We start from the raw sequence: 72,089 nt of genomic DNA, 5'->3' as shown, positions 1-72,089 counted from the left end.
CAGACGAGAGATTGAAAGGCAAAACTGAGAAGCAGGCATGATAAACACATCTGTCAAGAGCTTCCTTGAGGAGGCTTTAACTCTCAGTAGCAACTTCTCTGCATATGGAAATGGGTGCACAAATCTGTGCTGGATTCCTCTACAAGCTTTCAAAGTGAGAACTTGGCAGGCTTGGGCAAGTCCCAGAAAGCAAATAATCACCATTACCATGGTGTCTGTAAAGGAGTGACAGTGACGTTTCCATAAGAACAGGGCCACTGCTGCTCATCTTCCTGTCATTTTAGTCCTGGGGGGAGGGCACAGTTTGAAATTCACTTTATAAACCCTCATACAAATCACTCTGTGTGCTTGGGGGATAGGGTGTTGAGCCCCCTAAAACTTTGGCTGAAATGTCTTTTCTCAGAGACACCAACTGCTCAGTGAGCATCATGGGCTTGCTGTCCATCCTTACTGCCAGCTGACCCCATAGAAGAAAGGACACAGGTGGGGACGTTCCTGCCCTTTAGAATCAAGGACAGATCCCACAAAAACTCAGCCAATCACGGAAACATGAGTGAATCCAGTTGTTTTCTGTTATCCATAGTTCACTTGCTGTGGTTTCTATCTCATGGCAGACCACAGTCAAGACATACTAAATGGAAGATTCCAGAAATAATTTAAAAGTTTTAAGTTGCGTGCCATCTTGAGTAGTGTTAAGAAATTCTTACAGCATCTTGTTCCAATTTGCCTTGTGTGTGAATCACTCCTTCAGCAGCAAGTCCACATGGTATGCATTACCCTCCCACCAGTCACTTCGAAGCTGTCAGGCTGACTGTTGGGAGATTGCATGTTCGTCTTTGAGTGGCACTTGAATACACAGCATTAGCAGCTTAGTGCTATGACACAATGTCTTTGTCCCCATTTCATCTCATTTTGTCTGACCTATATTGTCTCATAGGAAGGGTGAATCCACCATTTAAGATATTTTGAAAGAGATGCTAGATGTATATAGCTTACTACTGTATATCATTGTAATCTTTTTATTTTATTGTTGCTAACTTTACGGTGCTTAATTTAAAAAAGAAACTTTATTGTAAATATGTGTATGTGGGAAAAAAGCATAGGACACATGCAGGGTTCAGTACTCTCCAGTTTGGGGCATATGCTGGGGGTACTGCAGTGTACCCTTTCACATATTGGAAAATAGTTTCTATTTACTTAAATATAATGGACTCATGTAGGCAAATAGTTTAATCTGAGGCGAGCTTGATATACAGAGCAATCTTGAGCAGTTTTAAGGTGGACTTGCCTCGACTAGTAAAATGAGAGTGACTAGACAGGTATTGTAAAGTGGCACAAGGATTTCTTTTTTTTACTGAAGCAGCTGCAAAGTGGTTTGCTAAAATGATTCTTCATCTGCTTGGGCCCCTTCAGGACTGTAATCAGCAGTCATACTCATGAGCGCTGGGCTATGTTGCACAATTAAGATTAAATCTGGATTGTGTTAAATCACTAAAATGTGAGAGCTGTTGGCATAGAGGAGATAGATACTATACTCACATTTAGAACATGCCTGGTCTTTCGATCACTTCTGAAAACTCACATGCTGATTTCTGCCATTAACCCTCCAATGAGACTATTGTGTAGAGATTCCAGATTTTATCTTCTGACCACATACCTTCTTACCTTCTGCATGGAACACTGTTGAGCATGTTTGCCTCTTCTTCTTCTTCTTCTTCTTCTTCTTCTTCTTCTTCTTCTTCTTCTTCTTCTTCTTCTTCTTCTTCTTCTTCTTCTTCTTCTTCTTCTTCCTCCTCCTCCTCCTCCTCCTCCTCCTCTTCTTCTTCTTCATGCTTCTTCTTCTTCATGCTTCTTCTTCTTCATGCTTCTTCTTCTTCATGCTTCTTCTTCTTCTTCTTCTTCTTCTTCTTCTTCTTCTTCTTCTTCTTCTTCTTTCTCTTTTTTGTTTTTCTTTCTTTTTTGGTATTTTGGAGGCAGGGTTTCTCTGTAGGTTTGGAGTCTGTCCTGGAACTAGCTCTTGCAGACCAGGCTGGCCTCAAACTCACTGAGATCTGCCTGCCTCTGCCTCCCAAGTGTTGGTATTAAAGGCGTGCATCACCACCATTTGCATGTCTGCCTTCTTAACCCTCCTTTCTCCCTTGGCTTTTGTGACCCCACTCTTTCAATTCACCACCTACATCACTGATCATATGTTTGAGGTTTAATGTCCAAGCTGTCTCATTCACTCCATGTTTTTAATTAGTATGCATGTAATTAAAGTGCTAATTAGTTTCCAGTGGGTGCCCCTTGCTAGGTACCAGCTCCACAATAGAGATTTCATTATAGAAAGCAATTCTAAAAAGAAACAAGTCTACAAGAGAGCTTTTCTCTTTCTGGAACTGATGGTTCTCCAAACTCACAAAATCACTTACTGGGTGTCATGTAATCTTTCCCTCACCCTCAGTCATGGTGCCTCAATCCAGAGTGTGAAATGACCCTACAATTCTGCCCTAAGTCTCATATTCTCATATCTGTATCTCTTGATCATGGATGTCATAGTCCAAGTCTCATTTACCTTCTGGCTTCCTCAAATCACCTCTATATTTCCCTTCCTCCAGCAATTATTCTGCATAGAATTTTTGCAAAGATCTTTATAAAACACAAAGAATGGAATATTTGCATCTATGTACTCAATGGCATAAAGTCATAGATGTGACCTTATTACAGCAGAGTTCCTGTCTCTTCTCAGAGGTCTTAGGAAGCTGTACTTTCTCAACAGTATGGTCTTGTCACATGCCATACATATTTTGCTGTACTTATGTGACCTTGTGTGTTGTATATACTGTCTCCTGAACCTGGACTTGATTTGTATGACAAAAAACAACCCAACACACACACACACACACACACACACACACACACCAAACACCATAAAACAAAAACAAAAAACAAAAAAAAACCTCAACAACAAAACACCAATAATTCTTGAAGAAGAATTATTTCTTTTTCAAGAAAAGCTTCCAAACTTCTCAGCTCGAGGTATCAGGGGTCTTGCCACCAAACTCTCATAATGCCAGTGAGACCTATCAGTGGAAAGCCATGTAGGTATCATTTTGTTTACAAAATGGTGTTGTTCAACACTATAAGTTTATATTTCACCTCTACATTCTCCACACTTGAATAATGTCTGACCATGTACTCGGTATACAATAAATGTCAGATGAATGTTACAGCTGTGGGTCTGGACAGCTGTGACTGTGAGATCTGCTTTTAACTGAAGGGCATTTGTGAGACCTCTAAGAGATGATAACATCTTCTTAAGGGATAGAATGGTAGGCATTTGAAGTTTCTCAGCAGTGGCTGGGATGGATTGAGGAGTTATAGGACTGAGGCTTTGAATTACCCATAGTTCTGTTTTCTCTATTCTCCAGGTAACTTGCATCAAATCTACCAACAGCAGAGATATTAAGGACCTTATATATATATATATATATATATATATATATATATATATATATATATTAGAGATATATATGTCAACAAATTTGAAGAGATAGATGTTGAAATCTCACATTTTAGTTCTAAGGAAACCTTTTTGCTATCATATTCATTTTGACATTTACAAAATTGTTCTTCAAGAACAACAATAAGACTGGTTTTGTTTTTGTTTTTCCAGGTGAATCAAGTCCAGGTTCAGGAGACAGTATGCACAATGTTTCAAGAACTACAGCAGGGCTTATGTGGTAGGTAACAAGACTAGACTGCTGAAGCCCAGCTCGCAAAGACCCCTGCAAGGGGTTTGTGGTTTTCTGTAATAACATCACATCTCTGATGTTAAGCATGAAGACAGATGTGTCCAAATAGTCTTTTTTCCCATTGGTCTTTTTTTTTCTTATTTACTGGAAAGCCTAACCATTTCTCTTACTTGACCAACTAATCTCAAGGTTTATTTTTTTTTCCTCCTTTTACTTCTTTTAAATATAGCCACTATTGGAATGTGCAGAGACCCAATAGTGGAAGAAAAATGATAGTAAGGGGTTAGCATTTACCAGAAGCAAATAAATAGAACCAGCATGCCTTGTGTTCTCAGATATTGTGTCCTCCCAAAGCTTCTAGGGCTGGAAACTCTCTTATCTTTTGTGAAAGTTAGGCAGAATTTCAAATATGACATTGCAGAGAAATTTCTTTCCTTTTTGCCAAGATAGAAAGAGAGAAGACAAGAGCAATGTCTCTTTATATCCAGAGTCTGGCACTGTCAGCCTTTGGAACTTACCTCCCATGCTTTCTCTGGCCTTGGCCTGCAAAATGCAGGGTTGCTGTGTAGCACAAGGAGGTGCAAAAACAAACATGGGCAGCACCCCAGATACTAGACTGCAAAAAATGTTCTGAAAGTTAGAAAAGTGAAATACTGCTTCCAACTGTCCTTTTCTACCAGGATCAACTTGAACTCAAAGGGACTGTAGAATCAACCCATGCTTATTCAGTCCCAGACCAGCTGGCCTTGGTGGGCTCCCAATAAATCAGTTCCACTGTCACAGTGGGTGGGTGCATCCCTCGTGGTCCTGATTTCCTTGCTCATGTTCTCCCTCTTTCTGCTCCTCATTTGGACCTTAAGGCAGATGAGAAGCCAAGGACAATGGCACTAGGTTTCCATCCTAATACATGAACTGGCTTTGTGGGAGCTTAGCCTGTTTAGACGCTCACCTTCCTGGACGTAGATAGAAGACCTTCGTCTTCCCGCAGGGCAGAGAATTTGGACTGCTCTTCAGTATCGAGAGGGAGGGGGAATGGTGTGGGGGGAGGAGAAGAGGAGTGGGGATAGGGGGAGGGGAATGGGGGGAGGGGGCAATATTTGGGAGGAGGGGAGGGAAATGGGAAACGGGGAGCAGGTGGAAATTTTAATTAAAAAAGAATAAAAATAAATAAAAAGGAAAAAGAAAAAGAAAAAAAAAAGGGACTGTAGAGTCTAAGCAAGAGTGGCATCACCTATCCCAGCACAAAGCAGGTTGCAGTCCTCTGAACTTTCTCCTAATCAATGACTCTCAATCCTGAGCTCTCTCTCTGCTCACTGACACTCTCCTTAACTTGCCTTTGTGTGTGAATTTGAAGATCCACAGTTGCTGATGATGCTCAGGTGCCTAGCAATGCTTCATAATCTTCCCTTTCCACAGCCAAGAAACTCCTGGCTATTGCTGACCTTGTTTTCCTAGGATGTCATCCTCTGTGTATACTCTGTTTTTATTACATAAATTATAACATTGTCAGGATGAATATTGTCACCCAGGCTTAGATGCTAACACAGCAGCAGGCATGTAATAAACACATAGTAAGACTCCTTGGTGCGTAGCTTGGGTTGAAACAGATACATTCTTAACAGGTTTTCTGCACAATGGTAATCATAGTACACACATCTTCATCATATTGTTCTGTCCAACTTAAATGTCATTAGGCCAGCATCCATAATCTGCTTAGATAAAGCACATGTCATCTTCCATGTTCATGTTTCCATTCTTGGTGGCTTTTTTTTTTTATTTTGTATTTGATTTTGTTTTGAGACAAGGTCTTATGTAGACCAGGTTGGCCTTGAACTTGTACCGAAAACTGATCTTGGAGTTTTGATTTCCCTGTTTCTTCTTCAAGTGTCCTGGTATTGCCAGCTGTGCAGCACACCCAATTTTATGCAGTGCTAAGGATGAAACACCGGTTCGTAAGTAAACTGGAGAAATACTCTACCAGGTGAGCCACATTCCCAGCTCCTTATATGGTCCTTTTCAGCTCCTGAGAGTTTTGCCAGTCCTTTCTTTTGTATCCATTTCAAGATGAGTGACAGCTCAGAAGTACACAGCAGAAAAATAGAAGGTGATGTAGCCATGGTTTCCATAGCTCTCTGCATCCTACGTTTTCATTTTTAATATGACGTTGTTGCCTGAAGCTCATATTGATGTTTTCTTAGGTTCAGGTAAGTGGGCATGGGAGAATTTATTTACAAATATTGCTAAAATATAATCTCTCAAATAGTTTTTTTTTTTTTAATCACTAAACATGCTCAATAGGATTTCATTTGGAATCTGGTTTCCCTTAGCTTGGCTGTCTTTTATTAGGGTCTGACTTCTCTCTCCCGAAGCAGCGCTTCACACTTGATGCTCTGGAACGGAGACCATTTCCACATGTGGACTTGGGAGTCAGGCCCTGAGAGGAAATGAGGCTAACCTGATCATAAACCATGGAGCCCCTCTAAAACTGGGTAAACACCGGCAGAGGCACTTCTTAAAGTTCACGCCAGAAGAAAGGCAACACTTTTTTGAAGTCTGTGAAACTTGGCTCTATCTCAAAGCCTGCATTCAGGGTTAGGAATTCACACTGAGCGGTAGCCCATCCCATGCCAGCTGACACTCAGAGTAATATTTTGCAAAATTAAATATTTTTGCTAATGCTAGTGTTCCTCTGCTCTTTGAAAATATTTCTAATAAAGGAAAATGTCAAAGCATGTCAAGAGCAGCACCTTGTGTGATTCAATCATTAAAGTCTTAAGTCGCATAATGAAACTCCCAGCCTTCTTCTTGGTGACTTTCATCATCCTGAGGCAGACAATCACTCTGAACAAATTCCAGGAGCTGGCCCTGTCCTTTGTCTACAGATAAAAAATGTAGTAGGTGTTAATTTTAAGGCTTTTCACATTTCATTTCAAATCTTGCTCTGCCACAATCAACTTTCTTTTAAAATGTCTTTCAAAAAAGAAACTATCAGACTGCCTTGCAATGGTAGGACATTAAAAAAAGATATATTTATGTGCATTTGCATAAATACTGTATATATCTACATACAATATACATACATGAAATACTAAAATATAACTATTTTTGAGAAGGAGTTCCACTCTTCAACCCAGACTTAATAGAATTCTCCATGTTCTGCAGGCTGGTCTTGAACTAACAGCAATCGTAATCTTCCTGTCTCAGTCTCTTGTTATAGGCGTACCCCACCACACCCTGAGCAGTTGTATTTTTAACACAAAAAGCATAATAATTACCTTCACATGAATTAGTCATAAACGTTCTCAGTGAAAACTTGCAATTGTGGAAAAATGAGATGTTTTACATGTAGTTACTATTTCCATCTTACAGTTGCAAGGTCTGAGGCATGGAGAAATTAAAGTCACCAAGAATAAGGTACAAGAGGAGTGGGGCAAGAAGACAAGGCTTTAGTTTGGGAATATATCATTTCTGTATCTAGATATTCTTATTGGATTTATAGTGTGAGTTACTTAATAGCCGTGTGTGTCATGACATATATTTGCATAAACTTGGGTAGTTTATGTAAATGATGCACCATTCACTGTGGCATCTTTTAAAAAAATTTATTGATTTTGCTCTTTCTCTTTTCTTTATTAAAAACAGATTCTTCTCTCAAAGAATACCAGTTACTCCACCCTCCATTCCTCCCAACTACAACTCCCCTTTCCCCCAGACCCATTCCTTCTCTATTTCTATTAAGAAAGGAGCAGGCCTTGAAGAGACAACAATAAAACACAATAAAACAAGAAACAATAATATTAGGTAAAAGTTCTCATATTGAGGCTGGACAAGGCAACCCAATTGGAGAAAACGAGTCCTAAGACCAAGCAAAAGATTCAGAGACACACTGGTTCCCACTGTTATGAGTCAAACAAAACCACCAAGATAACAGCCATAATATATGCTAAGAGGACCTGATGTATACCCAGGCAGGACGTATGCTTGCTGCTTCAGACTCTGTGAGCCCGTATGAGCCCTGCTTAGTAGACTTAGTGTGTCATGTTCTCCTGTGTCCTTCATCACCTCTAAGCCCTACCGTTTTCCCTCTTCCTCCTCAGGGGTTTTCCTGATCTGATTTGATGGAGACTTTCATTTAGACTCTCCCCACATAATTTCTGGCTGGGGGTCTCTACATCTTCTCCTATCTTCTGCCAGAGGAAGCCTCTTTAATGATGACTGGTTCTGAGGAACCGCCATATTGATTTCCATAAATGGTTGGACAAGTTTGCATTTCCACTAGCAATGGAGGAATGTTTCTCTTGTTCTACATCCTGCCAGCATGAGCTGTCACTTGAATTAATTATCTTAGTCATTCTGACAAGTGTAAGATGGAATCTGAAAGTAGTTTTGATTTGAATTTCTCTGATGACTAAGGATGTTGAACATTTCTTTAAGGGTTTCTCAGATTTTTGAGATTCCTCTATTGAGAATTATTTGTGTAGATCTATACCCCATTTTTACATTGGATTATTTGGGTTTCTTTGACTTCTAATTTCTTGAGTTCTTTAAATATTTTGGCTATATATATACAATGTGGAGTTGTTAAAAAAATCTATCAGAGGCAGAGTTGTTAGAAAATCATCTCCAATTCTGTAGGCTGTAACTTTGTTTAATGGATAGCATCCTTTGCCTTATAGAAGCATGAGGTCCCATTTATTAATTGTTGATCTTAGTGCCTGCACTATTGGCATTGTGTTCAGATTGCTGTCTCCTATGCCAATGTGCTCAAGGCTTTTCTCTACGTTTCTGTGTGTCTGATTTTATGTTGAAGGCTTTGACTCCATCTACTCTCTCTATATATCTCTGTTTGGATTTCCCTCCTGGCATTCCTCTGCTAAGCCATTGGCCAAAACAGTTTTATTCATCAACCAATAATGTAACACATAGACAGAAGGACATCCCATATCATCTCCCCTTTCTGTCTAGTTAAAATGGAAGATTTTAACTTTAGCAAAATAAAATTACACATATAAAACATTTATCAAGCCAGAATTATAGTTACAATATTTAGTTCATTTACATTTGGCAAATAAAAGAAATGCACTATCATTTGTCCTATCTTTGTGAGTCAAAAGTTGAGATCTAATTTATGTTTTTTTTCATAACTAAGAAAAACTATTATTATAACTATCTAGTCTTCAACTCCATCAGAGACCCTAGAAGGATAAAATGTTATCTAAGTAAACAGGAAGTGCATTGTAAGAAACTTCCAAAGTTCTAGAAATGACAGAGACTTCTCACTTCCTGGAAAGTCACCCAAAGTTCTTTTGTAACGTTGATGCATCTATCTTTAGGCTATAGGCCCATACTGTCTGGCAGACTTTTCAGTGAAGTAGGAAATTTGAAGACCTGCCTTGTACTGGCAAAGTTCATAAGTTGCTTTCTTCCGTGTCCTGCAGAATGTCTGGCAGTTTCTGTGAAGCAGGAACCCTGAAGGACCATCCTGTCTTTTGTAAAGTTCAGCAGCCACTTTTCCTGCATGTCCAGTTCATACAGTATACCATCAAGTAAAGATTTTTTTGGAATTGAATCTTTAGATTGTTTTTGGTAGGATGACTATTTTTACTATGCTAATTTGACAGATCCATAAGCATGGGATATCTTTCCATCTTCTGATAACTTCTTCACCTTCTTTATTCAAAGTCTCAGGAGTTTTTATTATACAAGTTTTTCATTGATTGATAAGAATTACTCCAAAATATTTTATATTACTTGAGGCTATTTTGAATGGTGTTGCTTGCTATATTTTTTTCAGTCCATTTACCATTAAATAACCATTTATATATAAGAAGGCTAGTAAATTTTTTGGGTTATTATTGCATCTGGCCACTTTGTTAAAGGTGTTTTCAGTTGTTAGAGTTACCCACTAGACCTTTTGGGGCAATTTCTTATGAGAAATTCACATGCATCTATTTAAGGGGGAATTACATTCTTGAATACAGGATATGATAAATATATCCAGTTGCAGCATCCTTGAAAAGTTGGGGACCAGTCACATGCTGCTTCACACCGCTTGACCCTGTCTTCACCACCAAAGAAGCACGACCATTCTCCTTCTTCCTTGTAAGAGGTCATGTAGGCAGACAAGAAGAGCACCTCTATCAGGACAGATAACCCAAGGTCATGGATAGAGCAAATACTCACTACACTTCTCCTTTTTGTCTAAATAAGAAGATTGTAAACCTAATACAAAACTATGTTCAGTAAGAATGATCATCAAGTATTGTCTAGGAGAAAGAAAGGATAATGATTTAAGCAAAATTGGAACCACAACCAACAAAAACAATGTCAATTAAGAAACACATAATAAATATCCAGGTCGTAGGTGAATGGCAAATTACAAGGATTACTCTAAAACTTCCTATCCTGAAGAATCTGAATCTAGTACCTGATATTCTCTTAGTTAAGATATTAGAATTTAGCAACTAGGACAATTTAGTCTTCAACCCCATCAAAGACCCGAGAAGAGAAATAATATTACCTGAGTAAATGCAAGAAGTGACAAAGATAGCAGACTGCCTAGACAGTTACCCAAAATTTCTCTGCAATGTTGGGCATCCACTTTTGGCTATAGGTCTAGAATATCTGAAAAACCATTTTCAGAAGCAGAAACTTTTGAAAGACTGTCCTACTCTGTCTTGGCAAGGTTCAGCAATTGCTTTTCCTGTGTCCTACTCATCCAGAATAGATAGTGTGTTTGCTGTCAGCAGTGGAGACAGGGGCTGTTGTTCTTTGCCCAACAGGCCATTTTGCCAAGAAGAAGACAAGTTCCATATGGACTGTCTCTGATACCCAACATCTTCTTGGGAGTAGATTAGTGTTGCCAGGAGCGATCGTGTCTCACATCAACAGTTGTTTATATATACTATCATAACTTCTGCAAATAACAATGCTTTTATTTCTTCCTTTCCAATTTGTAACCACCAGTCTCCATCAGTTGCCTTACTGCTCTAGGTGGAAATTCAAGTACTATATTGAATAGATATTAAGAGAGTAAAAAATCTTGTCTTGCTCCTAATTTTAGTGGAATTGGTTTGAGTTTCCCTTCATTTAATTTAATGTTGGCTATAGTCCTAGAGTAAATTCTCTTCATTATGTTTAAGCATGTACCTAATATCCCTAATATCTCCAGGATTTTTATCATGAAGGGGTGTTGGATTTTGTCAAAGGCTTTTTCAGCATCTAATGACATGATAGTGTGGGTTTTTTAAATTCAGTTTATTTATATGGTTGATTACATTTACTGATATTTTTAGGGGAGCTGTTTTTTTGAGGCAGGGTTTCTCTGTGTAATATTTCTGGCTGTCCTAGAACTTGCTTTGTAGACTAAGCTAGTCTCAAACTCACTGAGATCCACCTGCCTCTGCCTCCCAAAGTGCTGGTATTAAAGGCTTGTGTCACCACTGCCTGTCACATTTACTGATCTTTCTTTCTTTATTTCTGTCTTGACCCATTTTCCATCTTATAGAGAGCTATTAAGTTTCCATAAGTTTGTAAACTTTCTGTCACTGTTGATAATCCAGCTTTAACCAGTGATGATCTGGTAGGATGTAGGGAGTTATTTCAATTTTCTTCTATCTGTTGGGACTTGCCTTGTGTCTGATTATGTGGTCAATTTTGGAGAAAGTTCCATGAAGTGATGAGAAGAAGGTATATTCTTTTGTATTTGGGTAAAATATTTGATAAATATCTGTTAGATCCCTTTAGTTTATAATGTCTGTTAGTTTTAGCATTTCTCTGTTTAGTTTTGGTCTGGATCACCTGTCTGTTGGTTAACTTGGAGTATTGAAGTCTCCCACTATCAGTGTGAGAGAGTCAATATGTGATTTAAGATACAGTAGTCAAGTGGTTGCCCTTATGTTTGTGGCATACATGTTAAGAACTGAAATGTCATCTTGGTGAATGTTTTCTTTTGATGAATATGTCATGTCCTTCTCATCTATTTTGATTAATTTTGGTTTGAAGTCCATTTGTTAGATTTCAAAATGGCCAGACAAGTTTGCTTCTTGGTCCATTTCTTTAGAATATCTTTTTCCAACCCTTTGACCTGAGGTAATGTCTATCTTTGATGTTAAGATGTGTTTTTTGTATGTAGAATAAAAACAAAAACAAAAGGAAAAGTATAAGAAACACACACACACACTAAACAAAATCCATAAAAACACAACATCAAAAACCCTAATAATATACAAGCAAAAGATCTGTAAGATTAAAAAAAAATGCCCAAAGCAATATGAGAAAAAAATTACAAAAATATCACTTAGTTCATTTTGTGTTGCCCACTTACTGATGACTATGGAGCCTACCCTTATGTATGGTTTGAATACCCAGTGAGACTGTGGTGATTTGACTGAAAATGGCCCCCCTAGGCTCATTGCTATTAGGAGGTGTAGCCTTGTTGAAGTAGGGGTGGCCTTTTAGACAGTTTCACTGGGGGCCTTGAGGCTTCAAGTGCTCAAGTCAGGCCCATTGTCTTGCTCATCCTGCTGTCTGCTCATCTGGATGTAGAACTCTTAGCTACCTCTCCAGCACCATGTCTGCCTGTGTGCCACCATGTTTCCCACCATGATGATAATGGACAAATCTTGTGAATTGTAAGTCAGCCCTAATAAAATGTTTTCCTTTCGAAGAGTTTTTTATCATCATGGTATCTCTTCACAGCAATAGAAACCGTAACTAAGACAGACACTATTGGAGAAAACTAATTTTTCCTTTGCACGCAGTTGTTCACTGTAGAGACCTTCTGGGTTAGGGATGGGGGCTTGTATCCAATTCCCCTTCTCAGCACCGGGACCCCATCTGGATTAAACCTGTGCAGGCCCTGTATAAGCAGCCATTCACTGTGACTTCTTGATGCCATCCAGGGGTACAATTGACAAGGAGGTTATGAGGCTGCTGTCAGTTTAACTTGACTTATTAAAAATAAGTAGGAGTAATGATAAATGGGAATAATACAATAAATATGCAGACCACTTATCATTATCACCCACTGAGTATTATAAATAACTGTGAGTGATGTATTTTTGTATGTCTGCCAGTATGGTAGGCTTGTCTACACTAGCATCATAAGGATGCATGGGAAGCATCCCAGTAAGACAGTAAGATGGCTATGATGTCACTGGGCAATAGCAGTTTTTAACCACCACTATGAGCTTCAGGGACAACTAACTTCAGTGTGGTCTACCATTGACTGAAATGCTTTGTGGTACATGTTAGCACTACAAAACAGTGATAAAAAGCTTTTAGTTGCTGTAATAAAAGTGGCAGGGCTGCGTCCCTGGAACCCAGCCGCCCGCATGGCTTTACCCGAAATAATTACACGGAAACTGTATTCTTTTAAACACTGCCTGGCCCATTAGTTCTAGCCTCTTATTGGCTAATTCTTACATATTGATCTAACCCATTTCTAATATTCTGTGTAGCCTCATGAGGTGTGGCTTACCAGGAAAGATCTTAACCTGTGTCTGTCTGGAGTGGGAAAATTATGGCAACTGACTGACTCAGCTTTCTCTCTTCCAGCATTCTGTTCTGTCTACTCCGCCTACCTAATTTTCTGTCCTATCAGGGCCAAGCAGTTTTCTTTATTAATTAACCAACGAAAGCAACAGATAAATACAAGACCCACCTCCATTAGGTACACATCTAGATATTCTTGTTCTTTACGTTTAATTTTCAAAACATTTTAGCTTGAAAATTTTATGGAAATATTCTATAATGAGAAGTCTCAAGCTGTTCTTGGACTGCTGCTGTTCCCTGACACATTTCCTTGGTAATTTCAAGCTCTAACTCTCTGCATAACCTAAATTCCACACTGCTTCACTTTCTCCTGGGAAAGCAAAAGCTACATACATGGTTGGAAACTACCAGCACGTTGGCCACAGCTCAGGCAGTAGTTCCAGACTGTAGTTACTACTCAATATAATAAGATACACAATAGATACATAAACAAAAATAAAATGGCTAAATCTCCTCGTAACTTTGGTTAAGTGACAAAATAGTTACTACATTTATTTCCTTCACCCACAAGTGTTCATCACTTTAATCCTCCCTTTGTTGGACATATACGCCTCTCTTGTGCTGTACCAGGGTATGGTAGTTATTTCCCGAGGGAAGTTCTAGATTGTCATCTTACTAGCCCCATTTTTTCACAGAATTCCATTTTTATCTGAAAAACTACCTGATTATCAAACCATGAACATTAATACTTCACTCATTTTCTCAAAAAAAAAAATGAAAAGTCTCTGCAATGAAAATAACCCACCATATCAATTATCAGTGTCAAAATGCATGCTTAAAGAGAAGGCCATAAGTTTTGAAAATTTGTCCATCAGCAGTAGCTCAAAAGCTCCCTGTATCTTAAGACCTTACAGTGATGCTGTAGCCTCAGATCTGTATGAACTTTTTGGATATTATAGGACAAGTACAAATTCCACATGTATAGTCTTATTAAAATCATTGGCAAAAGACTCACTTAAAATACACGATAGACCAATGAATTTTAGGAAAAGAAAAAGTCTAAAACCTTCATTAAAGGTAGTTCCGATTCCTAAAGGTAACTAATCTTACAAAGGTGACCACTTGCTGGGCTCTGATAGAATGGCAGAACATCACCCATAAGTTCCTGAGAAAAGCATTGAAAACTTTCCCCTTTGTTCCTTCCCTATCTGTGTGAGGTTGGATATGCTCCCTATACATCAAGTAGAAAACACAACACATCACAGTAGGATGGACAGAATGTAGATCAGAGAATCCAATCCCTCTTAATAATCCAGACACTCCAGAGATCTGTAAATATGTAAAATAATGCTTGCTTCCTAAATTTTATTTTTGCTTTATCTTTTAAAACAAGCAGCTCTGATGCAGATATGCTTGAGTGCTGGTACAGTAAGCTGCAATAGATGGTGCAAAAGGGCCTTTGGCCTTTAGCGTTTGGATAATTTGAAAGAGTATAAAAGGTTCCAGGCTTCAAATGTCTGCATACTTCTGTTGTCAGAGAGACAAGCAGTTTATCTGTTCCCAGAGTCAGTTGAGTAGAAGCTGCAAGTTCCTGTAAGAGGACAATGGAATGATGATCATAACACGCATCATGGGGCAAATCAGGGCTAGCTAGCAGAACACATTAGATGCCCCATGTCTTAATTCCGCTTCAGAGTAAGGCAGCTTTCTTTAAAGAGACTTTTAAAGCAACAGTACTAGCTTGTCCTCTCTCTAAAGACATTTCTTTTTTATAAAATTACAGCCTGGAAAACACACTATGTGTTTAGTCTGAGAAGGCAGCCTGAGCTGTTTGTTAAATACTACATCTCAGATTTGTGGCTGTTCCTCAAAAATAACTACATGACACTGGCAATTAAATTTATGTATCATTTTGATTATTTATACTTTAGTGAATGAAAGGCGGTAAGTAACGATCTGTAGCAGGGCACCTCATCGGCACTTCATCACCAAGCTCTTTAGACTTCCTGTCTCATTAAGAGAGACACCAGGCATAATCTTCCCATTAGCTAGTCTAGAGGCACTATCATCTAGGCCTGCTCCCATCCCCCATCCGATTGTCTTCCTATTTCTGGGATCTGGGATTCCCACGTTGCAAACATCACTTTGGAAACAGACTGTGGGCACATTCTGCTTCAACTCTTTGTACCCCTCCCCCCTTTCTTACACCATATTGTTAATCATGCCAAATTAGAGATATTTTATTCCTGCCTCCTAAAGTATGACAATACTACTTCACTGAGCCAAGACTCTAGAGGGTGGCCTCTTTGTAGAAGTGGCTGTGTAGGTAGATCTCCTCCTTCGTAGGTCATACTGTTCTAGGCGTATCTAGTTTGGTTCATGGGATGGACATATCTTGCCCTGAACAAAAGTGCTAGGTAACTTCCAATTTGTCTTAGTGCTATGGTGGTAGAGACCTGTACGTTAAAGAGGACAGTGAACTAAATCTCCAAGTTCTCTTCACAGTTAACACTAAGAACTCCTAGATTTTCTTGGTTTAGTAAGTAAAAAGCAGCTAAAGGCTGGGGAAGAGTAATGAATGCAACTGGGGGTAATTTTAATAGTTCTTCATGTTCAAAAGGAAAACCCAGGAGGGAAGGTGGTCTCACAGTCAATCTTTGCAAGACAATCTTTCCACCTCAGAGTTTGCCACAATGCATCCTTAAAACATACTGTGGATCAGGGAAAATGAGAAACAAGTGTCAGTTTCAAACCTTCTCCAAGAGACCAGTCAACTGTTTAAGAGACCCTCTGTGGAATTGGTATGAACTAATGGCAATGATCTAGTAAAACTTTACAATAAAGCAAAACCAAACAAAAATTAAATATAACCTTGGGCTCAATAGTTAAGAGTGGATGCTGCACTTGCAGAAGACCTGAGTTTGGTCCCCAGTGTTTAGATTAGGTACCTTACTACCTCCTATAACTCCACCTTTATAGAGATCCAATGCCTCTCATCGCCACAGGAGCCGATGCTTCTGTGCACACACACACCCACAGATAGACACACACAAATAGATGAACACACACATGCACACACATAGACACATAACACACACACACACACAAGCACACACACACACACCCCTAAAAAGAATACAAATAAATCTTTAGAAAACATAAGAAAGATTTATAAAAGGAATAATAAAGTTAAAATAATCTGTTTATAAATTGGATGGGAGAGAAGAGAGGTCAATGAGCATGCATTATAAGCATATTTGAAATTATCACTTAGAGAAAGAAAAGAAAAAAATTATGATAGAGTTGAAGCTAGGAAATATATTTGTCTGTACATCTTTGCTATCAAAACATAAAACTTCCTTAATTATGCATACATGGATAATTATATATGAATAATTATATATAGTGCCTACACATGAATGGTTGCCCTTTGAGCTTGTGTGATGAGAAGCTTACTGGCAGGTCAGAGGGAAAGAAAGAAGAACGTGGCTGGATTCTCCGAAGAGTCTACGCTGAGTATCACCATCCCCATTCTATTCTTGGTCTAACTGGGTGCAGAGAGACTAAATAACTTGCCAGTCACATGGAGGAGGCAGAGTCCAAGTCCTGAGTCCTTCTGAGGAACCATTAGTCATTGTGCTATCACAGACAGGTCACTGCCTCCCAAGTTCTTCCTTTTTTTTTTTTTTTTTCTTCTCTTTTCAGAATCTTGACTTCTGAACTCTGTTCGGCTCGAGTGTAAGTTCATGTCTGAGTAGTCTAATTAACCGGCGCACATCCTGGCAGCCTGCCTTGCCTTGAAGCCTGCATATTCACCACCATTTGGACCTGTAGCCTTGCTGCGATGTTGAGAACTACAGTGTTGATCTTTTGACATGATTTGATCCTGATCTTCGAATGCATGGGAAGTCCTCTGAAAGGTGGAGTGCTTTTTTTTTTTAAACATTTTTTTTTATTTTTAATATTTTTTTATTCTTTTTTAATTAAAATTTCCAACTGCTCCCCGTTTCCCATTTCCCTCCCCCTCCTCCCACATATTGCCCCCTCCCCCCGCTCCCCTCCCCCTATCCCCACTGGTGGAGTGCTTTTGTGTGCTCCCACAGGTGAGCACAGTCCCTGGAACATGCTTGATACAGTTTTACTTCTGAAACAGAGTCCCCTGTAGCCCACACAGACCTCAAACCAACTATACAGTTGAAGATGGCCTTGACCTTTTTATCCCTCTGCCTGTATCTCTCCAATACCAATCTTACAGTATTGTTCTGCCATGTCCACTTTATTTGATGCTAGAGATTGGACCTAGGGCCTTGTGTATATGAGGCAGCACTTTTTAAACTGAATTATACCCTCAGCCCCAAGTGTTGATATGCTAAGTACTGTTGTAGCAGGTTGGGCCTGGTATTTACCACATACCAAAGGCTATGGGTCGAATTTTTTTTTTTTTACTAAGTTGACTCTACCTGGGTATGTTTGACTAGGTGACCTAGAATTCCAAATGCCCTCTACCCCACAGCCCATGCTCCCTGCCCTCGTGACCACGATGAAGGCCTGTTTATCCTTCTTGCTGCATCAACAGCAGCTGTTTGTTTAGCAGCCTGACTTAAGAAATTCCACATATATACTCAACAACGGCTTTCTTTCACTGTTATTTTTCTGCAGAGGGTAACACTCTGTCTTGTTTTTCCAGGCCTCCTAAGTGTGATGATTTAGATGACCCCGCTGTTAACTGGCAGATTTTCCATTTCCTTCTCCTGTCCAGAACCCCAGACTTCTCCACAGAAGCCACTAATGAGCTTCGTGCCTTTCAGGCCCTTGTTCATTAATAACAGAATTTCGGCAATGCTGAAGGATGAGGATTTTATTTTCTCTCTTTCCATCCATTAGAAAGCAAACAAATAATCAAAGAAAGCGTGTTCTTTGCGGCAGCCTGATCCACTCTTGCCTTTTTTGGATTACCAGACAGAGTTGATGCCAGAGTCAGATCCAGTCGTCCAAATGAACCGAAGGCTTGGAAGCCGAATCAAGTGTCATGTCTCAAGATTTTTCTATCTCACTCCAGCCACGTGCCGTCTTTCCCAATGACACCGATGCCTCCAAGTGTGTGTCTTCCTTCTTCCTAGTATTGACCAGGTTCCCAAGACTATGAAGAACTCCAGGGGCCGTGTGCATGCAACTCAGTGGTAAAATGACTGCCCCATCACTTTGGCTTGATTTGGAGCTCTAAAGGATGGCATCCCCTCTCCCTGCCTGCTGGCCCTCAGTGCATTTTCCTCATTCAGACGGTGCAAGGAGTGCATCAATGCCCTTTTGTGCTGCTTTCCCTGGAGGCTTGCAGTTTTACAGAGCACATCAGGTCTACCAGAGTCACAGTGTTCATCCTGTCAAACCTGCTTTTCCCCCTGTCCTCCCATGACCCAGAAGTCTTTGCAGCTGTGTCTTCTGGAGAAAGGTTCTGAATAGAAAGCTTCTGCTTTGGATTTCTGCCTTTGGTGCTTGTAAGAAGGGCTAGGCTGGGCAGCCAGAAAAGATGGGGCTGCTCAGTGAATGGTGGGTCTTTTGATGCCTTCACCTTAAGAGCCTCATGATCTCACATCTCAGGGGCCATGACAGGTTTGTCCTGTCCTCTTTATCTGCTGTCTCCTTGAGGTTTATTTAGACCTAGACAACTGGAGAAAGTTCTTTCGTTATGCTAAATGCAGTAGTCTTCAAAATATGGCACTGTAAACAACTTCCCCCTTCTTTTCTCCTCCCCCTCCTCCTTTCTGTCCTCTTCCTCTTCTTTATTCTTCTCCTCTGCTAGGGTTCATAAATTCCCACACCTCAAAAATACATAGAGATGATTGCAAAGAAAAATAAACACACTTCTGCCTTCTGCAGACATGCGTAAGTCATCATTCCCTGTGCTGGTAAACACATGTTGAGCCGGCCTCAGCGTTCCTGCCCAGGCATGGTTGGTCTATATTTTTTTTTCCTTCTGTGTCAAATTTTACCTTTCATCTCTTGTGAAATTGTGCCTTCAGACTCAGCTCAATATGTGGTCATGTAAACAAGAATTTTAAAAGGAACTCTGTGCCCAGGACCTGTAATGGACCAAGCAAGCTTTTCCCAACCCCCTAGATCAGCTCCCTACCTTAACTCCTGGAAGTCAGTGGTGGCTCCTCATATCATTACATTAATTAGGCAGGGCGGAAGTACACGCAAGCCTTCTTTAAAGGCAGAAAACTAGAGATTACCATTCTTTTTATGTGTGTGAGGTACTTATCATTGCCTCATGTACGGGGCTGCTTGTTTGCCTTTTAAATGTTCCGTGCCTGAAACTGCGTTATTCTAGAAGTCACTAAGTGAATTTGTCCTTGTCAGATTTCAGATGCACACTTTCTTTGCTTCACACAGAAGCATATTTAGAAATGATATCCTTGCCTTGGAGTTCCTAGATCTAGAAAATGTTAGAAAGTTCTTTCTATCATGTTTAATACAATAATCTTCAAAATTTAGCACCACAAGCATCCAGCTTACTCATCTCTTAGTTATTGATTTGTAACTCATCACTGGCTTGGGGCTCTCCCTTTTCTAAGATACACTGTAAATGTGTTACATCATCCCTGCTATCTCTAAGTTCATCTCTAACTTCACTCAGCTGCTTTCTCAGCTCATCCTTCATTGCCTCCTGGGGGGATTGACCATGTGCTGGATACACACAGTGAACACAAAAAATGAGACCAGTTAAGCTCTGCGTTGATGTAGAAAGAGGGGAGAAACAATTATCACATGTACCCTGTGATACAGTATAATATGATTTATCATCTAAGAAAAAAGCAATCACTTTTATGGAATTTCACATCCTCATAAAGAGATGGTAATTGTTTTGGAGTATCTATTGAAAGCAGCCTTCATAAATGACAAGATTTGAATTGGGTTCAGAAACTGGAGAGGAGTACCCAGCACATTAGAGAAGAGAAGGCATGCCAGAAAGAGGAAGTGTCAGTGTTTGCAGATACCTAGTGTTTGTAAGCAGGCCAGGATGGAAGAAGTGAACATGGCTAGACTGGATCATATGTGATGTGGGTCTCGAATCTTCAGCTGTCTTCCAATTGCCATGTCAACCACTACCTGTTTGCTGAATGTGTCGGCGCAGCTTGAAGATCAGGAGGTTCTCCTTGTCATGCTGTTCTTTCATTGAAGCATGTCAGTTAACTGATATTAACAAATGGTTCCCTCCCAACCACTAAGTCTGGTTAATATTCTCCTCTGCCCTTTATCGTGATGTAGATAACTCAGGCCTTCCTCTTCCTTGACAAATAAGAGGCGAAGGACTCTATCAGTGTCTCTCATGTTTATGCCAGCCCTTTGCCATATTTTCAGAAGTCACTGGTTGCCCCTTTGCAACCAGATTTGGCTATTGCCAAATCTCTCTCTCTCTCTCTCTCTCTCTCTCTCTAACAAAGAGAGATATTAAAAACTGACTATGGTTATGACATATAGTGTATAACTTGTCACTTTTGGTTTGAAGATTATACTTTTAAATAATTCAACCAGTCATTGACTGAATGCCCATGAGATGTTAACACATGTAGAAATGTCTTATTGAGACTTTAAGAAGCTTTAAGAAGCCAGCTGGGTGGCAGTGGTGCACACCTTTAATCCCAGCACTCAGGAGGCAGAGTATGTTCCAGAACAGCCAGGACAACACAGAGAAACCATGTCTGGGAAAAGACAAAACAAAAAGTAGCCCATTGCCACTACCTGGTTGTTCTGCTGTACAAAATCATAGGCCCTCCTCTTCTGGCGGTATGAAAACTAAAGATTTCATTTGTATACTTTGTTCTCAGTTTACTCCCTGTCTGTCATCTCAAGTGGCCCCATTAGAATTTCTGAAGTGTGTACTGAGGTAGAAGAATGATATTCAGAAAGAGCACAGGAACAGGAGGAAAGCGAGGGAGAGGAAATTGGAGTGTTCGGGAGACTGGCTGAGGTGGGGCCGGGATGCCGCTGTTGTCCTACAGTCTAGACACAGGTGCTATGTGATTTTTCAGTTAGCAGCAAGAGAAGCCAGATTTGGAGGCAGAGAAGTGAGAGGAACCACTCTGTTCAGTGCCTGTGCACAGTGGTGGGCTCCTGTGCAAATTCTCCCTGGGATTGCAGCCTTCTCTTTCATGAACTTCTCACTCCTGTTATTTCCAGTTCCGGACCATCTGATCAGAGACTACTGGAATTTCCACCTCTCTAGGCACTAATTTCAGGAGCTGAAACAGCACCCCCTCGGCAGCTCCTCCCATAACCGCCGTTGCCCTGCTGGGCTGTGGGATTCTGCCAGCCCAGGCACTCTTGCCCAGGAAATAGAAGGTGGCATTTAAGAGGCACTGAGGGCTCTCTTAACCAATCCTGAAGTCTCTGAATCAAACCAAAGCTAAATTAAGCTTCCTTGAGTAAATGAATAAGGACTCAAGAAACCTCAGAGTGGAAGAGAGACAGGGCAAAAGATATGGAAACTTGAACTTTAAATGTATTTCTACTATCTCCCAGCTTTGTCACGTCTGATATTTGATGTTATTATTTACCTTTGTCTTTTGTATTTCCAATATTCACATTTTAAGATATATGTCAAACCACATCTCTATATTTAAAATACCAAATTAATAATTTAACAGGTGGTCTTAATTTTCTTTTGATTTATAAGGAAACCGAGGTCCAGGTTAGGGAGGTAGTCTCACAGCTATCAAATTCAAAGAAACAGCCCTTCTCCCTCTGCAGGACAGAACTGTGTTTTCATCAGAAAGTCATATCAAATTGTATTTGTGGGATTTGTGGCTGAATGAGAGAGAGGTCAGCTTATTTCTATTGTATAAGATTTCTGGAAGTCCATCATGTTTTTCAAAGGAGTGGTGAATTGTATATCCCATGAGCTCATCCAGGGCTGGGGCCACAAAGCAAGTGAGCAGAAGTCTAGGGCTACGATGTTCTAATGCGGCCTCAGTGCAATTACTTTCCTTGAACGAAGTGCAGACTCAGGGCTGTTGGTGCCTACTGTTCTGGAAAAGTACAGCATTGGTCTGAGAATCAGACCCAGCATTCCACAATACTCTGAAACTCAGCACTGGGTCACTGGGCTGAAGATCTGTGCTACTTAAACCACCAGACTGAAAGGTTGTACTCCATGGGCCATAGCCATGCTCTCAAATGTGACTCAACTGTGGTTTAGGCTTGCTGTGTGGGGTACTGTAAAGAATGCCAGTTTGGGATGGATACATACCATTCTATTTCCAGCTTTGCTTTTAATGAAGTGATCTGGAGTAAATCCTCCAAGCTCTATGAGCTTAAGTTACCCATCCATAGAATACTTTTGCCTCGTTATAGAGAGATTTCTCCTAATGATCAAATAAGCCTGCAGAAAGGAAGTCTATTGTTACATGCACCATGTGAAAGAAATATAGATTTCTATTAGTTCATAAATCTTAACATTTAGGTATGATTGGTATAGTTGCACTTTTGCTTGACTGTGTGTGGGCAAGTGCCTTATATCAGCCCCGTGTGCTAAAATAATACTAAGCTGAGACCCAAAGCCAAAATCTTTTCTGGTACATATCAAATAGCAAAGCATGATGTTCTAGTTTCTCTGTGCCTATCAGATATATGCACTAAATATCGTACACTGATGTAGCAGAGCCAGGGAGTTACGCCATGAAGCTGTGAGCTTTGGTGTATGTTACCTATAGTCTGTGTACCACTGCCTCAATAAAACCATTTTGGATCCATTATTTCTATTACACCTTTACTTCTCATCAAGGTCATCAGTAATATCTTCCAAATTAAAGCTAAAACATTTTCTTCTATGATCACCGGTAATTTTCCCCCCTTGCCAGGCTGTGTCTGTTAAGTTTTATCAATAAATTCAACCATTCAAGTAATACATTTGCTAAAATCTGCTGTATACCACTACTACCAGCTTGTATAAAAATCAGTGAACAAAACAGGCCAGGTGACCAGCCAGATTCATGATAATTTGTACTTATATAATATTTATAGGGATGTCAATCTCTGTGTGAGATTGTCTATCATTTGGAGATTATAATCACCCACTTATGATGGTAAATTTTTTTCCAGTTGTTAATCCCTATTTCCTTCTGAAATTTCTGATATTTTTGTCTTTCTAGGACAATTCGTCCACTCTTTTAAAAATATTTAAATTATTTCTATGCATGTGTGTTTGTGAGGGGGATATGCATGTGCATCCAGGTACCCACAGATGGCAGAAGAGGGTACCTGATCCCTTGGACTGGGAGCTGAACTGAAAGACTTGTATGTATTCTTGCCCACTGAGCCATTTCTCCAGTCTCTCGGCTTCTCTACTTTTTCTCCTTAAGTTGATTTTGACCTATGCTCGAGGTGAAGGGTGTAGGTTAATCCATTTTAGGATATAGGAAACCAAACATGGGGAGTTCCAGTGTAATTATTTATCTATAAAACATTATAACTTCCACTTTAAATGTCACACTAATCCTCAGCGCCAGGGTAAGTTCAAGTTCTTAATTATCCCAGAGCATGGATAAAACTATGTAGCTCTTGCTGACTCTGTGCATACAGCTCCCCTAACATGGTTGGAGCCTCGTGCATCACATCAAACTCCAAACTCACCTTTGTTAGTGACAAGATGGCCCCTTCACTAACACTATTTTAAATCCTTCGTCTTTAGGTTGCACACTTTTTCTGGACTCCAAACCTTGTGTTTACCTTCACCGAGTTGCCTCTCCTAACCATTTTTCATCCTCTCTCTCCCAGCTTACCTCCCTACAAGTCTTTTGCCCTACCAAATCCAGAGGAATATTCCTGGAGCCGGAGTCCAACTCTGGCAGTCTTCTCTCTCAGTGGCGCCTACTGGGGCTTCTGATAGCACAGCTGACAATCATCTTTCAGTGCAGTTTGGAGAGAAAAACTGTGCCCATGTTCCCATATATTGTTTATAAATGTTCTTTTACATTTAAAGGGGGATATGATATAGATATGAATAATTTGCATTGGTGTGGATTTGAAGGTCAATTTTGTTATATGTATATGCATATTTCTAATCTTGATTAAGGTATTGTGATTGTATAGTTCATTTAAAAATGTAATGTATATAGGTTGTTAATGGATAATCATCAATAACTGTCAAGCTTTTAGTCATGTTAGTTAGATTTTCTAGATGTGCATAGATATATTTCAGCTAGATAGGCATTCTTCATATCTTTCAAAGACTACAGAACATGGCATTTAATGTTTTAATAACTTAGGGTTTTTCATGACAATGAGACACGTCTGCTCCTGGCAGCACCAATATACTTCAAGAGGAAGATGGGCATCGAAGAGGCTCCTTATGGAGTTTGATAGCCATTTGGGCAAGAAACTGCTCTTGCCTGGACTGTTGCATAAACTGGACACAGAGAACCCACAGAGAGAGGACTGCTGAACTTGCCTAAAGATGAGATGATCTTTTGGGGTTCCTGATTCATGAAAGAGTCTGTGAGATATTCTGCAGGACACAGCAGAAAGTGACTGAACTGCCTTTGAATTTTCCTGCTTTATGGAAATGTCTGCTGGATACTATGGGCCTGTAGGCTGAAGATGGATGCCCCAACGGTACAAAAGAACTTTGGGTGACAGTCCAGGCAGCGAGATGTCTCTGTCATTTCTAGAGTTTTGGATCTCTTGTTTGCTTAGGTAATATTATATCCTTCTGGAGTCTTTGATGGAGTTGAAGAATGGTTAGTTACAGTTATAGTTTTCCTTAGTTATGATAAAAGATAAAATAGATATAAATACTGTAACTGTAATTCTTGCTTGATAGCTGTTTTGCTATATGTAATCTTACTATGTTAAAGTGAAAGCCTTTCTTTTTTGTTTAAACAGAAAAAGGGAAAATGATGGAGGTGGGTCTTGTATTAATCTGTTGCTTTCATTGGTTAATTAATAAAGAAACTGCCTAGGCCCATTTGATAGGCCAACCCTTAGGTGGGTGGAGTAAACAGAACAGAATGCTGGGAGAAATAAGCCGAGTCAGTGAGTTGCCATGATTCTCCCACTCCAGACAGACGTAGGTTAAGATCTTTCCTGGTAAGCCAGCTCGTGGTACTACACAGAATATTAGAAATGGGTTAGATCAATGTGTAAGAGCTAGCCAATAAGAGGCTGGAACTAATGGGCCAGGCAGTGAGTAAAAGAATACAGTTTCCGTGTAATTATTTTGGGTAAAGCCATGCGGGCAGCCGGGTGCCTGGCACGCAGCCCCGACGCTCTTATTACAACATTGACTGGCTCGTCACAGTGTGACCTTTACTCTGTCCTTGTTCCCTTCATCTGCCCTGAGCTTTGAACACACTTCCCTCTTCTTGGATTACCCTTTTCCCTTCTGTTCTTTCTCAAATAACTCCAATGTAACTTACAAGACAAAACAAAACAAAGCACCACCACCACCACCACCACACACACACACACACACACACACGTAGCTTTTTGTGAGATCTCATGGATAGATTTCATGTCCTCCAGGCTTAGCCATCACTTATCACACTGTTATGAGTATCTCATTACCTATTTGTTTCACCGTCTGAGGATATCTGAAGTTCATGTTCACATCCATTTTGTTCCCTGTCTTGTTCTAGTATGCAGTTCAGGGTCTGGCCCGTACTAGATACTAACCACTTATTTATGGAGGGACTGAACACAGATTGCTGACAGACTTTTCATCAATGACTCTTCAGTGCTGTTTCTCTTCCTCTCCTACCTGATAACTCTGCCACTGTTGATTATTCTTTTAAGTTCTTTGTTCATTGAAATAGTTGAGACTTCCTTCTGGTTTTTTTTGTTTGTTTGTTTGTTTTGTTTTCTACAGGGAATTCTTTTGTCTTTTTTAAAACCTCAATATGAAAAGACTCTTTTTAAAATTCTTTTTTGCAGTTTTTTATCAAAAGTTTTCTCTGAAGAATTTTATATATTTTCATACTAAAAGAATGCTCTGTACTAACCCAGGTCGTGGTGGTGCATCCCTTTAATCCCAGCACTCAGGAGGCAGAGGCAGGTGGACCTCTTTGAGTTTGAAGCCAGTCTGGTCTACAAGCTACAGAGAAGCCCTGTCTCAAAAAAACGAGAGAGAGAGAGACAGAGAGAGAGAGAGAGAGAGAGAGAGAGAGAGAGAGAGAGAGAGAGAGAGAAAGGATGCTCCATCCTTAGATGTTGCCAGAATTTCCTTCCATTCTAATATTTTCTGAGCCTTAAGCCCCTCCATTTTGGTATCTATGTGGAGTACATTTCTTTAGAATGTAACTATTCTGAATCTCTTTATTTTCTTTTGCTTCCCCAACAGTTCTCTCAACCACCTTGCAATGTAGAACCACCTCTACTTTCTCATTATCCTTTATATTGATACTAAATGAACTTTGATATGTTAGTTGGAATCATCAGTTATCCCTGCGAATGGGTTCTAGGTCACAGCTCCTGATTCTTGCTTGTCTCCCAGACACCATGGATCTGCCCTTTCCCTGTGCACACACATGTGTTCATCCTCCCTTTGAACCTTCCAGAATGCCTTTCTCTTGCTTCTGTGCTTCTCTGAATTGTAGCCATATCTCAAGTCCTATCCAGAATGACATTTTAGTGTAAGCACCCCCAAGTTACTCTGCTTCACATGAATCTCCTCAAGGAGATATGATAATTTTCATACGTAAAATAAAGATTTTATGTTTGGTTTTTGATATCAAATATAATGAATATTTGTCAGTCACTTATTTATTTTTTAGTTCAAGTTAGTGGCTAAGAATGGGAAAGTAGTTTAATGCTTAAAAATAAGAATTCTAGAATAGTGAGATTGTATTTGAATTAGGACTAGTTTAAAGAAGTTGTTCTAGTAGCCGTGTGTCCATGCTTGTAGTGTGTTGGAGGCTTATAGTAAGCTGGGTAGTGTGTCCATAGAGTGTGTGTGTGTGTGTGTTATACAAACAAGCCAGCATTAGAGAATGGATTGGCAATGCTTTTGGTTCCTCTAAGTCAGATTTTCTTAACTGAATACATTTGATCTTTCATGATAGATGCAGCTCCTCATTGAACTTGTACTTTTTCTAAGCACAGTGTATGTTTTTGGTCAGAGTCTCTAAGGTTTTTATTTATGGATAATTCATCACTCCAAACCAATAGTGAAAACTAGTGATCTTTCAAACTTGGAAACACCCTATAATTTTCTTCTGGCATTGCAACAACTTTGATGTTCATCTTTGTCTTTTCTGGCTGAATCTATACGCCTTTAAATACAGGATAACATAAAAAAAAAGCTCAGACCACATGTAAACAGCCAGTGGTCAGACAATTCTCAAGCTCTATGTCATGTCCATTTTGCAAAGGATGTAAGTTTCTGTGTTGTTTTGTCTACCACATTTTTCCTTAGAATCCCATTCATTACTTTTATCATTAGCCAGTGCACTGGGACATCAGTCTAGACAGGCTGGGACTTGCAAGTGAATAGTTCTTTTTGGGTCTGGAGTGGGTATTTGTGTATCTCTTGATACCCTGGGATATCTCTCTGGCTATATTTACATATCATAGCCCTGTGAAAAATTACTCAGGAAGGATTTGGAAGGATAAGTTAAACATGGATCATCTGCTGGTGAAATTCAGATGATCATAGTGAGGACATAAGAGAACGAAAAAAAAGATTGAGCTAGGCTCAGTTATTAATAAGTAAACATCACTTTAAAGGAAATTTAAAATTCTGTGCATGTATTTGATAAGCGTCATGACTCCATATCATATAGCTGCCAATTGGTGGAAAAAACAAACTCAGAACTTTTGTTCATTTAGTCAGTGGACTTCATGAACTAAACAGGAATGCTTCCCCCAGGTTTTCGTTTCTCTTCATTCTCTCAATAGTTAAAATACAACATCAGGACTGAATATAGGCAAGATGACTGAGGAGGGGTAGAGTGTGTAGCACTTATTTAAACACTACAGAAACACCACCATTCTATAGTTCATCTTGATAACATTTCCTACATTTCAGAGTGCAACCGTGGGCAGTGCAGTCTCTCCAGCAAGCCTAGGACTGAGAGGTAATGTGGGACACTCGGTCAGAACGGGCAGGTTTCAGCTAAAGGCCATAGAATCTGAAGGAGACTGGTAATGAGCACTGTCCCCATGCCTAGATCAAAAACTTGAATCAAGAGGCCGGCAGCTGTTCTTGCAGCAGGATGCAAGCACAAGGTGGGGATGCCTGGTACAGAGAATACGGGGCTTAGAGAGAGAAAGTCTAACAAGAAAAGTGTAAAAGATTCGATGACAGATGTAGTGAGGGAGGGAGGAGAAAGAGACACAGAGAGAATAAAGTTCATTGTGATTGAATTAAATTGTTGTTAAAAATGCCCTTTGTCTCCTGCTTTACACAAACTGAAAAAAGGTTTAAAGAAGTTCAAAATAAAAGACATGCCATAGGAAATAGAGCTAATTCTGTACATACCTAAAGAAATATAATAATAAGGGTACTGTACTTACTAGTGGAGAGAGAAAAAAATAAAGTTTGATAGTAGGGTGTTCCTTCTGGGATGCACAAGCAAATGGGATTCCATCCTGCTTCTATTACTCCAAGCACCTGATAGAGCAGCTTGGAAATTATTGTATGTTGCAGACTAGTGATGTGGGATTTCCCTTTAGATGCTGTGAATATATTTTATTGCCATTGATTAATAAAGAAGCTTCTTTGGCCCATGGAAGGGCAGAATATAGAAAGAAGGGAAATCCAAGCAGAGGTAGAGGAGGAAACAAGGTAGAGTTAGGCAGAAGCCATGTAGCCACTCAAGAAGGAAGAGGTAACAAACCACAAACCTTGTGGGAAAATATAAAATAATAGAAATTGGTTAATTTAAGATATAAGAGCTAGCTAGAAATATCCTTGAGTCATTGGTCAAACATGTTGTAATTAATATAATTTCTGTGTGAATGTTAGGGTCTGGACGGCTAGGAAGGAAAGTGCAGTTTCCATTTACAGACTAGCAATTGTGCAGTGAACAATGATCTTCCTTCACTGGGTTAGTGATACAGCAGAGAATTGTTTGAGGTACATTAAAGAAACATCTATACACATTGAAACAAAGTGGTGGCAGGATGAGATAACCTCAGAAATGCAAGTTAATATTTTCTAAGCTATATAGTTTTATGTAATATTAATAAAATCTGAATCTTTAGGGAGTAAGCATGGATGTCTAGGAAATAATGACAAGCACATAGAGAATACCAGGCAAAAAGGAAAAAAAAACCCACTGCTTTCTAATTTTATTATAATTTTCTCCTTTTGAATTCTGATGTGTGTGCCATTGTAAAAGGGTCAGGTATCCCCAAAGAAAACAATAGCTGCCTACTTACAGTAACTACTAACATTGTTAAACCTTCCCTGAACAAACACATTGACAGGGCCTGATGACACAGAGAACACTATGTCTCTCGGTAATGGAACCATCTACTCCTCCCAGAGCAGAGATACACAGGCTTTCTGTTAATCTCCAAAGTCAACTTTGATCATCTCCCGTGGTTACAGGGAAATCATTGCTAGCCTTATAAGCAAACAAGGACCTATATGTTCAAGTTCCTGCATCAACTGGCAAGAAAAGCAAATGTTTACCCACTGTGTCAGTAAATATGGGGGTATAAGTTTCTTGTGTGGATGTCCCAGTTAATTATAGGGGCATTTTCTCTCTGTCTCTGCTTTAACTTGTAACTTTTTCTCTATTATTGCATTTGTCCTACTTGTAGTCTTAAGATATATTTGCTTAAATAATACCTGTTTTCTATTCAATCTCAACTTCATAAGTCAGTGCTAAAGCTCTAAATGGTTCCCAGTCCTGCTGGATCTCACTCATTTCATGGGCCAAAGTGTGGAGTCAACAAATTTCCCTTTTGTAGCCACCCATGGCTCCTTGCAAATTTTTCAGGAAAGATCCATTTTGCTGCCTCCCCTGCTGCCCGCAAGTTGTCATTTTTGTAGGCCATTGGCTGACTTTGACTGGGAAGTTGTCATTGAGAGCTGACACATTTTAATCAAAATTGTTTTCTTTTTTTTAATTTTATTTATTTATTTTTTTTCAAAATTGTTTTCAATCAAATGGTTTTCATGTATTTTCAGTGGCTTTTTCTCTAGTTCGTTCTTTTATATGCAAGGAAAACAAAACAAAAACAAAAAAACAAATGTAACAGTAAATCTCCTTTGCTGCTTTGCAGTTAAAGTTGACTTTTAGAATTCTGAAACTTTCTTCTACCATCATTGTCCTCTTCCTGGTTACTCTATCGCTTGAGTTTATGTTTTGAAAAGATCAGCACTAAAGGTGTTTGGTATAATGCTATTTAGTTATTTGTGACAATATTAATGAACGGGTATTTATTTATTTGTAGCTGAGTTTACAATCTCATGTACTTTTTCCCTTTCAGTTCAATAAAGTTGGGAGGGTGGGATTTCTCTAATGCCCCACCGGCCTTTGGAGCCCCGTAATCCTGCAATTCCTGTTCCTGTCAGTTAGACAATGATATTTTGGTGACTGGGAAGTTGCTCGCTAGTCAGCCTCCTGGGCTTGGCTGGCATCAGCTGTGCCACCCCGCTGTCCACAGACCTCTTTCTCAGGCGTGAATCTCTTTGATCTCAATGTCAGCTCTGTAAGGTGCATAGCGGGGGGCAAATTCCAGGCCCGCTCCTCTCTACAGTGCCCAGGACAGAGTGCGTGCGCTTTCCCAAAGAGTGAGGAATCTGAAAAACAACTCACAACACAATCCACAAAGCACCGTCACAAGGACCAGATTAGTTTATATCACCACAAACTTAAATATGATTTTTCAAAGACATTTCATAGACATAGAAGGTGGAGGGAATGAAAGGAGTGGGAACTGGGATTGGTATATAAAATGCAAAAATATAGTTTGTTGTCTTCTTAAATTTTTTTTTTAAAAAAAGGGAAATTTTTTTTAAAAGGAATAGAATTAAGCACATTTTTAAATGACTTTGATTATTCACCTTCATAAACATAAAAGTAGGCAGTCCTGCCTTTACCAGCACTATTGTCCAGGACTTAGAAAGAAGGATTTTTACAGTAGTCCTTTATTATTAAATTATATTGCAGCATATATGCAAATTTACCAATGAATTGGCTTGCTTTGGAATATACTTTCTTCAAAATGTCAAATATAAAAATATCAACTATCAATATGCCTAAATTCAATTAATTTTATTGTGAATTTGGAGAAGCAAGGAATATTTGCAAAAATAGAAACAAACAAAAGCCCTCTAATATTAAAGATCAGCAAAGCACTGAAATATATATTTTTTATTCTTATTGTACATATTGGGTTTCATGGTCTAAGTTGATGAGGAAGACTGACCAAGTCTCTTTCTCACTGAATTAAATTTAAATGAGTTAAATTTAAAATCTGGGGTCATCAGATTGGGAATGTAACTTAAGAAAGTGACATGCTTACCTTGTATGGACAAAACCCTGGATTCAATCCCTGGTACTATATGAACCTGCAATAGTAGAATGATACCCCCTTCATTCCTAGAACACTAAAGGAAGAGGTAAATTTGGACTCACTCAGCCATCCTCCTTGACTAATAGCCATTTTGAGGTTAGCCTTAGCTACATGAATGTTGTGGTCTGAATATAAATGACCCTCATAGACCCATAGGGAGTGGCATTATAAGGAGGTGTGCCCTTGTTGGAGAAAGTACTGTCCAAGGGGTGGCCTTTGAGTTCTCAAAATCTTATCAGTTTTCTCCCTGCTGCCTGTGGATCAAGATGTAGAACTCTTAGTTCCTTCTCCCATCCATGTCTGCCTGCATATTGTCATGTTTCCCATAATGACAATAATGGTCTAAACCACTGAACTATAAACTAGCCCCAATTAAATATTTTCCCTTATAAAAATTGCTCTGGTGGTGGTGTCTTTTCATAGCAATAGAAACCCTAAGACAAAAGTTGGTACCAGTGTCTGCGGTAGTGCTGTGATAGACCTGACCTGTAGTAGGAGCTGTGGGCCTCTTCCCACAGCCCGGCTCATGGCTGCCTAGCTAGCTTATGCCCCAAAATAACAACACATGCATTGTATTCTTTTAAACACTGCTTGGCCCATTTCTATTCAGATGTGTAGCACCCCAAGGTGTGCTTACCGGGAAGATTCTAGCCTACGTCCATCCTGGGTCGGAGCTTTATTGCGTCTGCTGGGGAGAGGGGAGCATGGCGTCTGCTCCAGAGAGCAGAGCTGTCGAGTCTGAGCTCACTTCCTCTTCCTCCCAGCATTCTGTTCTGTTTACTCCACCCACCTATGTTTTAACCTATGAGGGCCAAGCAGTTTCTTTATTACTTAACCAATGAAATCAACAGATTGATATATGACACTCCCACATCACTGACCTTGCTGTTGTTTGGAGGAATGTGGACTTTGAGATTTTTGGATTAGAAAAACAGTTGAGCATTTTAAGTGCTGCTCAATTGGCCATCCTAGTAGGAACATGGACAGACAGTGGTGCTGAAGTGATTTGAACTGTGGGGCTCTGGCTCAAGAGTTTTCAAAGAAGATTATTTGTATATGGCCTGAAACTGTTCTTGGGATATTTTTGATAAGAACATGGCTGCTTTCTGCTTTTGTCCAAAAGGTCTGCTGAAGCTAAACTGTGGAGTTTTGGATTAGTTGCATTGGTAGAGGAAATATGAAAACAGCCTGGTATTAACTCTCTCTTGTGGTTATTAGTGTTCTCTTCTATGAAGATCTACAATAAAAATGAGCGAGTTAAGCAAGGAAAATTACAAAATGTCCAGTTCAAGGAGGAAAGGGACACCAGGAAGTGAAATGGAGCTGAATTCTGTGTTCAAGAATATTAAAAGATTAAACAAAAGCCTAATGTTAAACGGAATAAAAGAAGTGGTGACCTCAGGCCAAGACCCACCAAGTTAAGCCTCCATCTTGTAAAAAGGAACTAAGAACAGTTTGGGCTCAGGGTTGTGGTACATGCCTTTAATTCTAGCACTCAGGAGACAGAGGAAAGCTAATCTCTGAGTACAAAGCCAGTGCAATCTACAGAGTGAGTTCTAGGACAGCCAAACTTGGGCAGTAAAGCAAATCACCAAGACCAGAAAGCTGGTGAAAAAGTGATTGAATAAGAAGGCTATATTTCAGCCCCAGCAAGCAGCAGAACTTGGCAACTTTGGCTACACGGTTCTGGCTTTAGAGTTAAGAATAGGAAAAGGGGGTGATGGAATCTTACTTTTTTTTTTTTATTGAAAAAAAATTTCTGCCTCCTCCCAGCCTCCCGTTTCCCTCCCTCCTCTCCCCCTCCCCTCATTCCTCTCCCCCTCCCTCTGCAGTCCAAAGAGCAGTCAGGGTTCCCTGCCCTGTGGAAAGTCCAAGGTCCTCCCCCCTCCACCAGGTCTAGGAAGGTGAGCATCCAAACTGGCTAGACTCCCTCAAAGCCAGAACATGAAGTAGGATCAAAACCCAGTGCCATTGTCCTTGGCCTCTCATCAGCCCTCATTGTCCGCCATGTTCAGAGAGTTCAGTTTTATCCCATGCTTTTTCAGTCCCAGTCCAGCTGGTCTTGATGAGCTCCCAATAGATCAGACCCACTGTCTCAGTGGGTGGGTGCACCCCTCGCGGTCCTGACTTCCTTGCTCATGTTCTCCCTTCTTCTGCTACTCATTGGGACCTTGGGAGCTCATTCTGGTGCTCCAATGTGGGTCTCTGTCTCTATCTCCATCCATCACCAGATGAAGGTTCTATGGTGATATGCAAGATATTCATCACTATGGCTATAGGATAGGGTCATTTCAGGTTTCCTATCCTCAGCTGCCCAAAGAACTAACTGGGGACATCGCCCTATCATATTACAAAAGCATTTGTTCAACTATGTTCATAGCAGCATTATTTGTAATAGCCAGAACCTGGAAACAACCTAGATGTCCTTCAATGGAAGAATGGATGAAGAAAGTGTGGAATATATACACATTAGAGTACTACTCAGTGGTAAAAACAATGACATCTTGAATTTTGCATGCAAATGGATGGAAATAGAAAACACTATCCTGAGTGAGGTAACCCAGACCCAAAAAGATGGACATGGGATGTACTCACTCATAAATGGTTTCTAGCCATAAATAAAGGACATTGAGTCTATAATTTGTGATCCTAAAGAAGCTAAATAAGAAGGTGAACCCAAAGAAAAACATATAGTTATCCTCCTGGATATGGGAACTAGACAAGATTGCTGGGCAAAAAATTGGGATCTTGGGGGTGGGGTGGGATGGGAGTAAGGGGAAATGGGGAGAGAAAAGTGAGAAGGGGAGGATGGGGGAACTTGGGGGAATGGGATGTTTGGGATAAAGGAAGGGTGGATACGGGAGCAGGGAAGTATATATCTTAATTAAGGGAGCCATCTTAGGGTTGGCAAGAGACTTGAACCTAGAGGGAATCTTACTTCTTGACTAAGGAAAGCCACTGAGGCCATTTATGTGTCAGGGATATCCCTGAGTAGAGCCCAGAGAGGCCATTGGGTGAAGCTGTTAAGGTGAAGCCTGGATTGTCTTAGAGACCCCAAGATGTTGGAGATGTCAGGTGTCAGGTGTGGGATACCTGCTGAGGAAAGATGCTAACAGGTGTTGGAACCAGCCCAAGAGAAAGAAGTGTGTTGCAGTCAACAAAGCTGAAAGGAGTTGGAGATCTGAAGAGCGTTTTGACATCAATCATGGAAACGTAGAGTTTGGACTTTGCCAGCTAGGTTTTGGTTTCGCTTTGGTCCAGTATTTCTTCTTTATGCTCCCTTTCCTCCTATTTGGAATGGTAATGTATATCCTGTGCCATTATATATTGGAAGTATGTAATCTTTATTTTGATTTTACAGGGGAGTACAGTTAAGAGATTGCATGAGTCTCAGAAGAGACTTTGAACTTTGGACGTTTAAACAATATTGGGACAATTATAGACTATGGGGACTTTTGAAGTTGGATTAAATGCATTATGCATTACGATATAGTTATAAGCCTATGAGGGCCAGGGAGTAGCATGTGGAGGTTTCAATAAAAATAGCCCCCTTATGACTGTAGGGAGTGGCATTATTAGAAGGTGTGGGCTTGTTGGAGGAAGCATTTCACTGCGGGGCAGGTTCTGAGGTCTTAGAAGCTAAAGTCAGTTTTCTCCCTGCTACCTATGGGTCAAGATATAGAACTCTCAGCTCATTCTCCAGCACTGTCTCTGCCTGAATATTGCCTTGTTTCATGTCATGACAATAATGGACAAACCTCTGAACTATAAGCCTTATATCTCATAAGATATATATTATATATGTATTAGGTCATTATCTATATATGTATATATACATATGTATATATCCTCAGATCTATCTATCTATCTATCTATCATCTATCTATCTATCTATCTATCTATCTATCTATCTATCTATCTATCTATCTATCTATCTATCTATCTATATGTGTGTGTGTGTGTGTATGTGTGTATATATCCATATATGTTATTTGGGGTTTTGTCGTTCTTATTTTATACTGTATGTACACCAGTGTACATGCCTGGTGCCCTTGGAAGTCAGCGGAGGGCATCTAATCCCCCAGCACTAGAGTGACAGACAGTTATATGCCACCATGTTCAGCTGTAAATCAAACCTAGGTCCTCTATAAGAGCAGCCAGTACTCTTAACATCTGAGCCATCTCAGAACACCAAGATATATTCCTTTTAACTTGAAGCTACTAAAGCTATGGAATAACTTAACTAGGGCATCCTTTTTATAAACCACATTTAGGAGAGGTTAGTCCACAATGGCACAGGACTCCATTCACATATACTGGAATGTAACATAGGAAAATAACATTTCTGTGTATTTCATGAGCTGGTCCATATCCCTAAAATGCAGCAGGGCTTTTGATTAGTTTTTTTCAAAGCAGAGAAAATGTTTGCTTCTCTCTCCTGCTTCACTCTTTCTGTGTTACCTTGGGAAAACGACTGAAGATGACTCTCTAAATACCACTTCTTCATTTCAATCCTGCTGAGAACCTACCTGTTCCACAGACTTTTGGGGTAGTGAAAAGCACACACAGTAAGGTGTAGGACATGGTCAGATAAATTGTTATGACTTTTATTTTCTGTGTTTCAGAGGCTTCTGTAGCTGATAAACAAGCATGGGACTCTGGTCTTTCCTGTTGTGTAGGTGTTATGGAACTGCTCAGAGGATGTACATAGAGATGTTCTGCTCAGCCTGTCTAAGAATAGGCTACACGTCGTGAGGTTGTTAGGATGTGAAGTTGATTTAAGACTCTGAACGTGATATTCACAAATACAAAGAAGCAGGGGAAACCTGTTATAGGAAGGTCAGAAATGTTAAATATTCCTCACTCCAAATGTGACTCTCTCTCTCTTAGAATATTCCCAAAAGAGCCTACCAATTAGTTGAAATGGGAGCTAGAGATGAAATTTATATACATTGGCTAGAATGAGGAAGTGCACACAAATATTTTCACCATCACTACATTGGCTAGAAGTACAAAAAGTCTGAGAGCTGGTTTCAGATGTATTGAATCAGAATTCCTGGGGACAAGGCCTAGAGATCTGTGTTGAATGGGCCTTTGAAATGATCGTGGTATGTGCTGAACTGTGGGAAATCTACTAATTCAAATAGTTACTTGAACAGAAACTAATGACTGTGGATGATTTGCTGGGTGTCACCCACTGCCACCACTGCCAGTCAGGAGGATTAGCAAAATGCTTTAAAAAAAATAGTGGGGGAACTCTAAAGCTAGCTTAGTCATTAACAGCATTTGCTGTTCTTGCAAAGGACCCAAATTTGGTCTCCAGCAGCCTCGTGGCAGCTTAAAACCATCAATAATTCCAGTTGCAGCAGTGCCAGCACCCTTTTCCAGTCTTGGCCACACTAAACCTGCGTCCAATACACATACATACGTGCAAACTAAATACACACTCTCACACATATATAAACATATTAACCAATATCAAATAGATAAGTACAAGAGAGGGGAACAGGGATTTTAGAGTTGTCATATAGTCTTCAGATAGCAAGTAAGACATACAGGTAAAATCCAATCCACAATTATCAATTTAGTGACATATTTCAAAGATTAACTCCCTCCCTTCCCTTCTTCTTTCATTCTGTCTCATTTACCAACATAGGTAAGACATAAATAGTTCTAAGGTACCATTAAAATTTAGTTAATTATTTGTATCATAGAAAAATTTACAGGAAGAATTAGATCTTAATTTTCTGCTCCTTTCACAGAACAATGGTGTTTCTCACAAAGTCCATGATGGACCCAGGAGTCATCCAGCTTCAAAAATCTTGGAATAACTCCATGGATCATGAAACCCAGGAAGAATTTTGAGAGAAAGAATATATATCGGTGTAGAATCTGACCTCACAAATGAGAGGAGAAAGTGCTGGTCAGGACATAGAGGCTGATAATAAAAATTCCTACTTTTAATTTTTTTAGCAGATTATGCATTATGTTTTCTGACATGACTTGCCCGATAAAGTTTCAGGAGGAAGCTTGAATAAAATTTTCCAACAACTCTTTCTTTTTCTCCCATGTTTTCTTTCTGCACAGTTCTCTCTTTTTTGCCAGAAAAAGATTTCTCCTGCGCCTAGCAAAATAAGCAAAATGCAAACTAAATAAAGAGTAGTCTACCTAAAAAATACTGTATGGCTGTATTTAGTTTGGCTAATGAAAATATTTCCATAAAACTCCAAGGCTTCCCTACCCAGGCACTTTTATTAGAACCTCATTGTTTGATGAAGTGGGTAAAAAATGAATGTCTCTGCACAAGGAGGCAGAAGGGAAGGTTCTGTGGCCACTGGACTGCTGGTGCTTGGCAGCACTGCTGAGAACAGCACCATTGGTGGCCTTCGGTCGTAAGTGCTGCTGTGGTCTGCAGACGCCTGTGCTTTGGCCAGGAGCCCCTCATCAGCTTGTAGGATGGTTGGTCTTAGATTCCCATTTCTTGCGGTGATTTGAGAAACCTGCTATTATCTCAGAATCCAAACATTGAATGAAACAAATCAGACATCCTATCAAGGATAAAAGACTGGCTCCCAGTTGGCTGTCACTCTACATAGAGGCCTTGAGAGGAACTGGAAGAGCGACTTGTGAATTTCCTTCACTCAGCACTAGAGTGTGAGAACCTGTCGAGAGGCTTCTGCGTGGCACACTGAACTTCATCCCATGTTCTGTGTGGAGGCTTTTCTTTCTTCTCCCTGTCATTGCTGGCTCTTACATGGGTTGTCACATTTCTAGGCCGTTTAAAGCTCCCCCATAGCAGTTCTCTTGACAGTTGGTCCAATTATAAAGAACAGAAAAAATACAGTATTGTAACCAGTTCCCAAATTCTCAAATTTCTACATTAAAATTGTTTCCAGGTGGTTTTCTATGGTGACTGACAGAATTCCTCAAATCATAATCTAGTCTCTGGTCTGTCCCTGGTTGTCTCCTGTTGTGTTTAACAAATATTTCCAGGCAGTATGGGTGTTATTTCTCCTGTATGTGGCAGACTGTCCTTATAAAGCAGGAACATTCCAGATGCTTTTAGTTTTCCGGCCTCTGGAAGCTTGCCTATACAGTAGTTAGCACCTCATGGTCAGGAAGGCACACCCATTATTATCTGGATAAATTTATATGTGGAATTTGTGGACAGTCACTGACAGCATAGATGGAAATTCCAAGAGTTCAGATAACAGCAATATTTCCTAGACCAGTAGTATGGCCTGGCATGCAGATGGAAGCCATCCCCTAATTGGAAGTCAACAATACCATGACTCTCCCTTCAATATTAAGATTTGCAATATTGATCTGGCTATCAATATATTTTATTAAAAAGCCAGTTGAATCTCAAGACTGCTTACTCAGCATTTGTTTTAATTTAAATGTAAAACTCCCTCATAAGTTTGAGCATTTGGTCATTAGCTAATGGTTCTGTTTGGGATGAGGGTTGTGGAGCCCTCAGGAATAGGGTCTCATTACAGGGTGTGGATTACTAAGGATCAGGATTTATGTGTTATTGTTTATCCAAGTGAAATAATATGCATAAGGAGTCAAGTACCAGATCTATTAATTTCACAGTATGTCATTTCTTGTTCCTGTTCTTATGTTGATTGTTCTGTATCCTGAGGAAAGACTATCAACAATCTATATCTGTAAATAAGCTGTACCTCTCCCTTGCCTCTGTCAGCATTCCCAAGAGTGTCCAATTTCTTGTTCTTCGTATATTTTGGAGATCAGCCCTCTGTGATGTGGGGTTAGTAAAGATTTTTCCCATTCTGTAGGCTGTTGTTTTGTCTTCTTGACCATGTCCTTTGCTTTACAGAAGCTTTTCAGTTTCAGGAGGTCCCATTTATTAATTGTTTCTCTTAGTGTCTATGCTACTGCAGTTATATATAGGAAGTGGTCTCCTGTGCCAATGTGTTTAAGTGTACTACCCACTTTCTCTTCTATGAGGTTCAGTGTGTGAGTGTAAGTCACAAACAATCCCACACCAGTTTGGAATTATGATTAATAGAATAGCTATTTATTTAAGGGGGAAAAACTTATAGATCACCGTCCTAGACAACAGCCCTCTGCACAATCAGGAAGGGAGTCTAGTCGCCGGAAGTGGAGCCGGAAGCCAGAGAGAGAGCAGAGGGCAGTGGTAGCTTTTTTAAAGAGAGAGAGAGACCATGCCCCAATGGGCTGGAATCTCACCAGCTATTGGCTGAAGGAGCGGAAGGAGCTCCCGCAGCAAGTGTGGCTAGCTATATGTCGAGGTCTTTGATCCATTTGGACTTGAGTTTTGTGCATGGTAATAGATATGGATCTATTTTTATTCTTCTACATGTTGATATGGAGTTATGCCAGCGCCATTTGTTAAATATTCTTTCTTTTTTCCATTTGATATTTTTTGCTTCTTTGTCAAAAATGAGGTGCTTGAAATAGTGTGGATTAATATCCGGGTCTTTGATTCAGTTCCATTGGTCCTCCTGTCTGCTTTTATGCCAATACCAGGCTGTTTTCAGTACTGTAATTGCCTCCACTGTTCACTGTTCACCACCCTTCCTTACTTCCCCCAAATATATTTTACATGGTTTGAAAGTCTGAGCTGAAGTCAAAGATCAAACTCCTTGCTTCTGCTCTTCTTTGTTCTTAACATCTTAGTCCAAAGCGATTTCTCACTTGTATTTTTCTTTGATGTAATTTCCAGTTTGGGACAGTTCAGACTTGTCTTACAGAACGTTTCTGAATCTGCCCAAATGCATGTTCTTGGGAAGATCCAAGTTAAGCAATTTTAAAAAGAACTCTACATGGGTGTCATTATATTCATGCTGTCATAGCATATAGTAGAAGGCTGCTTGTTTGTTCATGGCTGCCCAGACCACGAAATACTCACACAGAAACTATATTATTTAAATCACTGCTTGGCCAATCACTTAAGAGTATTGGTAGCTAGCTCTTATATCTTTGGTTAGCCCATTTCTATTAATCTGTGTATTGCAATGTGGCTGTGGATTACTAGCAAGTTTCTGGCATGTCTTTCTCCAATGGCAGCTACATGGCTTCCTGTGACTCTGCCTTCTTTCTCCCAGCATTCAGTTTAGTTTTCTCTGCCTAGCACTACTCTGCCCTATCACAGGCCAGGGCAGTTTCTTTATTCATTAACCAACAAAAGCAACACATATACAGAAGTACTTCTCATACCATTTCCCCTTTTCTGTTTAAATAAAAAGGAAGGAAGTGCTGTGGGACAATGGTCTTATACCCTGTAAATGTTTGTCACTTGTACTGGTTTAATAAAATGCTGATTGGCCAGTAGCCAGGTAGAACATTTAGTCAGGGTGTCCAGAACAGGAGAATTCTGGAAGAGGAAAGGATCAGTCTGCAGTCATCACCCAGATGCAGAGGAAGCAAGATGAGAATGCCTCACTGATAAAAAGTACTAAGCCATGTGATTAGAACAGACAAGAATTATAGGTTAACATAGGATGTAAGAATTAATAAGAAGCCTGAGCTATTAGGTCATCCAGTTTATAAATAATGTAGACCTCTGCATGTTTCTTTGGGACTGAATGACTGTGGGACCAACAGGACAGAAACCTCTGTCAACAATAACATAGTAGGACATGCTTAGTATGTTACTTTGTGTGGTTTTGCAACCTGGTTCAGTGGTGAATGTTAATTTATTTTTCATTCAAAATGTTTAGTTATCTAATTTTATGTGTGTACATCTTATATGTCATCTGTCTCTAATACAGAAACAGCTATTTCTCTAAGAACTACCATTTCCATTCAGTGATAATTCAAAAACAAGGCCCTCTTCTGGCCTCCATGGGCATGAGGCATATACATCACACACAGACATACTTGTAGGCAAAACATCCATTTTTAAAGGTTGTACTGAAGGAAACCTATGTTCTTCCCAATTCCTTATACCACCCATTCCCATTCCTCTGGGATCCAGGAAGGGAGCCACATATGTGTATTGGTTGTTTACCATCCATATTCTTCTACTTTGTTTTAGGGAAGTTGAAAAGTATAATACCTAAGTGTGTGTTTATATATATATATATATATGTGTGTGTGTATATATATGGATATTAATGTGTGATAATATACCCCTCTATACACTGTTTCATTTCCTTTTTATGCAAGTTGTCCTCATTTTCTCATTAAAGTTTTAAACTGTATACTACTTCAGGTAGCTATCCCAAAACTGTAAAAAATAAATAAAAAATTTCAATGTTCAACCAGCTCCCTACAACATCTGGTGAGTTGATGTTTTGTTGCAGCAAATAATGACAGAGTGAGCAAGTTTTTACCTACAATTCTCTTGTACTTACAATAATTTAAAGCTCAAAGTACATTCTTAAAAGTGAGATATCTTGGTCTTATGATATTTTTGATAGATATTGCCAAATTCTCTTCTATAGAAAAAGATATTCATAGTCACATTCCTATCAGCAAGGTAAGAGGAGACTTTCCTCTGTAATTATGCAAGTATCCTGTATTATCATTCTTTTTAATTTTAGAAGCAGACAGGCATCTTTCAAAATTTTCCCAGGTTAATCTGATGTACAGTGAGGTTGAGAATCACTGGTCAAGAATATCAGAGATTCTGTGAGAATGAAGCATGGTGACATCAGGAGTGAAAGCTAGGGGTGTAGCTCCATTCATGACCTAATAAGTTTGATTTCTGGCACCACAGGAAGAAAGGAAGGAAGGAGGGAAGGAAGGAAGGAAGGAAGAAAGGAAGGAAGGAAGGAAGGAAGGAAAGGTTAAAAAAGGACTAATGTCACAGTTACTCAATTTTGTTCAGATTTGACATAAACCTGCAGGTAATGATTGTTGCCGTGCAGTAATGCAAGTGCAAATTACGTACTTGTAATCAAAGTGGCATGTCTGTGTGCCATCTTCCACTCTCCTTCATCATCTGATAATATGTGAGATATATTGACATCTGCTTAGGCACAGGCTACAGAATGCTTTCACAGTGCCTGGTGTACTAGATGTTGCATTCATATAACACTCATTGAAACGTGGTGCTTTTCTCTGTTAGTTTCCTACAACTGCCTGACAAACTGATATAAACTGGATGTTTTAAAACAAGCAAAAACCTTATTATTCACTGTTTTGGAATCTAAGAGGTCAAAATCAAAATATCATAAGGACTATGCTCTCCCTAAGACCTGTAGAGAGAATCACTCCAAAGCTGTGGATAGTTTTGCTATCAATCAATCAGTCAATCAATGAACCAATCAGTCATCACACCTCTGGTCTTGTGACAATAGCACTTCAGTCTCTGACTTCTTACCACTTTAGTGTTCTGCCCTTGGCTGGATGTTCTTTGATTTTTAAGGATACTTGTTCTATTGGATGAAGGTTCTGTCCCATTACTTGGTGACAGCTGCTTGCATTTGTGATCATTGTTTCCAAATAAGATCATTATGAGTGAGACATTGGAAACAGGTGTTAGGACTTCAATATATTTTTAGGGAGAATGTAATTCAATTAATAATTTTTTAAATAGCTTTAACATATGGTTTTATAAATAAATGGAATAGTTAATTGAAAAAATTAAAATAACATTGGTGATTCTAGCCATGCATATAGCTAATCACAGCTCAGAACAACGTATTTGGGGTCATGCTTTAAGTGAGGCATGGTGACCACAGATTGGTTCCTGCATTGATTTTCTTTAGCACTTTAGTTTTCAGTTGTCCTCCTGACTCGATAAGAAGAGTATGCCAACTAATTATGGGCTTCTGGATTTCCTCTTTATGCTCCAGTAGCCGCTTACTTGTGTGAAACAGGGCTGACCGATTTTATCACTGAGATTGTTGCATTACTTGCTGCCATCAAATTCCTCATTCCCATCAGACACTGCTTTTCTGACTGACTTTCTTTATCACTTACCTGCTATAGCAGTTACAGGCTTCCTGGATCATGATGGGACACTACCCTATTCAGAAGGTCATGATATTTCCAGTTCTTCTCTTACCAGACTAGTCAATCCACCGAAGCTAACTTTTGTACTTTTCCTCACCAATGAGCATAAGCTACTTTAGCCTCTCTGTGGACTCTTGCTCTCTCCATGCTATCTTGTCATCACTACATCGGTAGGGATATGAAGTTTCCTTGTCTATTGGATGAGCAGGCTTTACCCACTCCATCTTTGCAAATGAGAAGATAAAAATCTGACAATTTTAAGTTAGATAAACTACTAAGAACAAGAAAAGTGTGCAAACTAGTCATGTGTATGTACAGTGTTTTATGTTGTGCTCCTTAAATAAACACAATTTTACTTCTTCAGTTATACTTCAACAAATGTTAGGAAAGAGACACACTTGTATATAGGGCAGCGGCAAGCTTTGGTCACCATAGATATGAAAATTGCCATGATTTAATCTACTTTTAGAACCTAGTTGCTGATAGTTAAAACTAAATAAATCGCTGAGTAGATAAACCTTGTATTCTTAATGTTTTTATTTTTGTAGTTAAACACATGTAGTATTTTTGTTCTAGGTGCACACTGTGATAAAGGATGCTGGGTGTGAAATATGCAAATAAAAACAAATAAAAGCCACTTACGAACCTAAAAAGGACTCTTGGACATGTGTTTGTAATATAGGGAGATTTTGGCAGATAGGGATGTCATTATTTTAAAGACTAGTGAGAAATATCTGCATTGTGTTTAAGCTAATGAAAGTATCAAAATCAAAACAAAAAATGAAACTTGATCTAAGTTGAATTAAAGAAATCTACAAACACTCGACTTTTAAGTGAACACTACGGTGAATTGACCTAGGACATAGAGAAAAGAGTAAAATAAATCTGGTTTGAATTGAAAATGTAGTTTGAGGTGTGTGTGTGTGTGTGCATGTGTATGTGTGCATGTGTGTAGGTGCGTGTGTGTGTGTGTGTATACTTAACCTCATATAGGTTAGGTAATGAACAAGCTTAGAAATCCTGTTACTAGTCCTCATAATTGAAAGACAGCAATAACTAAAAGGCTCTGCCATCAGCAGAAAGTTCTATTCTAATCAATTTTAAAAACAAAGGACTACATAGACCATGTGACTGAAAAATATAGAATCAGAGCCAACTTGAGGAATAATTTGATAAATAAATAATTTGTGGGTAACTTTTTCCATTTCACTTCTTTTAGCCATACCTTTTCTGATTTTGGACGGCAAAAATTAGAATTTTCAGAACCTGTTGCTTCCTCATAACTACTTAGGAGGGAAGAAAGGACTTCTTAGATAACTGGAGATTAGAGTCCTGAACTTCACTCCTATCAGGCAAATTCCAGACACGTGCTTGCTCGTGAATCAGTGACTATCACCAGGGACAGTCAGTGACTGATTGACTTGGGTTGGGTTCTGTAGGTATCACTGAACTACCACCTCTGCCAGTGGGAATGGCATGGCCAAGGTCCACTGGAAACACAGTCTTGTGTACCATTCAGATTTGACTACCAGGAAATAAGTGCTGTTACATTTTAAAATTAACATAGAGTTTCCTATTTATTAACAGTAGCCTTGAGCCTTAGAGACCCCATGTATTTTATCTATTTCTTACACTTTTCTGTTTCAGATCCAGTATCCATACCGGTACTTACTCAAGTGTGTGGTTTGGACCGACATGACTCCTTTATTATCAGATTCCAGTATGTGGAATTCAACATGTGCATTCTGCCTGGCTTTATCCAGCTTCTTTTGGCTGCCGAGACTGGAGGTCAAGCTCTTGCCAGTTCCTATCTCTGACATCTGGCTCTTGATTCTCACAGGATTTCCCCACTTTGGGTCTTCTGCCTTAAGGTGGAACCAAACCCTTCTCTCAACTTGCTATTACAGCTTTACAGCCTGTGACTCTTCCATAACCTTACTCGCATACATAGTTGCTCTTCTAATCTTTCCTTAAATAACCCAAATTTAATGCAAGGTCTATTCCTCAGTCAAACACTAAATAGCCCCCCAACAAAGCACAGTTGCTTTTTCATGCAGTAGTAGAGTCAAATATTTGATGTTAAGCCACAGGGCTATTACTGTATAACAGTCAGCTTGATTGTCTCTTGGTGACCTAGAATACTGAACCAGTTTGTCCAGCTCCTCATCTAGGATACACATTCCCACAGGAAGTGACTTAAAAATTTGCAAATCACTCAAGAGAAATATGGTTCTAATATCAGGACATTTTGCTTTAAAATTGGAGATTATATCCATGTTTTAAGTTGTGAAATTTGGAATTTTGAAATGTTTCAGACCACTTCTGGTGAGAGGCCATAAATAATACTTTATATTTATTATGCCAAAATATCTTATGAAACAAAAGGAGAGAGAGAAAGAAGGAAATGAAAGAGATTAGCAACTCAATCCCAGGAATGCCCGTCCAGCACTGCCTCTGTCATAGTCTGCTTTTGCAGACAGCTCGGTCAGTCAGGATGTGGTGCACTGATCTGAGAGTCTTGAACTGAAGAAAACAGACACAGCAGTGATGAAAAGGGGAAACACGCATGCACACACGCACACACACACACACACAAAAAAAAAACCAAACAAACAAACCCCAGCAACATGAGTTTGTCTTGATGCCTGTTCTGTGAAGCAAAACTTTTCTAAGCCAAAATTTTAGCCTTGTGAACAATCAGTTCAGTGTGGCCCTCAGGAGAGGATCATAAATAAAAGATAAGCTGTGGTTCAGACTTTCCACGACCTCAATTCAGAAGTAACTCTGGAATTCCAACCAAATCTGCATCTGGTTAAGGACTTTGGCACGGTTTTCTATTTTGATACATTAAATTATAATTGCCAGTTGTTCTTTTCTCATTCCAAATAAATGTCCCCAAAGTAGAGGGAAATAAGTCTCTTTAAGGGAGATAGAAAAGCATGATAACAAAACAAACAAATAAAAACAAAGGGATGGAAAGCAGTACCGAAGTAAACTGTTTCCGGTGTTTTCTGTTATTTTGACTATTTTGGGATACTAGGAAGACTCAAGTCCTCGGTAGGGTGTCAGGAGGAACCACTTACTAGAGTGGGAAGAACAAGATGGTTTTTATGAAAAACCCACTGTATTAGTTACTTTGTAAGTTACTGTAATATAATCAAAGCAACCTAAGGTAGAAAAGGTTTATTTTAGATCACAGTCTGAGGGTGAACTCCATCCTAGTGGGGAACCACATCAGCACAAGTACCTGAAGCAGCTGGTCATACCATATTCCCCGTCAGGAGGCAGAAAGAGATGCATGCTGGTGTTCAGTTTGTTTTAGCCTTTTAAGTAAGTCTGCAATGTTACTCCATGGGATAAATGGTGTTGCACACAACAAGGGTGGGTCTTCCCACTCATCAACCAATACTCAACCTTCTTCAAAGACATACACAAAGGTGTGTCCTAGGAGATTCTAGACCTATCACACTGAAAAACATTTTTAACCACTAATAGTCTATTTCATATCAACTTAACACACCAACAAATCACTTTTAAACAGTAGCCTTCTGTTGTGGGAGAATGGTTGTTTATACTGTCACTTGTATTATTTTTAATAAAATGCTGATTGGCTAGTAGCCTGGTTGGAAATAGAGGTGGGGAGATGAGAACAGGAGAATTTTGGGAAGAGAAAAGCTCAGTCTGCAGTTGTCATCTAGACACCGAGAAAGCAAGATGAGAATGCCTCATTGATAAAGGTACCAAACTTCATGACTAACACAGACAAGATGTAAGGTATAAGAGTTAATAAGAAGCCTGAGCTAATAGACCAACCATTTTATAATTGATGTAGACCTCTGTGTGTTTCTCTGGGACTGAACGGCTGTGGAGCTGGGCAGGACAGACTTCCCCTTCTTATCCCCATAGACTCACGATCATCAGAGAATGAAAAGTGCACTGAATCCAGTGTCAAAAGTCCCCAGAGTCTTTACCAGGTATAACATTATTCAAAAGTTCAGGGTCTCTTCTGAGAGCCAGGTAGTCCCTTGAGAATCCTTATAACATCAAAAAGCATTTGTGTATGTCCATCATGTAATTCTATAGAATAAGTATTACCACTCCAGAATATTGAAATGTGTGTAAAATGAAGAAAGATTGGACTAAAGCAATAAATATCAAAACAGCAGGATAAATACAAACTCTACAGCTACATATCCATATGTACATACAGCTACATATGTGGGTCAAATGATAGAATTATCTGGCTTTAAAGGACATTGGTAGCCCTAGCTCTCCAACAGTTGTACCCATAAAAACTACACATATAAACTTTCTTTAGGAATGGTTCAACTTCAACAATCAGTCTTTGTTGATGGATATCCCATAGCTCTGATATCTACTACATTCTACGGCATCTATTGAAATGTGAGCATTACCTTCCCAGCTTTATGTAGTGGCCACTCATAGTCGCCTTTCAGGAAATTCAACTCTGATACATATTTTCTGGTGTCAGTGGTCTCGTGAAACCTTGAAACAAACTTCTATGACACTCTCACTCTTGCATTCATTATTCTCAAAAACCAGAACCATGTGTACAATGCTAGCAAACCCTACTGACAGTTACAGATGTGGTCTGGATCCCTGTATAGTTAGTTGTATAGACCTCCACTAATTTATCATGGAGAAACATTGTTCTAGCCCTCTCCTTCTGAATGAATTTGCATTTTCACAAAATGGAAACTTTGGTGGGTGGGGTCTATGCATATTTCCTGTGAGTATGGGTTTTCTCTTTAGTAATTCTAATTTTTAACAGTTTTGACTGACTTCTAAGTACCTGCCTTGTCTAAAATTTTAGACTCCTCCCTTCCTAAGCAATCTATCATTTTTCATACCTTTCTGTTCCACGTGCTGCTTTCCTCACTAGAGACTTGGATCAGAGCAGTAAGCTGTGACCATAACATAAACAAATACCATCTATATTGTACTGTTTTCTGCCAATCAAATTAACTCCTTACATTTGAATTCAGTCTCACTCAGATACTCAGATATGGGTAGAATGAGTTCAGATTCTTTCTCGTAATAGAGGATGTAGCTCCTACCCAGATGCCAATAGATTCTTTATCTCCCACTGTACTAGGGCTTCACTGTCCATATTTCTCCCAGCATTCTGGTCTTCACAATATCCACCAGAACAGCCCCTAAGCATGACCTATAGCCTATTAGTGTTTCTATAGCCCCTAAGGTCTACCTACAGCCTATTAGCATTTTTCTAGTGCAAAGTTCCAAACTCTTCCACATTCTTCCTACAAATTAGATTTAAAGGGCAAGGAAGCTCATGGTCAGATTAATCACAGCAACAGCCCCACGAGTGGGTACCAACTTATGCACTTGTAATTTTCTTATTGCTGTGACAAAGTGCCAAGCAAAAGCAACTTAACGAAGGACTGATAAGTTCTGGCTCACAGTTTGAGGTTGCAGTACACCACTGTGGGCAAGTCATGACATACGAGCTTGAAATAGCTGGTCACGTGGTATCTGAAGTCAGGAAGCACAGGCAGATGGGTGTTGCATTTTATCTTCTCTTTCCTTATGCAGAGGGAAGGAAAAGAGTCTGAGTTGAAGGAACACAAGACACATTATAAAGAAAGTCCAATCAAAATCAACCGTTTCAACAGAAGGAGCACTATGCTTTGTATATTTGTATTTCAAGTTTGAATTTACTCAGTAAGTATCAATATATAACATGACAAAGATATATAACTAAAGAATTATCCAGATGAGACGCAAAATTTATCTAGTTCCCTTATTGGTAAATTGCTAAGCATATAATTTAGTGAAATGTTTATAAATACACACACATACATACACACACACACACATCAGATGGTGTTCATACATCTATTGCTTGGATGAGTACTCTTACAAGTGGTACAACATCCCACCAAATGGGTATTTTTCTATGTGAGATTGAAGTCATTTCTTAGTTCTTCTAGATTATACATAATGCAACAATCGTGACAGAATTTATTTTCTTCCAAATGATTTCTTAGCATGTACTTGCTCAAGAAAAGCTTACTGCTTACCAAACAGATAACAAAAGCTGGATACAATGGATACTTGTGATCTGTGTTCCAGGGTTGGATTCTGGAAAGACTGTGTCTCTAACAGTGCTTTCAGGGTCCTGATTTCACAGGGTTCTCTCTTCAAGTTGCATGGGCAATTCTGCCTTCTGGCCTCGGAACAACTTACCAGAAATCTTTCATTTCAATTTTAAGTAAAATTTAAAATATGTTTATTCCATAGCTAGTAAAATCACAGACTTTTCCTGCTTTTTCTTTTTCTTACTTTCTCTTTTTTTTGGGGGGGGGAATTGGATACTTCTTATTTAAAACATAGGAAGAGTAAAAAACAGGAAGGTGGTTTTCTAAACATACTATAACTGTAAGCACCCACTGTTTTCTAGGGGCTTTCTGTGCACAATCCATTAAAGCATGACAACTGTAAAATATTCCCACTGGACATAGGGGAGCACAGAGACAGAAAGTCCATGCGATGCTTGGTGATGCTTGGTTGGATAGAGATATCAACCCTAAAGACTGGTTGTGGAGTCACTCACTGTGACAGCAGAAATGGATTACTGCTGAGTAACAGTTCTGTGGAAGACTGTTTCTTCTTAGGAACTTAGATTTAGACAGAAAATTGGCAAATAAACCATGTTCCCTCTTCATTAAAGCTACAGTCTCATCGTCTCCCTCTTTTCCCCAACGATATGTGCGGAAGCAGAGTGAAGGGTGGGACACAGAGGGTGAGACCATTCGTTTGTCTCCCTCCAGTAGTCTTCTGGTCAATAAAAAGATCAATCTAGATTCCCAAACAACTTGTCTGTCAGCAATGTAAGGGCCAACTCCCCGTCTTCAGCAGATTTTAAGATCAGTATACAGTGTAAATTGTAGTCATTTCTTATGCCATCCCTTCCTTGAAGTCTGATGGAGGAGGGTCATTTGTCTATCTGTTGCTTTCATTGATTAATTAATAAAGAAACTGCTTGGCCTTTGATAGGACAGAAAATTAGGTAGGCGGAGTAAACAGAACAGAATGCTGGGAGAAAGAAGCCAAGTCAGGCAGTCGCCATGATTCTCCCACTCTAGAGACACGCAGGTTAAGATCTTTTCTGGCAAGCCAGCTCGTGGTGCTACACAGAATATTAGAAATGGGTTAGATCAATATGTAAGAGCTAGCCAATAAGGGGCTGGAACTAATGGGCCAGGCAGTGTTTAAAAGAATACAGTTTCGGTGTAATTATTTCGGGTATAAAGCTAGCCGTGTGGGCTGCCGGGTGCCAGGAACATAGCCCGCCGCTCATATTACTGCAGAAGTCCACAAAAGTATTTACTAGAGTGGATCCAAGAAGGGTCTAAGTTATTTATTTTCTTCTTTCCATTTTATTTAATTGTGGTAAGAACAATTAACTTGAGAACATGAGATCTTCTTTTTTTTTTTTTTAACATTTTTTGTTTGTTGTTTTGTTTTTTGTTTTTTCGAGACAGGGTTTCTCTGTGGCTTTGGAGCCTGTCCTGGAACTAGCTCTGTAGACCAGGCTGGTCTTGAACTCACAGAGATCCGCCTGCCTCTGCCTCTCGAGTGCTGGGATTAAAGGCATGTGCCACCATCGCCTTTTTTTTTTTTTTAACATTTTTAAGTGTAATTTACTTTTGAATTTATTTTCTTTATTACTTTCTTCTCTTTTTTGAGGTTATTATATATATATATATATATAAAACTTATCAATGTGTATGATGGCTATTCTTGGTTATCAACTTGACTACATTCAGAATTAACTAAAACCCAAACAACTGGGTACACCTGTGAAAATCTTTTTCTTAATTGAATCATTTGATGTTGGAAGATCTACTTTAAATCCATATCTTGTTCTTGTTGTTGTTGTTGTTTCGAGATAGGGTTTCTCTGTGGTTTTGGAGCCTATCCTGGAACTAGCTCTTGTAGACCAGGCTGGCCTCGAACTCACAGAGATCTGCCTGCCTCTGCCTCCCAAGTGCTGGGATTAAAGACATGTGCCACCACTGCCCGGCTAAATCCATATATTTTGAGGTGGGATGATCCACCTTTAATCTGTGTCACCCCTTCTGATGGCAGCCTATATAAAGAACAAGGAAGGAAGAAATTTCCTTCTTGCCCTCGCTCTTATTGGCATTAGAGCCTATTCTTCAGGATTCTGTCTTATACCAAAGACCATATGAGATATCTGGCCTTGTCAACTGAACTTAATAGACTTTCTATTGGTAGACAGATAGGAGTAGCTGGACCATAACATGTGAGCCACTCTAATAAATCCCCATTATATGTATGTGTTTATGTATTATGTATACATGTGTGTGTGTTCATGTGCATATATATTCTATCAGTTCTATTCTAGAGTAGCAGTTCTCAACCTAGGGGTCACAACACTTTTCGGGGTCTGATAGCCTTTTCGCAGGGGTAGCCTAAGGTCATCAGAAAACACAGAAATTTACAATGAAATTCATAAGAGTAGTAAAATTACAGTTAGGAAATAGTAACAAAAATAATTTTATGGCGGGGAGTCACCAGAGCATGAGGAATTAAGGGATCATGGCTTTAAGAAGGTTTAGAACCACTGCCCTGACTAATACATTATGTAAGAGTTAAGTATGATCTTGAGTTAGTATCAAATTATGATTTTCCTGCTAAATCTGAAAATTTTCCTCTGTCTTTATAAATACTATATATTCTCTTACTGCATAGGTAAGAACAAGACACAGAAAATGAAGGCCTAAAATTTCAGGAGCTTAAAGAACATCATAAGATTATGCTTGGCATTGTCAACTTTTAATGTATGTTTTTCTTATTTATGTTATTTTCAGATCAGTTCTAGGAGATGGCTTTAGGGCATATATCTCAAGGTCTCATGTAACAGGTGAGGAAGTGGCGGTAAAAAGAAGAGAAGGCCATGTGTGTTGAGTGAATTGTCTTTTCAGGCTCTTGCATCAGTGTGATCCTGCTGGAAAGAGAGGGTCACATCAAATTCACACTGCTCAACCTGGCCCTCAGCCCACCTGATAATTAACAACACAAAATTCGCAAAAACCTGTCTTAGGAAAATTTTAGGCCTCACGCAGAATATCTGTTGAATAGTTGCTGTCTTGGGCTTCCTGAGTGTGCAATTTGGCAGCTGTTGCCAATTTGCTGAGGAATCATATCTGTGCCATCGCTCTGTTTCTTATCCAGGTGGTAAAATGATAGCCTACCCCTATGAATCTAGTCATTTAGCTCGCTGGTATCTAATTAGAGGCCCTGCACACTCGGCTCTCTCACATCAGAGGTGCCCTGACCACCTCTTCCAGGTGAGCTCCGGATCCTGGTGAACCTGAGTCAGCACCTGCGGGGCTGGCTTCCACGGGGATCCCTCAGCTGCAAAATGGCTTGAAAAGGCTGAGATGAGACGTTCCCGAGGGGCGAGCAGGTGCAGGACTCACTAGTAATATATGGCTAATCAGACACACAATTTCTATTTTTGTTTGTTTGTTGTGTTTTAAAAATTTGTGTCTTCCCCTCATGCAGTTCAGCTAAATTTTATAGCCCTGGGCTAGGAACGCTTCTTGAAAATTTTGCAATCAAATTTTTTGGCAAGACTATGCTTTCTTTGACTTTAAATTAGACTAGTGAACCTTTTACCTAGGATATATATATATATATATATATATATATATATATATATATATATTTTTTTTTTCCGTAACTGTTGAGGACATTTCTTAGAACTTGGCTTCTTGGCCAATATCCTACCCTGACCTTTGGGACAGAAGTGAGACTGGGGTGAACATTCTGGGCAAAGTGTTTTGAAGCGAACATAATTGGCTTCCCAACTGCCTCATCTATAAACTGCCTGCAGGCATTACTCAAGTGAAAATATCCATATCTGCTTTACTGGCACCAGATTTTCTGGCTTGTCCATGGTCTTTTTGCCTAATGGTTTTAAAGGGGGGAAGACTTTCCATCTTACATTTTCATGCAAGACACATTGTGGCTGTATCTCCGGGTTGAGTCTAGACGTGTACTCCGTTGCAGGCAGCTGTACGTGCTACTTCCCTCTACATTTGGACTCTGTCATCTTTGTCTAAGACACTCAAGAGGCTCTCATACAGAATAGTATGTTCAGAGTCAACTTTTAAAGATGTGATACCCATAAGACTTTTCATCTAGAGGTCTCTTCTGTTTCATCCCTATATACACTACACTGGAGCTTTGAAAACCTCATCAGTATCATACCTTCTACTGAAAGAGGATGCTTTTCCGAATCCGTTTGTACTGACAATAGAGACAAGATGCCCTCATCAGTTGAAGATGCATGGCCTGGAATAGTTGCAGAAACTGGAAAAGTAAAAGTGAACAAGTGTGGGATTAGAGGGGTGGGAAGAAATAGAAAAAGGACTGCCAGGGCACAATTGATCTGAATGAGAAATGGGGGTGGGGCTTTAATTAGGGAGGGGTAGAGATAAATGCAGAAGAAGGTTAGAGGAGGGTAAAATAAGAGTAAGGATGTCTACAAATGTCACAAGGGATCACACTGTTACTAAGAGAAAGGAGTTGATGTCTCACACAAGATTTGCATATCTAAAAAAACCTAAAAATGGAAATGAAGCAAAATTGGTAAGTTGATGAGTGAATGGGTCCATTGAATTATTTCATAAATTTTGCTAAAACCTAAAGTCTTTTAGAATAAAATATTTCTCAATTTCAGGGTGGATCCCACTTCTGAACCCTCTTTTCCATGAATTTTACTGTTAAATGGAGGGAACTTGCAAATTTTCTGTTTCATGGTACCATAATGTTTTCTTCTCAAAGGTTCACTTAGGGAACCTTCACTCATTGTTGTTGAATGGGTTGCAAACTGGTCCAGCCACTCTGAAAGTCAATGTGGGAAACTCTCGAAAATATAAAATAAATCTGCCATATTATCCAGCTAGGAAATGGAAACAACCGAACTGTCCTATAGCCTATGAATGGATAATTGATATTTTAATAACATTTTTTCAGAAATAATAAAAACTATGAAAGCTATGCATGAATATAACATATTCATAACATACTTGCCCCTCCCCCCTCTGACTTCTGTAGGATTATAAAAGTAAAGTACTGTTAATCCTAATAATGACTTTGGTAGTAATTGGAGTCATTGTCATGTTGTCTTAGAAATGTGTTAATCTAAAGCTTATCAAATAATCTCAGATGTGTTATGAGCAGGGGGATTCAGATAGCCATCCATACTCCTATGTGTCTAGCTTTCCATAATAAATTTTCTGCTTGGTGGTGACTGGATTGCCTTAGTGCCCTGGAAAAAAAAGTCTTCAGTGACAGCTTCCTCCCTGATGTCTCTCTGGATTCCTCTGTGATGCGCTGTTAATTCTTCTCATGTGTTCTCTCAGGAATTTGCTTATATATTAAAGTCATTGCCTAACACATTGTGAGCCTTTAAGGATTGATATACCTGAGTTTTGTCTGTATTTCTAAACATTTAATTTCTCTTTCCTACCACCCCTATCATAGATTTCCCTTAAAAATGTTTGATTTCCTCTCTACATGAGAGAATTGAATTTTGGGGTTGATTTTTAATAATTCTTTTAGCATGGCTTAAATGGAAAGAAAAATCACATATTTTTGTGTGCTATTTTTTGTCACGCCCACCTTGACCAGCAAGGATGATGCAACACCGGAGCTCTTCTTGCAAGCAGTTTATTCAGGACCTTGTTTACAGCAATCCCCCAGTCCCCCCCCCCCCCCCCCCCCCCCCCGCGCAAACCTCTTCCAGCCCTTAAATAGGCATGGGCCACCAACCCTGGATTGCCACATGGGCACTGTCCATAGGTCCACACATACGCAGGCAGCTTACGATCATTGCATGATTATAGCATGAGTCTGGCCTTTGCCATATATGGAGTTGTTTTTCACAGAAAGCCCTGGCTTTCAGGATCACGGAAGGTGGAAGCCAGCGCCATCTTTAAGGTGCGGCTCCACGCAGCTCTCTACAATTTTTAATATCAATTTTTTTGACAGTCTTTAGATGATTCTTCTTACACTTCTTGGGAGAATGTCTTAGTGTTTGTCCCAGTTTTCTTTCTGTTGCTATGATAAAACATTCTGATTACAAACATCTTTGGGGAGAAAAAGGTTTCTTTAGTTTACAGTTCGCCATCACAATCCATCATGGAGAGAAGTCACGATGGGAATGCCAAGTCAGGCTTACTTGCTCTTCTACACAGCCTTACCTCTGACCAAGGAATTTTCTTCAGAGCCAGAAAGTAAAGTAAGTACCATGGAAGTTGCTGTTTGTTAGCTGGCTGGCAGACCAGCTTATGTCCACATAGCTCTTTTACACTGAGTAGGTATGGGCTATGTACCGAGAGATGATACCACCTCCACCACCAAGGAACAGTCAAAACAATCCCTCACAGCATACGAGGTCATTCTGATCCAGGCTCCTCTCCTCACAGAGGGATCTAGGCTGTGTCAATTTGACTGTTAAAGTTAACCAGGATACTGTTAGCTCTTTTTAAAAATGAATGCACTGTGACAAATTTTACTAGTTAAGAAAGCGCATTCTTTATTCAATTAGTAACCAATAATATTTTTTGAAGAATTATATATAGCCATATAGTACTAAGAAAGGGAATTGAAATAAGTTAAATAAAACTTTCAGACACTGTCCTCTTTCAGAATGTCCATCTCTATCATGTGTTCTTTTTAAACACTGACTTCCTTTCGTTATGAATAGCTACCTTTTTGTTAGACTCAATATATTACAGAACTAGACACATCAGGATAAGTCCAAGCCTCATTAATGAGAATTGAAACCTCCAGAAGCCCAAGAGAGAAGGGAAGATTACCAGATAGTAACTTGAGTAACGCCAGCCAAGCAATTGCACTCTGGTTACCTTTTATTCTGTTTGTCAAACCCCTGATGTCAGCGGCAGTGTGAGTCATTTTCTGCTTGTGGAGGGAGTGCACCTGTATCTACAACTCCACAGAGATGTTAAGAAGGAAACCAGGGAAACATGACTGTTGAAAAGGCATAGATAGGTGATACTGGAATTGGCAACAGTGCATAAAATTGCTTCTGCAGAATATTACATGACCCACAAACTCTGCCTATTTAAAAAGACATCAATTTCTTTCTATATCTCTTCCTGTGTTCACACTGTATTTGGTTTTAACACAGAAGCTTTTTTTTTGTACTAATATTGAATTTGACACCAAGAATTAAGATGGAAATAAGATCGTTTTTCAGAGATTCATCAAATTATATAGGAAAAGTTTGTAAGAAATATGTTGAGTCACTTCCAGCATTGAAAAACACTTCAGAAGAGCAGCAAATGTGAGCTCATAAAGTACCTGCACAGACCCTCCCCATCAATCCTCTTAGCAAATACTTTTGAGCATCTACTTGCTATGTGTCAGGAACTATGGAATGTTTTAGGGAAACAGATGAGAGAAAATGGTGATGTAGCTCTCAAAACAATGATGCAAAGTGGGCAAGACCACAACCAAGCCAGGAGACAGGAAAGTGACAAACAGCAAAAATAGAAGTGTTGAATTGAAAAGGTAAGGTTTTAAAGATCCATGAGAGGAGGGCGGGGGTTTTAGAAAGGACTTTCTCCTTCATGTATGAGTGACGGTGGTGTTAACAGACAAGATGATCAATTAGTTCATGGGAAAGGTGAGCTGAATGGAGAGGTTGCCTTGTGTGGAGTCGTTGAAATAACAGCATTCTGGAATTATCTAAAGGTGTGAAGGTTCTATAAGGGAAGGGGGTGATGGGAAATAACAGAGAGGTGAGGAGAGCTCATGCTGTTTGCAGTTCTTTTTTGAGAATAGAAGAATATAATGTGGGAAAAGGTCCTAGGAACAGGGCATTAATATAAATATATCCAAATGAACATAGATAGCTACTTCATATGTCTAATTATATGCAGTCACACATAAAAGCATTAATAATATTCTTATTATCTATATTCCTCTTTTTGTCCTGCAGAGTTCTGGAGACCTAAGTTCTCATGCCAAGCAAGTGTTTGGACCAATCACAAAGACCATTTTACTGACATGTTCTGTTCATTAGCATTTTCATCCCAGTGAGTCAATAACCGTTTATTGAATTTTGCCTAAGTCATGTTTAAGATCAAAGAGGCTCTTGGGGGGAGAAAGGAATAAAGCTAAGGAGCAGAGAAAGGGGAAGTGGCCCTGAACCTGATCATTTTTCAGTACTCATTTTCATATGATGATTTGTTTAGATTTGTTTGCCTAATTGATTACATTCTAGTGATGAGAAAACAGACATTCATCATGGCTAAAGAAGTTATCTCTGTGAAGAGTACAGCCAAAATTCTGACTCAGTCTCAGTGACACTAAAAGTATTTTATTTCTATTACTTTGTAGTGTATTTAGTTTAAAGATTCTGTGTATTTGTGAATATATCATCGTGTTTTGACATATACATATATCATGGAATGGTTGAATCAAGGTAATCAACAGTCATTTTTCTCTTTGTGGTAGAAACATTTAAACATACTCTCTCATCAATTTTCAAGTATATGATTTTTTGTTAATGGATAATCTTTGATATGTACAATGAAACTTCCAAATTTATTTCTTTGGCCTTACTTGGATTTTGTATCATTTGACCAACAATTTCCTAAATTAATCGATCCCCGCTGTTCCTCAGCCTGTTCTTTTTCCTCAGCTTCTGTGAGACCATAGAATATTTGTAGTTCAGTGCATGGCTTATTGGCTGCGTTTAATATTTTCCAGGTTGATTTGTGCTTCTCAAATGGCAGGTTTCCTTTTGTAGAGGTGGAACGGTCTCTATCATGTTTACAGACCCACTACATCTCTACCTATTCATCTGATGATGAAACCTAGGAAACAGATTCCGTGTTTCTGCCCCTGAGAATAATGGTACCATGAGAGGAGATGAGAGGAGTGCTACCATCTCTCAACAATGTGACTTCATCTCTCTTTCCATGATGATACTGGGTTCCCCGCGTGTGTACAATCCTCTGCTTTCTAATCAGGCAACAGCACAATAGTCAATTAATCTTTAAACAATAAACTCAGGCAAGGAATTTAACTATGTTTGAATCTGGAACAAACTATGTTTGAATTGGACACGTAGGGAGAAGGCAAGTAAGAAGTAAGCAAAATGGAACAGGAGAGAGGGAGAGAGAGAGAGAGAGAGAGAGAGAGAGAGAGAGAGAGAGAGAGAGAGAAGAGAAGTCTGGAGCTGGGCAAGTATGGCCATTCTCTGAGCCAGGCAATCCTTCTAAATTAAATACAGTAGTAAGATAAGGGTGATGGAAGAGATAACACAGTGGATTGTTTTCCTGGCTGCCCTACACACCCAGTTCTCCCAAGGTACAGCCCTGTTATTTAACTTGATAGGTAACAAAGAAGAAAGAATTAGGGGGGAAAAAGGTAAGAAGGATCCACTCAGAGCAAGAAAGAAAAGGTGGGGTTTAGGGGTTAGAGAATGAAAAAGTCCTCTCTCCTAGCACACCCTCCTTTACACACCTTTCTCACACTGTGATGAGTCACAGAAGTACAGACCGTGAGGAATGGAGTTCTTACACATATACCTGAGTTGGGAAAGATCTGAAACCTCAAGGGCTAATAAAGGAGGTGCCACAACTCCACAGACACACCTCTGGACAACTAGTAAATATCTGTGTCTTTCTATCTGATTTGGCAAAAAAGAAAACCAGGCCATTGAAGAATAGATTTCAGCATGAGTGTGTGTGTGTGTGTGTGTGTGTGTGTGTGTGGAATGATTACACATTAGCGTATACCAACTTGACATCTGCAGTTCATAGACTCTTCCACCTCTCTGATAAAGAGAAATTGCCACAGTGACGCAAGCAATTTATCTCGTTTCCATAAAAAGCATTCATGATTGTCAGCTGGATAGGCCTCTAGGCTGACAGATACGACAGGGTCCATACTGCTGCCTGCACTTCCTGATGGTGCTGCCTCTGGCTCTTTGCCACTCTCTGCAGGAGGCACACATTTAGAAGGGCTTGTGTTCTCAGTGTTGTTCCATATCTGCTGTCATTTCCAGCTTTGATTCTGAATTGCCTATGTATATTTTCTAGCCTCAGTGTAGAAAGAATGAGCATCTGTCCTGTAAGTTTAATGGTGTCAGAAAGGACTGAACTAAACCAGGTAAGATTATTCGTTTTGAGCCCAGCAACTGACCAGTCATTCACAAGACAGTTGGGCAGGGCCAGAGCGCAGCTCAGTGCTAGGCCACCTGGCATACATGAGACCCAGGTTCTGTACCCAGGTGTAGCATTACAAAAAAAAAAAAATCAGGCAGAAAAACTGTCTCAGGATGCTTCTGAAGATAGCAAGACTTTTTTGAAGCAAGTGTTTTGAAATATCCTTGAAACGGAAAAGAACTCTTTGTTCCCCCAGGTAAGAAAGTTTATCTTCTATGTTATCAGGAACTGTAAAAGGACATCTTGAGAAACTGCCCCTTCAGATACCATGACAGGGTTCCAACATTGTTTTAAGCTTTAAGGTAATAGAGCACAAGATGAAAAGATTTTCAAAACCTTCTGGAAATCATTGGAGCTGAGAGCATCATTTATTCTGCCTTTCTTATGTAATTGCCTATTATCTTCTGTTCAAGGTTTTATGCCTTAATTTAGACGGACCTTAGGTGTCACTAAAGATTATCAACCAAGAAATCTCGGGAATGTCAGTGGTATGCAGGTAAAAACACAGTGTTGACACTCAGTCCATGGTTCATAGTTCAAATTTAATGTTTACTGATACGTCCAGAGACTGATATGTTTGGAGAAGGCTGTGGTAATATGTACCTTCAACTTTAAAATACATTATAACTTTGTTCCAAGCAACAAAACAGGCTGGCATGAATATAAATCTTTTAGCAACACATGTTAACCGTATCTTTTGGGTTGAAAGGTTCTTACTATGTAGCCCTGGCCTGGAACTTTCTATATAGTACAAAGAAAACAGTAGCCTTGAACTCACAGAGTTAAACCTGCTTCTGTCTCCTGAGTACTGGGAGGGTCATTTATTATGATATTAAGTTACAAGTTCTAAGTATTTATTGATAGTTGAACATTTCAATAAGTGAGAGCACATTTGAATATTGGAATATGTTATAAGTTTCAGACGAGGGTCTCCTAGCATATGTAGTCACACGAAGAAAACATCAACATGTTTTGTGACCACAAATAGGATTAAAAAGCGGTAGAGCTGCTCTCAGACTTCCTCAGAGAAGCTTCTTTTGTGCAGTTATTAGTGGTTAAGAGAGACTCATAACTGCTCACACTGTGGGAACAAGTGGCTGTGGAGTACTTGTCCCTAAACAGGACCTCTATACTGCCCTTCCAAGGCTCAGGGAACAACAAATGAGGGGACAGATAGGATATAAGAGCCTGAGACTTGGGGGGCAGTGTCTTCTGGACACAGCAAGACCACCGTACTCACGAGTTCACTGCCATTATGGCTACCTACACAACACCTGCAGAACAATGAGTGCATCACATTTTCCCATACATGGGAGAGAAGCTCATGAGACCCCCAAGTGCCACCGATCGACTGTGAGCAGATCATGGGTCCTGAGGGACAGGGTGTCATGTTCATTAGCATAGCCACTGGTAAAATTTCTCTGTTCTAGTGGCTAACTCCCAACTCCAGCACGTGCAAGCCACCACAAGTGGGCTCAGTTACAAAGTAAACGTCAAACATGAGGGGAGTTTCTGGGAGAGTTTCGGTGGACAAGAGGGAGGCACGAGCGAGTGTAATGAGTGAGGGATGAAATTACCCCAAATACAGTATATTCCTAAAAGTGAGTTAAAGGAAGTAAATAAAATACATATGGATACAATAAGAAATCACTCAGGTAGAAAAATCGGTAGATCAAGGAGAACAGTGAACAGACAGGTATGGCGGCTCGGCTCGCATCCACTCAGAGCGCTCAGGAGGCAGAGGCAGGTTCAATTAGAGGGCAGCTTGGGCCTCTCAAGTGAGTTTCAAGTCAGACAGGGCCACATAATGAGACCTCAGCATCATCATCAATAACAATGATGAGGACAACAAATTTAAAAACTTTTAAGGGCAGTTTCTGATACAAGAGTTTTACTTAAATATACAAGACATTGTGCTTAAATATAAGATATTTCATTTATTATTTAAAGATACAAAATATTTTACTTGAATCATAACAGAGAAAAAGAGCTATTAAAATAAAAAGTTAAAGAAGGAAATTTGAACAACAAACATACAATTTAACATATTAATTAAAAATGTATCCATACCTTCAAATTTTTTTGTGTTTTCTGTAATGTAGATATAGGGTAAAGTAACTATATTTCTTTTTAAAAAAACAAAGTGTAATTTAAAGATATTACAGAGTATTTTCCAAGTTTATGTTTTCTCATTTCATCTAGTCATTCACCAGTTCAAATGTAAAGCTTCCTTATGAACCGAGAGGAATCCCGCCAAAGAGACTCTTCTGCTCTCCTAATGCTCACGCTTGCAGAATCTTAGCCTTGCTGCTTATAACGTCCTGCGTTTGTCAGCATCTCTGGAATATCTTCAGGCAGACATCTGGCAAATCTAAAGATTTTCTTCAGCTTGTCATCCAGAGACAAATGTTAAGTGTGGCTAGCATAGCCAGCAGTCTTTAGCAATGCATCACGGGACTCAGATGGCTTCTGGGGGCTGAGCATTTTCCCTGAGTGAGAGCGAATTCCACTGATCCCTGGACTGCAGTAGGTGACTGGCTCCTCCTCACTCTAGGTCAGAAAAACAGGCCCCAATCAAATCCACATCGAGTCTCCCTGGGAAGTGATTTTATGGATTCCAAAGGTCACATGAATTAAGAGGCTGGCTGAGGCTTTTATGTGGAAAATGGCGATATAATTTGAAAGGTCATATTTTTTCTAACTAGTCACCTCACATAAAATCTTTTTTTTTATAAGGTCCATTATAAAGGCTGTGTTCCTACAGTAGGAGAACCAGCCCGTGAATTAACGAACATGGCTTCCAAGCTGCCACTGGGTTGCTGGGTGTGTCTGAGCAAATTTAACTAAAGGTGACTTGATAGCCTTTTTCAAAGAATCCAACCAGTATCCAAGCATAACTGGTAAGGAATCAATTGCTGTCAGAGGCCTGTAAAACAAACTGTTACATGAAGGCTTTCCAATGACAATCATCTAAAGTATATGTTTAAGCTAAACCATTCTCTAAGACACTTGGACTGTTAAACCCATGACCTCTTTCATAGAGAGCTACTGCTTTCTTCAGCATTGCTGAGTGTCCCAGAAGGATCTTCGTACTTTCATATTTTAATTTGATGCTTTAATATCTCATTTTTATCAGTCAATGAAGACTATGGAGCCATTATATACTTAGAAAACATGACGTATTGTTTTAGCTTCTGAAATATAAACAGAAAAAGAAGCCCTGTTACAACTGGGCTAGACTTTCTCATATGACGACAGCAAGTGTACATAAAAGCATAGTACCTGAGGTTTTTATTGTTCAACATGCAATTCTCCTGTACAACACCAGCATGCCAAAAATCATGGCTAATCATTACCCAGCTCGCTGCCTTTGACAACAGACTTGCGTTGATACCTGTGAAAGAAGAGAATGCTGAGGGAAAGGGAGAAACGTTTCGTAAAGTAGCAACTCAAGCTGCGTTCTTGCAGTAGAACACGTGGTAAACCTCACTCCTCAAAGTCATTGCTCCTCGAAGTTGTGGTTAACATGAAGACTTGGCCCTGGAAAACATTTCAATGGGTGATTGCAAGCAGTGGATAAACTACTATTGTCCTGTTGGCCCAAAGTTAAACACATTCTTCCAGAGAAAGGGTTCCTTAGAGTCTATTCTGATTGGTTCTTGAGTACCTGTAACATTTGCAATAAAATTTCATTGGGGAAAACTATTTTATACATATGATCTGTGCTTGAGTGCATCAAAATATGTGTGTATGTGTATACGCATATATGTGTGTACGTAAGTGTATATGTATATGTGTGTGTGTATATGTGTGTGTGTGTATATGTGTGTGTATATGTGTGTGTGTGTGTGTATGAAAAAAGACTGGAACAGACATTCTAAAATGTTAATTGTATTTGTATCTAGATGTTAGGGTTGTTGCTGGATTTAATTTTAATTTTCACACTTTCTACAGGCTTTTGAAAAAACGAGATGTACGTTCCATACCTCAAAAGTCTTATTTTAAGGGTAAAATTTTATTTTTTCTAGAACACCCACAAGGTTATGAGGCTATGACCTCTATATGAGGCTCAAACGTTTTACCAGACCCTAAAGAAACTGCATTTGCTTTACCAGTCATCCTCCTGTTTCTCTTGGCCCCCAAGAAACTTGGCCTCTGAACTGCTGTTTTCATTGAGTTGCCCGTTCTTAATACTTCATATGAACAGAATTGTACACTAGATGGTCTTTCGTGTCTACTTTCTTTCATTGAATAAAATGTTTTCAAACTTTAGCTGTGTCGGATCTTGAAACACTACTACTTTTCCTGATTCTCCTATATTCTACTGCATGCACATAGCATCTTTTATCAATACATAACATATCATGTGGGTACATACCACACTTTGTATCCGCTTATCAGCTGATGAACACTTGTATTGATTTTCATGTTGACAATTTTGAACACTGCTGTTACAAACATTTGGGTATACATTTTTGGATAGATATAAATCATCAATATACCTGGGTTTATACCTCCGAATGATGTTATAGGGCCGTATGGTAACTGTTAGGATTTTGAGGAGCTATCAAATAGTTCTCCACGGTTGTTAAAGAATCTTATGGTTTATATTTCTCCTGAAATTTTGCAAAGTTTCTCCCTCTTTTTTTTCACATCTTTCAATACAATTGCATTTGTTCATCGTTTTACCTGGTGAGGTGAACTGAATACACACAACACACACACACACACACACACACACTATTTAAGAACTAAACCACTGAGTTACAGATCTAACCCTGCCCATCTTGGTGAGATGAAAGTTTAATAACTGGTTTTGTGTGGACTAGTCTTATGTCTACAATGCTCATTATCTTAACTTAATTTTTGAATTATTTGCTGCTAATATATAAAATAAATGGGTCTTCGCAGATTGATCACATGACTAGAAATGTGATTAAGCCAATTAGTTTTCATATTATTCCTCAGAATTTTCTATTTATACAATCATGACCTCTGGAGTGCTTAGCAATTAAGGCACTTGCTGCTCTCCCAGCAGACCCCAGTTCTGCTCCCAGCACCAGATGCCCTCTTCTGGTCTCCTCAGCTCCTGTACTCATGTGCTTTTACGCTAGCATGCTAGGACACACACGTACATAAGAAAATTATAAATATGGCCCTTGGTAGTCTGGGTTCCTTGTTTTGATGTTTGTCAATTTTCATTCACTGGATAAAGTATCTGCAATAATCCACCAACATAAAAAGCTGCCTGACTAAAATGTTCAGAGGCTTTGATCCTGTGGTGGCATAGTGTACCAGTAAGAGAATTATTGAGGGAGGGCCTATCTACCTCAGTAGGGCCATAAAGTAAAGAGGGTGGAGACTGGGGTCTCAATATCTCCTTCAAGAAAATAAACCCAGTGACTTACCTTTCACTCGGTCCTATCAATTCTAATTGCATTGGTGCCTGGCCTCAACTACATGGGCAAAGGTCAATTTTTTAGATCCAAGTGTAGTGCTGGTTCTGTTGCTTTTAATCTAATTATTTTCATTGGAATGTTCAATGCTATGTTGGGTAAAAGTGATGATGAAGAGGATAGGCTTTTCTTGCTTCTGTTCTTAAATGGAAAGCATTCAGTCTTTAACCATTAAAGCACGACAGCAACAGTCCGCTCTTTACAGATGTCTTTCTCAGCTCCTGGAAGTTCATTTTTAGTCTCGGTTTATCATCACCAAACCTTGCTGGATATTTGTGAAGCACGTTCTGTGTATCTACTCACATAAGCATGAGGGTTTTCTTCACCATTGCCACTGCGGTCTGTGGTGGTCAATTAAAACATGCCTAAAGTCTTCAGTCACTCACAGTGATTATATAGGCAAGAGGTTTCACAGAAAGTGTTCTAACCCTCCCAGTCAGCATTCCAATTTCCTGTCAGAATAATAGGAGATCTAGCGTAGGGGCAGACAGAGGCCCTGCCTCACTCAGAGATCCCTGAACAAAGGCTCTTGGTTTTATTTTGGTTTTGCGTGTCTCTCTCTCTTCCTTCATCCTTCCTTCTTTTTTCCTTCCTTTCTTCTTTCCTTCTTTCAATTCTCACCCCCTCTCTTCTTCCCTCCCTCCTTTTATTTCTTCCTTTCTTATTTTTTTTTTTTTTTGTTTCTTCCACTAAGGGCTGGGAGGAGAAGCTACAAGTGAGATAGTATGCAAGTAAATCAAATAGACATAAATAGACATAGGTGTCTTCAAGTTTCAAATGGAATTAGTTAAGACCCCAGAGAAAGACCATTTCCAGGGCTCCAAAACAGAAGAGACTATTGAGTTCGGAAGGCACACATGGATACTAAACATCACTAGTCAAGGGGTTCTAAGCCCACAACTGCAACTCCCCGCTCTAGAGACTACAATGCACTACTTGTTTACTTTGTGCAGGGTCTTTAAAACAGGGTCTTTTTAATTTTCTGGGGGTTATCCTGTCTCTATCCCCCCATCTCCCTGTAAGAGCACTGGGCATAAAGGTGCATCATACTCATCCTGCTTTATGTGGCTTCTGGAGATCGGACTTGTAACCCTCACACTTAGACAGTGAGACCTTTACCTTTGAGCTGTCTTCCCAGTCCCCTCAAAGCACATTGCATGCATCATCTCTCTATCTTCTGGCTCAACAGCTCACAATGAGACCTCGACAGAAATCAGTTGTGAACATGGGCTAAGGTCTCTCTCTCTCTCTCTCTCTCTCTCTCTCTCTTTCTCTCTCTCTCTCTCTCTTTCTCTCTCTCTCTCTCTCTTTCTCTCTCTCTCTCTCTTTCTCTTTCTCTCCCTCTCTCTCTCTCCCTCTCTCTCTCTCTTATCTTTCAAAAGCCTGGCCATGTGTTTTCCTCTCATGACTCTCCATATGGATCTCTTTACATCTAGTGTACTTGTATCCATGTGGCTTCTTAAATGTGTAGATTCATTTTCCAAGTCAATTTTGAGACATTTTGCTATTATATGTCCAAATACTCTTTCTTCCTATTTCATCTCTTCTTGCTCCGAAACTGCTGTCATCATATCTTTTTGTATACTTGATGGGAATTCCACAGCTCTCTGCAACTCTGGCATCCCTGCTTCATTCTCTGTTCTTTTTATTCTCCTGAGTGCATAAAATGAATTTACTTTGCTCCAACTTCGATAAGTTTTTGCTAGCTCAAATCTACTTTTATGTGCTTCTACTTAATATTTTGTATCCTCTGCTTGATGTTTGATTCATGCTATTTACCATTTTTATCTCTTTATTAATAGTAAATTGAAGGCTAGCTTAGACTCTATGAGAACTTGTCTCAGAAAAAAAAAGTGAATACACTAGCAAGAAGAAGCAGTCATGTCTCTGGAGAAAATACATAGCTTATATGCATGAGTACACTACTTGGCTAGTGACATGATTCTTTCCGAAAAGCCACAGGTGAGAAGCAGGGTGATGGATCGTGGATCATCTGTGGGCTTTCTGTATGCCGTATACTTAAAAGTTGCTTGGCAAATCAGACCACTTTAAAATTCAGGCAACTGTGTGTTATTTAGCTTCTGTCTTGAGTGTATTCCAAGGCTAAGAGTTATTCCTGTAATTATGTTACCTAAATTCAAAAACTTTCATAGTAGGTCTTGTCTACTAAATTTTCATTTCTTCTGTAAAAGAAGTCAAGAAGGCCCATATTGCCTATGGGTGAAGCTTTATGGAGGCTTTATATCTAGAGCTGAAAGAAGCCTTATTTATATTCTAACCCAACTTAAGCCAGTTTTGAAACAGTTCTAGTGTATTAGATTGCCTGTTGTCTATCACTGTCACGTCTATGGAAGTTTCAAAGTTCCCACTAAAGTACAATCAAAAGGCAACATTTTCAGGGGTCAGAAACTTCCACCCTAATAATCTAGCTACTTCATGGCCACCACAATGAGCTTATATACTCGACATTTTCTTGTCCCCAAGTGCAGACCTAGGCCAGTATTTCTGAGTCTTCACAGCTCACAGCCACCTCAGTGAGGGAGAAAAGGTGTGAAATGTGTAACTACTGTAATTTTGGTGTGGGGCTACCATTCATTGTGTGCTCATTCAATGCTGGCCACTTTTTATTTAATGTTTCTTTTAGTCTCACAAGCCTATGAGATAGCATGCTACTGTTATCCTCATCTGGAAAATTAGGTAAGTCACGGCTTGGACAATTGTGAATTGAGCAGCTGAGGGTCAACCTCCTACTGTGATATTTTGTCAAAACTACTATACTTCAGGGTAGACAGAAACACCAAATAAACAGAGGGTTAACTAGTCTTGACTTTGATGGTATGGGAATTCAAGCAAAGCTACATAAAACCCCACAACTCTTTTATGGTAACAGGAATAGGTCCAATTTCCTTGTTGGACATCAGGTACTATGTGGCATTTCCTGGCTGGCAAATTTAATTGCTGGCAGTAGATTTCCCTCCTTTGCACCCTCTTATCTGTGGGAGAAATGCGTCATGTTAAAAGTACCTTTTGAAATGAAAGCAGAACAAGATCAAAGAGGCAAGCAACATCACAGAGCCATGGGGACAGCAGTCCACCTGTGAAGGGGACAATTAAAGGTTAAGCTAAAGCAAGGCAATCTGGGGGTTGTTTGACAGCACACCTCAGGCCAAGAGAAAAAGAAAACCAGGCTAATTTCTCCCCAAGGAGTACATTTGTTAATTTTCCACCTTGAACTTTGCAGAGCAGAATTGTGGATAATTTACAAAAGGGTGAGAAAAGCGTGGTTGACAGTATTGACTTCCAATGAGAGCCTAAGTCTTCATTTCCAATGAACTTTACCTATTTGCAAATGCACCTGAGATATAATTGGAGTTTCCTCTTTTTTCCAATCAATGAAAACCTATTTTGTTGACCTTTCTGATCTATTTCAAAACAGTGTTTAATATCATGCCATTTATTTATTCTCTGTTTTCCTTTGCACAAATGCTTTGGGCAGAGGAAGCTGGCCATATGTTTTATGAATTAATCAATAAACTCATTCTTCAGAACCCTTGTTTGCTCACTGTAGTCATTTCTCATGAAGCCATTAGGGCAGGGCCACAGGATAACAAACACAAATCTCAATTACTTACCCTGCCTTCCCCATCACATTATGGATACTTTTATGGCAATCACTATTATTGTCACTTCTACCAGTTCCTTTTCTTGGAAGGAGTGATTTTGCTTTCACACATGATCAAGTTTGGAAGTTTTATTTTTCCATAAAAAGAAACTGAAACTTCTACCAGTGTTTCAAGTTGATGCCTCCATGCCTCATTAGCATCGATTATCTCCAGGAGGAAGTTTGATAGGCCTGATTCAAACGGCTTACTACACTGGTGCAGTTACTGCTGGAAGCAACTGGCACTTAAGCGAACAGGTGAAAGTAGCAAGGGCTTTAAAGTGGAGCTGAGAGGAGCTACCTAGAGTTGAGGTTGATGGAGACAGCTCACAGAGGCAGCATCCTGTGGAACTCCAGTTCCCAAGTAGGTCTCAGCACTTGATAGTGTTCTTTATCTGGTGAGAAATGCTAATGTTTATTGAAGACTAGACAGATAACATATAATGAAAAGGAAAACAATTCATTGTTTTAGATGTCAGGTTTTTTAAATTGATGTGTTTTTAACTTCCATCTTAAGGAACTTGGAAAAAGTATATACTTATTTAGAAGCTAATGCCATCTACAAATCCCCCCTTTGTCCATTTATTTATCATCTATACAAGCATCCACTGACTACTATGTGCCAAGAGCTTTGCTGGATGCTCAGAACAAGCAAAAAGATATATTTATAGCCTAGCCATTTTTTTAAAACTTTTTGCTGAATTTGTCTCTGTTTTATAATTTCAAAGGGATAAAATATTTTTCAGATAGTGATTTATGATTGGAGATAAGATTATAGATGGGGAATGTTGGAATAAAATGGTACCCAGGCTGGCAATGCCACCTACACCATCAAGTTTCCTTACTTGTATGCATATGTGAGATCTCAAGGAGAGACCAACGTGACAGGAAGTTTCACATGGGCAGCCAATGATTGCAGTATTCTTGAAATCAGTGCATAGCAAGACAGATGGTGGAGAGATGATGATTCAGTAACAGAAATGTTGACCTGGGAGCTCCTATCGGTTATTTAGGTGTTAGATAACACTGGGCTTTTGCTGCTGTTTGAAGTCGGTAACAGTGACGGGGATTTTGTTGGTCTTGTTTATTTTCTTTAACTCTTGTATTTTGCACTGCTAGTTGCTAGGACAAATAAGCGTGTAGGTTAAGACATATGTGTTGTAATGTCTCAAAGTGCTGTGACAAACACATCATCAACTGTGTTTTAGGAAAGGAGCAGACATTACTTCCAAACTGAATGGAGTTTAATAAAAGGACTATTTACTAGGGAGTTGAGAGGGGAAACACAAACCATGACAGTGTCTCCCAGAGCTCAAAACAGCAGGCAGCCATCATTAAAAGGACAAAGAGCCTATCAATCCCTAGACCTAGAGAGTAAGTAGCCAATCCTTTGATATCTAACAGAAACCGTGCTTTTTTTTTTTTCAGAGTAAAGATGAGTCATGGAGAAGAAAATAGCTGAGAGAAAAAGCCCAGATTTCATTAGCACTCCAAGTAGCCCAGTGAAGCCCACGGATGAGGAAACCCATCTATAGGAGTCCATGTTAATCTCATAGACAGTAGAGGAGTAGAGAAGTTGGAAAGTATGTCTAAAGGGAGAAACACTAGTGATCCATCACATATACTTTAGCTGACAATTTTCATTTTTAAAAAGCCAAAAATAGTAATAGTCAACACTAACCTTGAATGAGTGCTTACCACACATAAGACACTGTATTAGCACTCTATGTCTCAATAAATAGTCACAGCAATTTTTATTTTTATGTGGATAGTGTAACTTATATCAAGAAAGACATCAAGAGTTGGAGGTATCTCACCCTTTGCTAGCTGAAAGAAGAAGAAATAGATCCAGACTGAGGAATCCGCTCCTAGAACCATTATGTCTCAACGTCTGTTTGTCTATTTTTATTAAAACGTTTGACCTAATGTGGTTACAAAATAATGATAATCCTGTGGTGATCATGGCTTCTCTTTGAGTCTTCAATGTGTTCTAAGACGTCCTGCCATTATGCAAGAAGAGGATGGCCAAATGAACACACAGTTGACTGGACATTAAAAGACAGTAGTAGAATGTAATTTGTCCTGCCTGTGTTCTTCCTGCTAAGGAAGTAGCATGAACAAAGAAACTGGAGATGGAAAAGTTGGTCTGAACTTGCTAGACTCAAAAGGCAGCAATGGAGGAGTTTTACATGCATCAGTTAAGACACAAGGCTGGGAAAATACCATAGGAGCCATTTCCATGGCCTCAATGAGAAAGAACTAGGAAAGCCTTGGATGGATTAAGCCACAGGCCAAGAAGATAATAACAGACAGAGTCACAGCAGTTACCCGAGTTTAAAAGGACCACTCTTCACAGGAGATCTTTCCTCTTATACCACCTATCATCCATGTCATAAGAATGAGAATTGTCTCAAATTCCATATCTGTCATTGAGTCCTTCAGGGAACCTAAAGAGGCTAAGTTATGAGCTGTCTAATATAGAATGCACTATTTCCCTCTTTTCTTCCCATCCCATCCTTTTCTTCATCTTATTGAAAATGTATTCAGTTCTCATGGAAAGAATATCTGTCTTAGATAATTTCTAATACAACAATAAAACACCACAGACTAGGCAATTTACAAATAATAGAACTTAATTTCTCACACCCCTAGAGGTCAAGAAATCCAAGATCAAAATACAGGTGTGATGCAAGGGCTGCATTCTACCTGCAAGACGGTATATTAGATGCTACATCTTCTAGAGAGAAGGAATGTTTTGCCCTTACATAGCTAAACTGTGAAAAGTTCCTGTGTAATGAATATCCCTTTACGCTGTGTGAATATATGAAACTATGATTTAAAAAAGCTAAATGGTTAGTATGCAGGCAGAATTTTCAGGACAGAGAGAGTATTGGGAAGAAGAAGGGCAGTTTCAGGAGTGACCAGCCAGATGTGGAAAAAGCAGCACAGAACATATGTAGATGAGGTAAACAAGCCTTGGGGCAGCACA

This window comes from Chionomys nivalis, chromosome 4 (assembly GCF_950005125.1).
Source record: "Chionomys nivalis chromosome 4, mChiNiv1.1, whole genome shotgun sequence".
In the NCBI taxonomy this organism is placed as follows: Eukaryota; Metazoa; Chordata; class Mammalia; order Rodentia; family Cricetidae; genus Chionomys; species Chionomys nivalis.
The sequence above is the reverse complement of the archived record's forward strand: the minus strand, read 5'-3'. Positions refer to the sequence as shown.